The sequence below is a fragment of the Coffea arabica genome, chromosome 8e, assembly GCF_036785885.1.
Source record: "Coffea arabica cultivar ET-39 chromosome 8e, Coffea Arabica ET-39 HiFi, whole genome shotgun sequence".
Taxonomy (NCBI): domain Eukaryota; kingdom Viridiplantae; phylum Streptophyta; class Magnoliopsida; order Gentianales; family Rubiaceae; genus Coffea; species Coffea arabica.
The window spans coordinates 26,703,524-26,775,612 of record NC_092324.1 but is presented as its reverse complement, the minus strand read 5'-3'; the positions used below and the strand labels follow the sequence as shown (position 1 = coordinate 26,775,612).

The window sequence follows — 72,089 nt, the reverse complement described above, 5'->3', positions numbered from 1 at the left end:
GACCCCACTTGTTCCGCTTTTAGACTAGGGAAAAGGGAAATGACCATAACAATTGAGGAGGTCGCTGGATTTCTAAATTTGCCGATTTAGGGAACTGCCGAGGTATTTCCATTGGTGTCTAACAAGGCCGAATTTTGTCGTTTCACCAGGTTAAATGAATCAGCAATACGAGGGTCGGACCAAAATATAGAGGCAAAGTTCTTATTTGATCGATTCGCGCTAAGGGATGGGTTTGAGAGACACCTAGGAGATTTCTCGTTCACTTCCAAGGAAATGTGGGAACGAAAGAGAGTTTGGGTGTACGGGATGGTTATGGCTGGAACCTATTTTTTCCATAGAAAAGACAAAAAATAGCCTTTAAACTCACTAAAATCTTGTACGACCTATTCCTAGGAGTGAAAGATAAGCAGTATTCTATTATCCCGACTATTTTGGCCGATATTTTCGTAGCTTGCACTACCTGTCAGAGAGGAAAAAAGTTCTTTTGTGGTTCAAATTGGATTTTACATGTATGGGGTATGGAGCACTTCATGAGACGATCGTCTATTCCTGAGAGTCTGCCAATATCTGCATACAACTGGATAGTCACACATCACAAGAGGGTTAACAGAGATAGTCTGCCATGTAATGCATCTGAGTTTGTGGATTTCTTGAAGAATGTGACTGATCAAAATATTAGAAGAAGCTGATTGGATAAAGCAGCGTTATGAACAACTGTCCTTGATTGTTGAAAAATGGCTTAATGCTATTTGTCACGGCCAATGTTATCAAAAACGCGTGGCCCGAGCCTACAACAAGAAAGTCCATCGGTGTACATTTGAGGAAGGTGACCAAGTACTAAAACGAATTTTGCCAGTACAGGATGAGGCCAAAGGCAAATTCGCTCCAAATTGGCAAGGGCCATTCATTGTTCAAAAGGTACTACCTGGTGGAGCGCTTGTTTTAGCAGAGATGGACGGACAAACATTTTCTCAACTTATCAACTCGGATATGTGTAAGAAATTCTTTATTTGATTATGCAAATTTCTTTTGGAAGTTACGCAAGCGATGAGACAAAAGTCAGGCCATCTTCTTTTCCACTTGGAACATTCAATCCCTAGTCGTCCCTTTTGAGCTATCAGACTAATAATTTTCGTTTGGCAACCCCTGAGGATTGCAAACCCCATACTGGGGTAAATTTATTTTTTGAAAGAGAGATGATAAAAAAGAAAAAGAAAAACCCGACACTGGGGCAAATTTAGTTTTCTAAAGAAAAATGCAAAAGTGAGGAAAATGCAATGAAAAATGCAAAGAGAGAAAATCCAATCAAACTGGGGCAAATTTTCCTCAGTTTTGTTCAAAATTGGAAATCATTTCAAAATGATTGCAATCCCAGGTTATTTCACACCTCATCAAATCTACTTTCAAGCCTCAACTTTTCTTGAAAACACCCCACCAGGCCTCATTATAAAAGCCCAAAGTCCTGGCTTTCGTCACTTGCTGTATTTTTATTAAGAAGTTGCTAATCAACTGGCAAGTGATGTCCACAATACCTTCACCTAAACTTATAAGGGAAGCGCATTTTACTGATGCCAGCGATCTTCAAATTATATTCCTGAGTCGATTATGGTCGAGATTTTCCTTTGTTCTATAGGTGAAAACCTAAAAGGGCAACTCAAAAAAAAAAAGAAAAAAAAAGAAGAAGAAGAAGGAAAAAGAGAAAAAGAAGAAAAGGAAAGAAAAATAAAACAAAACAAAACAAAAGGGGGTGGGGGCAACCTTGGTGAAAACCCGAAAGGGCGCCAAGGTAGGGTTCTGCAATGAGCGAGCACGAGGAGGAACAACTGGTGACTTGGTTCATTTGGATTTCTTTTCGTTTTGTAATGCTTCTGCCAATGTTGAAATTCCGGAACAAAGATATCCAGAGATTCGAATATGATATCTGTTGGCCAAAAGCTGTGTCATTTTGTAAAATATTCTTTTGCAAATACATTCTTAGGAAGCTCATTTTTTCCAAATTGCTTGTATTCATGGCATTTTGTAGGTTTAAGCACCGTTGGTTGTGTCTGCACTCTTTTGCATATTCATTTCTGCATGACATGTGAATCTATCTTACATACATCATTTTTTTAATCAATGAATTTTAATAAATGACAATCCCCGTGATTCGTGCAAAACATACCTTGGATTCAGTCATCTTTTGAAAATGGTTGTGATTCAGCAGGGCCCGTTACACAGATCTCATAATATGGCTAAAGGCATACCTGGTCAGTCTGGGAGGAATCAGAAAGTCTTTGAAGTAATAAATCCAACTAAATCAGATACCATAGCAAAAGTTGACAAATGCATCAAAAGACTCATGTTTACGCGATTCTCAAAGGGAATCGGATCAAATGATGGTGGCAATTCCCTTATTCTTTCTCTTTTGCAGAAAAATTTCATGCATGGATGAAAACAATCACATCTCGCACTGGAGTCGGTATCGGAAAGTTTTCCAGCAAACAAAGGCGGATCGGAAAAGTTGCAAGCAGGTTTGACCAAAGGCACAACAAAACGGTAATGTAGAATCAACCTTTGGCTCAGAAGCAAAAACTTAACCTTGAAAATGAAAAAAAAAAGAAAGAAGAAAAAAAAAATATTTGAATTGGGTTATTTTCAGGTAAGTATATTGGAATTTCCCCGATTTTAAATTCCTGTCTTGGATCAGTCTCGATATTAAATTTCCTTGTCTCGGGTCAGTCCCGATTTTAAATTTCCTGTCTCGGGTCAGTTCCGATTTTAAATTTCTTGTCTCGAGTCAGTCCCGATTTTTAAATTTCTTGTCTCGAGTCAGTCCCGATTTTAAATTTCCTGTTCGGGTCAATCCCGTTTAAATTTCTTGTCTCGGGTCAGTCCCGATTTTAAATTTCCTGTTCGGGTCAATCCCGTTTAAATTTCTTGTCTCGGGTCAGTCCCGATTTTAAATTTCCTGTTCGGGTCAATCCCGTTTAAATTTCTTGTCTCGGGTCAGTCCCGATTTTAAATTTCCTTGTCTCGGGTCAGTCCCGATTTTAAATTTCCTGTTCGGGTCAGCCCCGTTTAAATTTCTTGTCTCGGGTCAGTCCAGATTTTAAATTTCCTTGTCTTGTCTCGTTTAAATTTCCTATCTCGAGTCAGTCCCGATTTTAAATTTCCTATTTCGGGTCAGTCCCGATTTTTAAATTTCCTGTCTCGGGTCAGTCCCGATTTTAAATTTCTTTGTCTCGGGTCAGTCCCGATTTTAAATTTTCTGTCTCGGGTCAGTCCCGATTTTAAATTTCCTGTTTCGGATTAGTCTCGTTTAAATTTCCTATCTCGAGTCAGTCCCGATTTTAAATTTCCTATTTCGGGTCAGTCCCGTTTAAATTTCCTGTCTCGGGTCAGTCCCGATTTTAAATTTCTTTGTCTCGGGTCAGTCCCGATTTTAAATTTCCTATTTCGGGTCAGTCCCGTTTAAATTTCCTGTCTCGGGTCAGTCCCGATTTTAAATTTCTTTGTCTCGGGTCAGTCCCGATTTTTAAATTTCCTGTCTCGGGTCAGTCCCGATTTTAAATTTCCTGTTTCGGGTTAGTCCCGATTTTAAATTTCCTGTTCGGGTCAGTTCTGATTTTAAATTTCCTATCTCGGGTCAGTCCCGATTTTAAATTTCTCGTTCGAGCCAGTCCCGTTTTAAATTTCTTGTCTGGGTCAGTCCCATTTCAAAATTTTGTCAAAGGGGTCAGTCCCCATTTCTAAAGCGTCCATCGTTCGAGACGTTCGCAGCCGAATAACGCAGGTGAGTATTTGGTATCTACTTTTTTGTCTCAAGTTTTTCCAAAACTCAGACAAAGAGGGGCAAACTGTAGACACCAAATTTTTAGGGTATTTTTGTTTACTATTTTTTTTATTTTTTTTAGTTTTATTTACTTTTAGTCTTTTATTTTTATTTTTTAAGTCATTTTAGCATAGAATTTATCGAAAAAAAAAGAAAAATCATTCACAAAAATACATGCTTTATTTCTTTTAGATTTGAGTTTACTGTTATTTACCCAAAAAAAAAAAGAAAGGGAAAAATCTTAGCTTTGTTGTCTTTTATTCCTAGTTTTGTTCACTTTATCCGATTCTATTTAAATTGTTGTTTTCTTTACTTAATATTATTTTCATTTTTATTAAATTATTATTTCAAAAAAAAAAAGGAAGCTGCACATGCAGCAGCATGAAAAATATCATTTTCACTACCTATTTTTTTTTTCCACGGGAGATTTTTCTGGTTCTTTTTTTTCTCCCAATGGATCGGATGGCTGAAGTTTTGGTAGAAACCAACCCTTAATCCTCACCTTTGAGGTGAGGGTTTTTTGGTTATGGGTTCTTATAAAAGGAATAGCCGCAGCCAAGAAGAGGGAGAGCGGGAACGAAAAAGGAGGAAGAAATAGAAAACCACAGCAGGGGATAGAGAAACAAGAGAGAGGTTTTCGAGTGATAGGGTTGGCAACTGAGGAAGACTGACGAGGAGAGGAAAGGCTAGGTTTTTGGGAAGGGATGACGGCTGAAAGAAAAGGCTAGGGTTAGAGAGGGAGAGCAAGAGAGGAGATGACGGAGGAAAAAGAAAGGCAGTGGAAAGGATAGGAAAAAGGGTGTGGGGGAGAGAAACCGAGAGAGAGTTAGGAGAAAGGATCGGGTAGAGAAACAGGAGCAAGTGAGGAAGCTCGGCTGGAAAAAAGAAACTAGAGAAAGAGGGACTGAGTGAGAACTTCAAAGGCTACCGAGAGGGGAGGAACGGCCGAAAAGAAAAAGGGTAAGGTACAGCGGCTGGGGTTTTGGGAGTGAGGCTGAGAGTTTTGACGGCTAGGGAAGAGAGAAACCGAGAGAGAGCGAGGGAGAGAGCAACGGCTGATGAAAAATAAGAGGCGGCTAGGGTTAGAGAGATAGAAACTAGAGGGAAAAAACAGCAAAAGGAAACAGAGGAATCCAAGAGCGGAATTAGAGCTGTCTTCCTTGCTGTCAACATTGCTGCCGTCTAACTTTGCCGAACAAACCGCTCCCAAAGCTGTCCCTTTTGTTGTTCATCTGCGTTTAGGTACGTTGGGGTTACTTACTCTCCCCAGAATTCGTTTAGTTGCCTTTCCTAGAGTTTGTTCTTATGATGTACTGTGCTTGTTGGTTGTTCGATTGACATTTATGGCATGAATTCATTGCAAGTTTCTTTCTTTATGTCTCCGTAGCATTTCTTATCTTCTATTGTATGTTGCAGCCGTTGGTAATAAGTGGTTGCGCTGAGTTAATCTTAATAACATTAGATAGCTATAACATCTGGGTTTTCTGGGTTTTGGGTAATGAATCAGTAGGTTTTGTGGGAGTTATTGCATAAATATGTTTAGCCGAGTGAGAGAATGTAGAAAGTTTCCAACTTTACAAGTTTTTATTATGTCTTTTCTTAGGCATGATTAGATATAGGGATGGGTCCTGTTTCAATTTGATTCTCAGGCCAAAACATGGAATTTTTTTTTCTTTCTATCTTGACACATTAGTAGAAAGTTTGGATTGGGTTCATGATTCACGGTTAATTGCTCTGTTTTGCTTAACCTGTGTGACGTTTGCTGAGTTTGAACTCAGAAAAACAGCGGAGCTTCACGAGTTAGCCGTCTTTTGTTGTTGTCCATGCTACTTTAGTTTTTGGTTGTACAGATTGCATGCTCTTTGTTAGTTTGGAGACTGTTTTGTGTAGCCTGTGAACCTGTTAAAGTAAACCCAGGAGTTACAGAAGAACAGAATTGTTGCCTAAGAATTGCTTGCTTGAATGTCGAGTTTCGGTGGTTTTGATGCTTGAGATCATAGCTTTGTTGTTTGGTAGAGAAGCTAGTTAATCTGACTTTTTTGAAAAGAGGTAATTGAATGATTGGTAGTGAACTTGTTTGTTTTGGTCTAAACTATAGATGTTTTGGTTTGAGTGCCATGCGAATTGAAGCTGCAAAATTTGCAGCAGAAAAAAAAGCCGCTGCGTCCTCTTTGCTATTTTTCCTTTCCGCGACTGTTCACCAAATTTTGACACCTAACTTGCTTGTAGATCTTACATTGGAAAGAAAAAATTGGATGAGTAAAGTTGAGTTTGCATGATAGAGTCTAAAACATTTGAATCATGTTAGAATACATGTTGGAAAATAAACAATCAGTTTTGCCGAACCATTTTTGCATGTTTTCCAGATTTTTTTGCGCCAGATCTTGCTAAGTTTCCTGCTTGTTTGAATGGTGGTGACTATGAAGTTGGTTCCTTAGTTTGAATTTGTGATGTTGGTTTGGAAATATCTAATCAAAGTTATGCTCAAGAAATCTGGGTTTGAGGGAAATGTGCAGCAGATTTTCTTTTTCGGTTTATGAAGTAGTTGCAGAAGCTTGATTTCATTCGTAGTTTGCATGGACTTGCATGAAAATTTTCTGAAAAATTACACTTTTGCCCTCCAAGTCTCCCTTTGTTCTACTATGGCCCGAGTAATTGGAAACACCAATCAAATTGACCCTCCCTTAAACTTTTTTTTTGCATTCAATTGGATCCTAGTGTTGTGAATATGGACTGTTTAGTTATTTAAAGGCTTTAACATTTATGTGGTTATTTGTGATTACTTGACTTTTTCATTACTTATGGGCCTTTGAAATTCCCAAAAATGTTCAATTGGACTTGAATGATTGGTTAAGGGTTGCTATTGGGTCTTTAGTAGTTGCTATTTTAGAAATTTGATCAATAATTTACTTTTCTTGGAAAATATGCATTATTTGATTTCATTTAAGTTGCAATTGGGAGGGATTTGGCGATTTTGTTTATACTTTACTATTTAATTGGTGCCTTGACCCTTTTATTGTTTTGAAGCTATTTTTCCTTCATTTGATTGCCATTGCAAGGGAGGTACACTCTATCCCTTATTTTGACTTTATTTGACCCTACGTGCCCTATGTGATTTTACGTGTTTAATTGCATGCCTCTTAAATGTTTTTATTATTATTTATTTATTTATTTCATTTATTTTCTTTGGTGGCTTTAGTTTGTATATTTTTTTTTAGTTCAATTTTGATCATTTGAAAGGCACTTGAATGCCAAAGTTGTAATAGCTAGGTTATTATTTTATTTATTTTACTCTGTTTCCCCCTCTTAGATTGTGGTAGGCTCCCCCCTTTTGTAATAGTTAGGGCTTGTTTGCTTTATTTGCTTGGTGTGATTTACATGCTTACGTGCTATGTGTTACCGCTTTCTTAGGGCCTTGCATCTAGATATCATGATTATGTGTTATGTGTTTATGTGATATTATGTGTTTACATGCTTTTATTAGGTCTTACATGATTTATTTGATATTTATTTGATTGTAACAAATGCATGTCGTCACCACACTAGTCCAACGCTAGTTGTGGCCCCTTTTCTCGAATCCACACTAGTCCAATGCTAGTTGTGACTCTTTGTTCCGATTTTTCATTAGTCCAACGCTAGTGAGAACTTGTAGATATGGTTTAGTCTAACGCTAGACCCTTAGGAGCCCTTCGAACGTTAGATCATGGTTGTGTGATAAAATCACTTCATCTCATGCATGTTTTCACTTTTTAGGGTCTTTTCCATGTTGCATGACACTTTTCTTCTATATGTACATCCTTTATCCCATATTCCTTTCTATTTATATCTCCTATTCCGTATTTCCCCTTATATATGTATATTCCTTACCCCTATGTGTGATACATAACATTAGATTTGCATTTCATTTAAGAATTAGAATTAGGATAGTACATTTGTTTGATTAGATTAGGGATAACCCCTTGAATATGGTATATGGACGAGTTTGGCTTTCTAACCTTAGCACGCTCGTATTCCCTCTATTAAAGGGAAAATTGAATCACGAACATTAGTCCCCCGTACCCAACATGATGCACTCCTTTAAGACATGTATATTTGTATAATTATTTTATTCCTTTTCTTTTCTTAGAGGCTCATATTTTTGCATTATTCGTGACTTCTTCGAAATGTCTTCATTGGGCGTCACAATTAATGTGATTGGTACCAAATAAGCTTTGAAGATACATTTCGACCCCCCGACACCCTCCTAGGTCTAGGGTTTGCATTCATTTAGTACGTCCAAATGTGATAAATTTTTAGGTTAAGAATAAGAAAATCTTTAACTAAATCACGCAACTAGCCTTGGTTAGGTCGAATGGATGCCTCGGATTTTTATCCTTGCCTTCCCTTTCTTCGAATGTGACTCCCGAACCTTTTTCTTTGATTTACGTAGACTTGGAGTCGTTTAAAATGGGTTTTTTCTATTTTTTTCTTCTTTAAAAAATTCATTTTTAGGTGACTTGGTACACCTTTTTTTTTTTTTTTTAGAAAGAGGAACCATCTAAATGCATACAAAAGAAGTAACAAAAGGTGGAGCAGAATACAAACAAAATCTAGCCAATATATGCAAGACTGTAAGACAAAACTATATTAACATAGAACTGTTTGAACCTCTGGAGTTGCCTTTCAGCTTTTTCCAGCTTTTTTTTTTTTTTTTTAACTTAAATATGATCTTTATTGGCAATGAAAAGAGAAATTACACAGACCGTGTGACTAACCTACCCTGAGACCGTACAGACTCTCACATACGGAGTTGACAGCCTATCTAACTGCAAAAGAGTCCGAACTTTAGAAGGGAGAGCTATTTCACTCAAGAAGCGGGCATCCGCTCGTAGATCCGAGGAGGCCAACGCGTCCGCAACCGCATTTGCTTCCCTGAACGTGTGAACCAACGACACCCCCAATTTTGCCACCAAAATTAGTACACCTTAACTCAATACCAAGTGGCGACTCCGATTTTTATTTCAAAAACCCTTTTTAAACTATAATTTGGGCCCAAATCATCGCATTACAAACCCCGTTTAGGCCCATTTTCTTTTTAAATCTAAAATCCTTTTTCAAATCAAAAATCAAACCAAAATTCACTTTTTAAACCATTTGTTTTTCTTATAAAAATGGGGCGCGACACAGAGATCTTGATAATTTAATTCAGCTTAATGTACAATCAAAAGTAAAAAAAGAAAAAAAAAATCTTACATAACTAAAAGCGGTTAAATTCAAATGAACATTACAACATTCACGTAGCATGAAATATAAAATTTGATAGAATTCTTTACTAGCAGATATGTGACTATAATTAGAATTATGTTTTTCTTATTTTTTTCCTTGTCCAATTGAAGTTACGAACAATTATGTTGGATAAAATAGAAGTATGCACACATTTCTTAGTTGTAAGGTGAGACAAGAAGTGAAAAGAACACTTTTTGAAAAGTCACTAATTTTACCTTTATTAGCCCTATGACCTAAATTGTTTAAAGCATAATGTATTACATCTATCGCTTTAATGTGAACTGAAAAAATGATTTTTAGCCTTATTTAATTAATGCTTTTACAAGCTTGTAGAAAAAAAATTGAGTTCATTTCTAAAGATATGACTAACTGGAACTGTTCAGATAAATAAAATGATGTATCTTGTATTCTTTATGTAACCTTAATCTATTTTTTAAAAAAAAATTTTAATGAAAAAATATAAGTAAGGAAAATAAAAAAAATTTCTAACCACACTTCATTAGATTATTGAGATGAAATAATTGATATTGTCTTTGGACATTATGATTGAAAAAGGTTAAAAAAATACATATGTTTCGATTCAAATAGCCAACTGATATAAAGAATGAAGAAAACTTGTTTAAAATTGATCGAATTGGTAAATATTTATCTAATAAAACTTATATATGACTTAGGTTCTTCTCTATCCAATCTTTCTTCCTCTTGAATCAATATTTATTGAATAAAACTCATACATAGCTTAATTACTCTCATCGCACTAAGGGTATAATGGTTTCTCATTTGGGACAATTGTGTTTTGATATATTTAGATTACATTTCTTCCTTTAAAATGTGGGGACGTCATTCCAAAATTTCAAAATGAAAGATAACAAAAATAATTTTGAAATTTGGACCAACATGAATAATTTTCTCCTATAAAGAATACAAAATCTACACTAGAGTAAGTGCATTAAGTTTGCTTGAGAAAATATCTATTAATAGAAATTTTGTCATTAATTACAGAGAAATAATTTTGATGTAGATTTCAACGTGCAACATATGTGAAGTAACTCTTTATGAGATACATATGCAGAATAAAATGAGTTAATATTACATACACTAATGTTATATATATTATCACGGTTAGATGCATGGCACAATTGTAAAATTTAGATTTCAAATTCAAATTTAGATTAGTTGAAATAAATTTAAACCTGTATATACTATTAGTATATAGAAGTTTAATTAGAATAAAATTGCTCCATTTTGACCAGATTGTATTATTATTCAAAGATGAAAAGACTTATAGACCTTATACTGTAATATCTATATCTCCATAATAGTAATCCTTTGATTGTCTCTTGTTGAGTACAACTCCAGTGCCAACACCTCTATGATGTCATAAGCATCATCCGGAGCTTTGAATTATAAATAGATACATTCAAATAATGACGGCCCCACCTTCCCCTAAGGCGAACCAAAGGGTTCGGCGGACCGCCTGCCCAGCTCTCGCCAGGACTACGGAGTCAAATCTCGTAAACCCTAGAGCACGCACGATAGAAACCCAAGAAACAATCCATCGGAGACTATTACATTGGAGACATGATTCCTAACCTTCAGGTACAATGATGCTTTAATTAAGTACTGCAACGAAAGAAAAACGGAAACGAAAATGAACAGTGACAGCCAAAATTTTCTTTCTTCACTCGCTCAAAAGCCGCGCCCGTCCGATCTTCCCAACAGTGACATAAACATTCACCAGAGCTATAAAACATAGCATCTCAAACAAATACAATTAAGAAACAAGGTTAAATGCTTGCTTACATATATTTACATTAGAGTCTTGAACAAATTAACTAAAGTACAAGCCAAAGTATTCCTACTATTCAAAATACAATTAGGGTTTCGGTTGCGAAAGAGCTTAACAAAATTTCATATACAATAGCTCGACCCTTTTCTTCCAAACCCATGAGTTCATAGTTTGTTCCCTGTAAGGAAAAAAAAGATAACGGGAAGGGGGTGAGTTTACGCTCAATGAGGTACCCAAAATAATAACAGGCAAGAACCGAGGAACTTCATGCTCAATTAATCACATAGGTGTACCAAATAAGGAGAGGAGCCAAACATCTTAGATATAAAGGATACAGGTGGCTCTCAGGAGCCAAATCCCCGTTGCACTACTTGATCTGACTACGTTGACCCTCCGTCAACTTTCAAATAAGGAAACCAGTCTAGTAGACACCACTTTAACGCCAAATCCCGTTCACCAATCATACCCCCTTACCGGGCCCGAACGCCAAACAAGAATGAAAGTGGTAATACTCGAGTATACCGGAATCAAGAGTCTCAATACTCAAAGATTCCCTAGAAACAGGCACTCATGGATTGTCAAATACCTCGACCAAGCCCTTGTTGGCTCGATTTAATTAACTCTCCATGAGGTTGAGCTCAGGTTTAACAAGAAAGTCGTTGGACACACTTCCAAACGCCCTTATAACAAGTGCAAGTAACAGGTTCAAGTTCATAACAAGTACAAGTAATAGATTTCAGTTTATCTAACACAGGCAAGAGAACGAGTGTGATAAAGTACACTCTCGTCTCATTCAAAATAACAGAGTTCATAGTATCCATGTCACACATTTCAAGTATAGATGGACCAATTAAGCAACAAGACAGGGGAGTGGGACACTCACCTGATCAAACAAGGATAATTTCAAAATTTTCCTTCCCAAGTATGGCTTTACTCGCCGGCACCTCCTAGAACAATCAAGGCAAACACTTAAGACTGGACTCCAAGACCTAATAAGTGGAATTCACAAGTAAAACTCGATTACAAGTCAGGTGCCTATCCAAATAAACCATTAATGTAAAGCGAAGAGGTGACTTTGGAGTGAAAAGATAACGATTAGTCCTAAAGGCATGAACAACCTCAAAACCCTACCTACAATGACTGACCAACTCCAAATTTGAAGTAGAAAATGAAAGTAAAATCGATACTAGGAAAACAGGATTTTCCAGTTTTGCACAACCCTATATGAAAAATCATATCTCAAGTTTTGTAAATCCAAAATTAGTAAAAGTTATACCGTTGGAAAATGCATTCAAAGGGCTATAACTTTCCAGAGAACACCCTCATAAGATTCAGAACGTAAGTCAGTCAAATTCAAGCCTCAAGTTGCTGCTTTATCCAGTGAAAGATAGAACAGGTACAATATTTCAGTCAACTTTGAAAAATCACCATAAATGGTACAGACATAAACAGGGTCTGAAATTCACATGGTTTATAGCCCTATGAATCTAGTTTAAAACAAAACAAATGGAACTCAATTCCGACATTCCTACATCAAGATATAGCAAATTTCCCGAGACTGTACAGAAGCTCCGCGAAAATTTTGACTGCATTTCCCTTGTCTTTCTTTACTTTCCAATCAAACCTCAACACCCACAAATCACAAGCTATCAAACACCTTTAATTAGAGCCACAATAAGGCTCGAATACGAGTCATAAACCGAATCCATATATCACTAGAGTAAAATCTTATGGAACGTATAAGTACAAAATCAAACTAGGACATATGCGGAAACAAAGTTTGGGTTGGGAAACAAAAGGCAGATTTGCTATTGCTTAGCGGAATTAACACTACTGAAGCTATCCTTGTCGGATTGAGGTGTAATTTACACTGTTTCGAAGCTAAGAGAAAGGGCTACAATGTTGAAGAAGGCCACTCAGTCCAGTTTGCAATGTATCTAGGTCAAATTTACCAAAACAACCCCCAGATTTTTCAGTTTGAAGTTTACTATAAAATGCAACCAGCAGTCCTGATTCATTCACTCATATCTCAGCACCTACGACTCCAATTCAAGTGATTCCAAAGACATCTAAACGCTAAGATACCAAGCTATAAATGTTAAGAAGACATCAACAACTAAATCAGTAGTATTCCCAGTCAACCTAACCAATTACCGAAGCTGATTATCAGTTTCGGACAGAAACAGGGCAGCAGGTGTATTTCAGTCTTTTCACAGGCTACGTTGCTCCGATTCGGCTAAAATTTTGTAAGAAACTATAAAACATCATTCTCTACAACTTTCATGTTTTAACCTTAAGCTAATTCTGTGAGAACCCATAATTTTTCCCATTTTCTAGGTTTTATTATTTTTCATGGCTTGTTTTCTGCATTTTCGTGATTAGAAAAAAAATTCTAGATATTGTTAAGGAGAAGATATAATTTTGGATGATTTTTTCTAGTATCAGATAGTTTTTGAGAAATTAAGAGCGTATACCGGACGTGGGACCCACTAGTGCGAAAAGTTCGGAAAGATTCGACCAACTAGGTTAAGTTTTGGATACTGGAATTAATTTATCGGGTGTTAAGAGATAAGTAGAGGATGCTAAGTGGATTGGTATAAGAGAGACAAAAGTTAGGCAAGCATTAATGAAGGTGACAAGTGTCACCATAGGATTGGGTCTTAAGTAAGACCACTATTCACCTTTTCTAATTGACCAAATAAATCACAAAATATTGCCAAAATTTCCCATTTTCTTCTCTTCAAGTGGCCGGCCCTCTCTCTCAAGAAGAAAGAAAGAACCTCTCCAATTTCTTGAAGTCCTCTTGCTCAAATCCAATCACACAATCATCTACTCTTGTTTTTGTTCCATAGAAATCCTTAAGGAAGTGTTGGTGAGTTGTTTGGTGAAGTTGTTTGGCAAGCTAAGGTGGTTAATTGCTCTCTCTCTTATTTTACCAAGATGAGTGATGGATTACTCCTTTCCTCCCTCTAATGATGCTTAATTTGTGATTAGTGGTAGTATAAGGTGCAGTATTATGGATTACATCTTGATTTGTGGTTGAATTAGTGAAGTTTTCTATTTATTGGTGATTTTTCTGTTTTAATATGAACATGATTGTGTGGCTATCTATGATGATTGGAAATGGTATATAATGACTCTAGGAGGTGGAAAAAGTGGGTAATTACAACCAATTTCTGTTTGGAAGAAAATTTGACAAGTTAGGGTTTTTGTGAATAACATTCTGCCCGGTTTTGTAGCTCCTATTTAGAGGCCGAATTGGCCTTGGATTAAAACATGAAAGTTGTAGGGAATGACATTTGAGAGGTTCCTGCAAAATTTCAGGTCAATCGGAGTAGCGTAGAATGGGAAAAGTCGAAATTACCCTTGCTGTCCTGGTTTTATCCGAATGTAAGAATTGCGCCTGTAATTGGTTGTTTTGGCTGGAATTGCTACGGAATTGGTGGTTGAGGTCTTCTGATGAAATGTAGCCCTGTTTCTAAGCTTTAGAGTGGATTTGGAATTTCTGGATTTGGACTTAGGTAGCCTGTTTTATGATGTTTTCACCAGAATACGATTTGTGAATCTGTTTTTCCGGTTCTGGTATAGTATTTTGCATTTTTGACCTGGTTTCACTCGAAACTGGACAGAGTTACCTTCTGGAACATTGTAGCCCTATTTCTTAGCTTCGAAACGCTGGATTTTATACCTTCATCCGACAATCGTAGTGCCTTTGGTGCCATTACCGCAAAAGGAGGTCAAAAACTGTTTTTTTCAGGGGTAAAGCTAAATCTTTTCCGGATTTTTCTGGTTTCCTCTAATGCTTATGTATGCTTATGGAACCCTCTTTCGGTAGTATTTGGCATTGGTTTATGACTTGTATTCGAGTCTTATTGTGCTTATGGGAATATTTTAGGGCTTGACTTTTATTTCCGGTCATTTTCCTAGCTAAATCCCGTACTTGAATGACTTTAAGCCTAGTGAACGGCTTTTGGAAATGAGATTATTTTGTGTAAGATGTTGGGACTGATTTGAGGAAATAATAAAGCCATTAATGGCTGGAAAATAGGTAAAAACAAGGGATTTGCTGCCGAAATTTTTACTTGAAGGCTAGTTTTGGTCCAAGTGCTTTTTGCCGCAAAATTTTATAACCCTTTTAGTTTAGCTTTGCGTTTGGTTTATGAAACCCTAGATATTTCCGTCCATCAGTCCAAATGCCCCGTTTCGCTTTAAAGTCATTTTTATGCGTTTTACTCATCATTTATTGGGTTTCTTCGATTTCACCTAATTGGCGGTGCTATATTCTTTCTCGTTGAATCTTAGGTTTTCTCGGTGATTAAGGATTCTATCCAGAAGGATATTTTGCACGTTATTTTGCATAGTTAGGTGAGTGTTCCTTGTTTGTTAAGTGCTCCTTGATTTCATAACTTGTATTCTTGAGTGATAACGTGTTAAGTGCTTTTAATGATTTCCAATTTCCAAAACGAGCTTTATAGGCGAGTGTGTACTTTATCGCACTCGACCTAAATAACTGTGCAATTTTCAAGGATTTAATGATTGAAATATTAGTTGCGCATGAATGTAAGCCTTTTTGGCTGAACTGGCCATTGCCCCTTGTTGCCGATCGACTCGAGCCAGAAGTGGACTCGGTCGGGCGATTAGGTGACTTGGGTGAACGTTTTGGTATACTCGAGTATTACCTTGAAGTCTGGTGGAGCCCGGCCAATGGCTGGGAAGGGGGTGAATGAAATGAATGATTAAATGAAGCGCGGGTTTTATTTACAAAAAGAAAAAAAATGCATGTTTAAAAGATTGAAGGAAGGAGGAAATGTCAGGGGAACGAGCGAGCGCGGGAATATTTGGCTCCTTGTGAGCCCGTATCCTTTTAATGTATGTGTTCTTATTGTTTTCCATGCTAAATGTTTCTTGAATTATTGATTATTGATGGTTTATGTATTGGCGTTGTTGTTTAATTACCTGTTCGGAACCTCACTGAGCTTTTAGCTCATTCCTTTAGTTTTGTTTTCCTTAACAGGGGAAGGCGAGCAAGGATGAGAGCTCTGTATAGACTAGCTGGTCTAGCTTTTGATTTTTCTTGTAATGGTTCTCGCCTTAGTGATTGGCACGGGCTGGTTGTATGGTGGATTTGGAACCTTTGTATATTCGACGGTTGTACTTCTTTTGAGATCGTAATGTATATAAGTTTCGTTTAAGTTTTTGGATCATTGCTATATTTTTCGTATGGGCTGGATCTGGTTTTTGCTCGAGGATGGAAGTGATCGACTGAGTCCCGGCGAGAGCTGGGTAGGCGGTCCGCCGAACCCTTTGGTTCGCCTTAGGGGGAGGTGGGGCTGTCACAAATTCGGCCTCTAACATGCTCAAATAAATTCGGACAGAACATGCCTGTTTGAAACCCTAATCTAGAAATTTTGCCCCAAACCAGAATTTTTGCACAATCAACCATATCCAACATATATCAACTCCATTTTACACAATAACTAACCAACAATCCATGACTAACCAACACTGAACATAAGAAATCAGAAAAATCAAGCATAAAATAAAAATCCATCAATCTTCACCACAAGTCATGAAATCATCCAAAAAATCACTTATTCAACTACCACAAGGCATCAATTTAGCATTATCATGAACAAGAAAGAATTTCTTGGCTACTCACCTTACCAACCCAAGAAAGGAAGCAACTTAGCACCTTAATCTTCCAAACCACTTGATAACCAACCTTGCAACCGCTAGACTAGGGGTTTTTATGGAGAGAATCCAAGTTTAATCGGTTAGATTTGAGGATTAAGCAAGATTGGAAGCCAAAGAGTTGAGAGTTTTCTTTTCTTTTCTTGTGGAGAGAGTCAGCCAAGAGAGGGAGAGAAATGATAAATTTTTGGTGAATTTTGGGATTATTTGGTAAAGTTGGCCAATTAGTCAAAGTCCAAGATGAAATAGGGAGGTGACATTTGTCACCTTAATTAATGCATGGCTATCCTTTTGTCCCTCTCACACCAATTCATCTAGTAACCCCTAGTTATCTCTTAACACCTGCTAAATTAATCCCGGTATACGAAACTTAACCTAACTGGCCGAATTTTACCGAACTTTCCGCACTAGCAGGTCCCACGCCCGATATACACTTCTAACATCTCATGAACTAACTTATACTAAAAAAATGAATTAAAACCCTATTTACTCATAAAACGAGTTAGAAAATTTCCTAATAAAGAAATTACAGAAAAACGTGCGATTAAATAAAATAAAACCCTAGAAAATACGAAAATTTACGGGTTCTCACACAAATGCTAACATGGCATTTTATAATTCCCATGCTATTTTGCATCTCTTAATTCATATAATTTATTTTTACAAACAAAAACCAAAATTTTAATTTTTTTAGTACACTTAAGAGCCAAAAGAATCCTAAAAGGTGATCAGTCAGATAACTTTTTGTCACCTTAATTAATGCATGGCTATCCTTTTGTCCCTCTCACACCAATTCATCTAGTAACCCCTAGTTATCTCTTAACACCTGCTAAATTAATCCCGGTATACGAAACTTAACCTAACTGGCCGAATTTTACCGAACTTTCCGCACTAGCAGGTCCCACGCCCGATATACACTTCTAACATCTCATGAACTAACTTATACTAAAAAAATGAATTAAAACCCTATTTACTCATAAAACGAGTTAGAAAATTTCCTAATAAAGAAATTACAGAAAAACGTGCGATTAAATAAAATAAAACCCTAGAAAATACAAAAATTTACGGGTTCTCACACAAATGCTAACATGGCATTTTATATTTCCCATGCTATTTTGCATCTCTTAATTCATATAATTTATTTTTACAAACAAAAACCAAAATTTTAATTTTTTTAGTACACTTAAGAGCCAAAAGAATCCTAAAAGGTGATCAGTCAGATAACTTTTTTCTCCTCACTATTCAGTATAATTCTAGCACCAATACCTCCATAAAGGTATTTTTGGTCACTTATTCATTTTGAGGATTCTAGGTTTATGTATTTATTTAATTTCAAAAATGGAATTATAATTTTAAGAAAAAGGAAAAATGAATTGAGGAAAATGGAATTGTAGATTTTTTGATGATAGTCATTTTTTGCCCCAAGACAATATTTGCATACATGTCTATTTTTTTGTAAATCTAAGGTGATTGTGTGGATAGATTGCAACAAGTAAAAGTCGCACATAGTGCATCCGTTGTGGTAAGGTTTGAAAATATATAAAGTTTTTATTTTTTGAAATAATAAAAGCATAACAAGCGACATGGAGTGCTTTTTTAGATTGTTAATCCACTATGTAGAATTCATGTCTAGAATAAATTATTAAGTAGTTGGTTATACTTTTTCATTTGTTTTAATAAATTTTATTGTACATCCCCCTCAAAAACTTGATTACTTGTAAGCTAGTGATCTCATTCAATAAAGGATGAGTATTTATAAGCTGGTGATCCCATTCAACAAGGGACCAGAATAAGTGTTTAACTTTTAGTTTTTGTGACTAACTGAAACCATTTTTGATATATTTGTTTGATTTGTGGGAAAATAATTTAAGATCTTGATCTGGTTCTAAGAAAAAATTCAACTAACAAATACCTCTTGTACTTGCTCTTCTTTCATGATGAACAGCTTTTGCACTTAGATCCTGAGATGATTAAGGCATCAACATATCAATGTGTAGTAGTTTCTCTGAAGTTTATAGTCATTTGGAAGTAGTATATATAATACATGAAGAAATGACCATAAATATACATATTTTATATGCTTATATCTGAGAATAACTTTATCATTTGTTGGTAAGATAGATACTCTGGATATGATGAAAAAGGAAAAACTTTCTCTTTTATCATGTACTTGCTTGAAAGAACGTTCATTATACATTGCACGTCACATTTCTTGTAACTCTTAATTATTTTTTCTTCAAAAATTGATAAAGTGAATGAAAACAATTGATATTTTTCATCTGTTTCTTTGATATTAAATGTTATGTAAAAGTTTTTTTCCATTTTTTGGACTTTTTTCTTTAAAAACTGCTATTCTATGACATACGGCTGTAGATAATAGATATAAATGAAATATGACCCAACTCTTAGTTTTTAGCTATTCCTACGTCTGTCTATTATGTGAGGAACCGAAAATTTTCTCATTTTATCTCGTATTACTGGCTTATCTAAATGTTTATTCACCTGTTTTCTCCTAACAATTTATTTCAACCCTTTTAAATTCATTTTTATGGAACCATGTCTTATTTATACTTTTAAAACGTCTCGCTAACAAATTTAAACTTTTCGAAATCTCGTTTATTAAGGAATAACAAATACACACCTCGAGATGATAGTCGATCTGAGAGTACAATGATTTTGGAGATTAAGGATGATCAGTAGGGGACTAAGAAGAGTTAAGTGAGAGATTAGATGTGATTAAGTTAAATAAAGTTTTGATTACGCGTACGTCGATAATTTCTCGAAAGTCATACCGCACGACAAATTAGAGACTTGAGAAATTAATACTAGACTCGTGTGAGGACTCGCAAATTCCTATTACTAGCTTATTTAAATATTTAATTGCCCATTTGCTCCGAATATTTTATTCCAACCTTTTAGACCCGATTACATGGAACTATGACTTAGATATATTTTTAAAATGACTTGTTACAAAATTTAATTTTTGGAAGGTCGTCTAGTGAGAATAGTGAACACGTGTTTGGAGGCAATAATCGATTTGAGGGTACAGTGAGCTTGGAGATTGAAGACTCATACATTAGTCTTGAAATAGGTATTTTTATGTTTAAGTACTCAAGTATTAGTTAGTAATACTATCGTTACAAGAATTTCTTAAAAATTTCGCTCTATCGCGCACAAATCTGAAGTAAGCGTTTTCGCCCGCGCGATTAATCGAGGGACTTTAGACCATTATTTTTAGACTATTAAGAGTGAATAATAATAGTATCAATGGAAGTGCATTAGAGGTTTAGTGCACAAGTGAAACAAACTCGAGAGGAAACGAGCACGGAACGCGCGCGTATGCGCACTATTCCTAGTTGACTTTTGGAGCATTGTTGGCCACACATTCTTAAGCTTCCTCAAGAAGCTTTTGGCAGATGCAACAACTCTCTCTTTCTCACTCAAACAGCCGTTTATCACCTTGGAGAAGCAGACCAAAAATTTTCTTCATTTCACCTCACTTTCTTGCACCAAATCACCTCAAATTCACACTACACCTTGCAAATAACTTGGAGATCAACTTAAGCTAGGAAAGGAGCTTCAACCTCACGATTTTCTTGAGTTTCAAAGGACCGAAAATTTCTGGTCTAGCAACATCTAGGAGGTAATGACGATCAAACCTTTGAATCTTAGTTTTTGTAAGTTATATTGCACTTAGAAACTTGTAGCTTCATGTAGGTAGTCTTGGATTGTTGTAGATCTTGTGAGTGGGCTCTATGAAATCCCACAATGGACTTGATGAACTGATGTGATGATATTGGGTGTTTTTTATGTTGAATTAGTGGTTAAACTGGTGATTTTAAGTTGAAAAGTGGAAAGAAAACTCAAAGGAAGCAAAAGGAAGAAAAGTGCCGGTTCTGCCCCTGCTTTGCCGTACCTGTTGGTGCAAATTTTTGTGATCCAATTGACTTCATTTTGATGTAGATATGTTGTATAGGTTGTGTGGAAATTTTCCACCAAAAATCACTTGATTTGGTTGGCCAAAAGTTGAGATTTCAAAATTTCTTTACAACTGGAAAACGTGTCCAGAGTTGTTCTGGCAGCGATTTTGAAATGACCATAACTCTTTGCTCCAACGTCAAAATTGAGTGCGTTTATGGCATTAGAAACTAGACACTTCCAATTTTCTAACGGTATAAAATGTATCCTTGATTTCACTTGAGTGAACCGTACCAGCCTTTCAAAGTCACCTGCCCTGTTTCTCGGCTATGTTAGAGAGCCTGTTAAGTGCTGCAAATTGTTGCTTGAATTTGAGTTAGTTATGGGCAGAATTTCAGAATGATTCCTTCTGAAAAATTGTAGCCTTATGAATTTAGTTTCCAACGCCACCAACTACGCTCAATTACAAGTTGAATTGAGTGAGTTATGGCCAAATTACAGACCTGCCTCATTGCTTGAAAACCCTCATTTTTGGACTGATCAATGGCCAATCTTGATTGGGACTTGGTATTTTGAAACTCTTGGTGTTAATCACCTACCAAACACATTTTGGATGTTTCTTAGATCTTGTCTTCGTAAATGAACCATGTTTGCGAGGATTTCATTGGCCAAATTCTTGAAAAAGGAAAACGGAAGTACAAAGCAGATTTGCCTTGGAAATTCTTGGAAATTTAGTGGCTTTGTTAACTGACTTCCCGTACGAGTTTTTGCTTGAAATTTGACAAGGAATAACCCTTATATGGTAGGGTAATACTACCAAATTTGGTGCCATTCCGAGTCTATTTCGATGCCTAACTGAAGTCCCAAAGTTCATGTTTCAAATCTGGAAAATTGCCCAAAGGTCTTCATTTTGAACCAACTTTGAGCTGCTATATCTTGGCGCTCAAAACTCTGATTCTTCTTCGGTTTGTTGTGTTTCAAACTAATTGAGTTCCAAATTTCAGAAACTAGTTCACATTGTGTGAAATTTGCCAAATTTCCAAAGTTGGCCAAAAACCAACCTCGAAACTGTCTTGGTATTTCAAAACAGCAACTTGAAGTTGAAATTTGAATGTCTTCCATTTGGAATCATGTAAAAGTGTCTTCTAGGAACTTTTAGTACTTTGGAAGTAGTTTCCAACAATACCAAGTTTTCCAATTTTGGACTTACAGAGAGTGAGTGATACGAAATGCGCGGATCTAGACGAACAATCAAGTTGAAAAGGCGGCACGTATGACCCCTCTAAACCCCGAGTTGATGAACTAAGATGAATCTCAACCCAACAACTAACGATTTAGTGAACCAACGATCTGGATAGAAGAACGCCACAATCAAGGTGTACACTTGATTAATAAGTTCAATTTGAATAACTCAAGAAAACTCTCAAGTATTCAAGCAAAGCTCTCTTGGAAGAGAAAAGTGAATAAACTCACAAATATTATGTAATTTCTCAATCCCTTAACAAGGAGGAAGTATGGCTATTTATAACCTTTACAAGCATTAACCCTAATCCCAAAATTGACTAAACTAACCCTACCAATTAATGAAAAGGAATCGGCCAGCCCTAAGTTCATAATGGACTGACTTTAATTAATATTTAACTATAAAAAGATAAATAATAGAACTAGCTTAACTCTCCCTTAAGCGTGACCGCTAGGTGAGGGCACGCCTAACTAGCAACAGGCGCTGGAGGGTCTTCTACTTGGAGCAATGTGTAAAGTTTTGAATCTTCATTCTCCAAGCCTTCAATAATCTTTAAATCATCTCCAATGCGGCCTTGGATTGTACTCACAAGGGCTTGTAAAGATTCACGCATCTTCTTGGCACGAGCTCTTGTGACTGGACCACTTGGTACTTGAATGACTTGTGCAACTTGAGTTTGACCAGCCTTGAGCCCCTCATCAATCCCCTCCTCTTGAAGGCGATTTGTCCCCAAATCAAGCTCGTCATCTGCATGAAAAGGACTCAAGTCAGCCACATTGAATGTAGCATGTACTCCATACTCACATGGAAAGTCAAGTTTGTAGGCATTGTCATTGATGCGCTCCACAACTTGAAATGGGCCATCACCCCGTGGAAGTAGTTTGTTGCGCCTTTGGTTTGGAAAACACTTCTTTCTCATGTATATCCAAACCCAATCACCTGGTTCAAACACCATCTTGTGACGTCCCTTGTTGGCACTTTGAATGTATTGAAGGGTACGTTTCTCAATATTAGCTCTAGCTTTGGTATGCAAATCCCGCACGAACTCAGCCTTTTTCTTACCATCTAGGTTAACTCTCTCAGAAATAGGTAAAGGAGACAAGTCTAAAGGTGTGAGAGGGTTAAATCCATAAACAATTTCAAAAGGTGAAAATTGAGTAGAAGTATGCACAGTGCGATTATATGCAAATTCAACATGAGGCAAGCAATCTTCCCAAGATGTAATGTTCTTTTTAATAATTGCTCGCAACAATGTAGATAAAGTCCGATTAACCACTTCAGTTTGTCCATCAGTTTGTGGGTGACTAGAAGTAGAAAAAAGCAATTTAGTCCCTAGTTTACACCACAAAGTTTTCCAAAAGTAGCTAAGGAACCTTACATCCCTATCAGAAACAATGGTACGAGGTACCCCATGTAAACGCACTATGTCTCTAAAGAATAAATCAGCCACATGTTTAGCATCATCAGTTTTATGGCAAGGAATGAAGTGAGCCATCTTTGAGAAACGATCAACTACCTCATAAATGGAATCATGCCCTTGTCTAGTTCTGGGCAATCCAAGTACAAAGTCCATAGACAAATCTACATAAGGTTCATGTGGAATGGGTAAAGGAGTGTAGAGTCCATAAGGATGTACCTTTGATTTTGCTTGGTGACAAGTTACACACCTTTGTGTATGCCTCTCGACATCCCTCTTCATGCGAGGCCAGTAGAAATGCTCTTGGAGAATTGACAAGGTCTTGGCCACTCCAAAATGTCCCATGAGGCCTCCACCATGAGCCTCTCTAACCAACAAAAGTCGCATGGAGCACATTGGAATACATAGTTTACCTTTGTAGTACAAGAACCCCTGCGACATAGAATAATGCTCACAAGTAACTCGTGGCAAGGTTGTGAAAATCTCACCAAAGTCTAGGTCAGCTGCATATAAATCCTTAATGAATTCAAAGCCAAGCAACTTAGTGTCTAATGTAGTGATTAGTGTATACCTTCTAGAAAGTGCATCAGCCACTACATTAGTCTTTCCAACCTTATATTTGATGACAAAAGCAAAACTATCAATGAAAGCTACCCACCTCGCATGCCTTTTGCTCAATTTGGTTTGTGATTTGATGTGTTTGAGCGATTCATGATCAGTGTGGAGTATGAATTCCCGAGGTCTGAGGTAGTGTTGCCAAGTTTGGAGAGCTCGCACCAAGGCCATCAACTCCTTGTCATAAGTTGAGTAGTTCAACGAAGCACCATTCAACTTCTCACTAAAGTAGGCCACTGGTTTCCCCTCTTGAATTAGCACAGCTCCAATACCTACACCAGAAACATCACACTCTACTTCAAAAGCCTTGTCAAAATTAGGTAAACTTAATACAGGTGCATGTGTGAGCTTGTGTTTAAGTAATTGGAAAGACTTAGCTTGTTCTTCTTCCCATTGGAACGGCACATTTTTCTTGATAATGGCTGTAAGTGGGGCAGCAATGGTGCTGAAATCCTTGACAAAGCGTCTATAGAAGCTTGCCAAGCCATGAAAACTCCTTACCTCACTTACACTGGTTGGAATTGGCCACTCATTTATGGCCTTCACCTTTTTTTGGTCAACTCGTATTCCTTGTTCACTCACAACATAACCTAGGAAGACAAGTTGGTTAGTGCAAAAAGTACACTTCTTAAGGTTAGCATAGAGGCTTGCCTTTCAAAGTGCATCTAAGACCATTCGTACATGCACAACATGCTCTTCTGCACTCTTACTATAGATCAAAATGTCATCAAAGTAGACTACCACAAATTGACCAATAAAAGAACGCAAAACATGGTTCATTAACCTCATGAAGGTACTAGGTGCATTAGTTAAGCCAAAAGGCATGACCAACCACTCATACAGACCATGTTTTGTTTTAAATGTTGTTTTCCACTCATCCCCTTCTTTCATGCGTATTTGGTGATAACTACTTTTCAAGTCAATCTTAGTAAATATAATAGCACCATGTAACTCATCAAGCATGTCATCTAATCGAGGTATGGGATGGCGATACTTTACCGTTATGGCATTTATGGCTCTACAATCGGTGCACATCCTCCATCCTCCATCTTTCTTTGGCACAAGTAGGACAGGTACAGCACAAGGACTTAGACTCTCTTGAATCCAGCCCTTACTAAGCAAGTCCTCTACTTGCCTTTGTTGCTCCTTAGTTTCCTCCGGATTAGTCCTATATGGTGCCTTAGTTGGAAGGGAAGAGCCAGGAATGAAATCAATTTGATGTTCAATTCCCCTCAAAGGTGGTAACCCATTAGGTATATCCTCAGGGAATACATCTTGGTACTCCTGTAAAAGGTTAGCAATAGCACTAGGCAAGGAAGCACCAAGTTCATTAGTGAGCAAAGACTCTTTAAAAAACAAGATAAGCAAAATCTGGTTAGAGTGCAAAGCCTTTCTCACATCTCTAGTTCTAGCAAGCATGATGGATTTTCTCTCCTTCTTTCCTTCAATGGCCGAATGTGAAGTGTCAATTTTATGAGAAGATGGTTCGGCCATTTTGCTCTTTGTATCATGCAAATTTTTCTTTTTATTGTCACAATGCATGTCATATTCCTTTTGCAACCCAATTTGGTCCTCATGCACTTGTTGAGGTGTAAGAGGTGCAAGTGTGATCTTTTTAGTATTATGCACGAAGGAATACTTATTCAAGAATCCATCAAAAATGACCCTTTTATCAAATTGCTATGGTCGACCCAAAATAATAGGAGTAGCTTGCATAGGCACAACATCACATAAAACATCATCTTTATATCTACCAATGGCAAAATTTATTAAAACTTGCTTATGAACACGTACCTCACCACTATTATTCAACCATTGTAGTTTGTAAGGTCGGGGATGATCACTTGTTGGCAAGTTCAATCGTTCTAACATGAATGCACTAGCAACATTGGTACAGCTCCCTGGGTCAATTACCAAGCTACAAAGCTTGTCCATCACATGGCACCTTGAGTAAAATATGTTCTCTCGTTGAAGGTCATCTCTACCAACTTGAGTAGTTAGAGCTCGCCTTGCAACCATACCAACTTTACCATGAGCTGGTATCTCCTCAAATTCCTCATCTTCCTTAACCAAGGGAGGCATATCCTCACACGCATCCTCCTCATCCGTTTGTACTTCCCCATTTGGTAGCATAAGCATAACCCTTTGATTTGGGCATTGGGAGGCAATATGTCCAAATCCTTGACACTTAAAGCACTTAGTGTCACGGTTTCGAACTTTGCTTACCTCATGAGTAGGCCTACAATCGCCCCTTGAGGGTGGTTTTGAGGAAGTTGCATTCGGCCTTAGTGATTCCTTGGTTGTCCCACCTTGTTTGGTCAAAGGGGATGCACTAGAGGGGCTGACCTCCCTCTTGAAGGGTTGGTTTCTCCAATTTCCAGCTTGAAAGTTGGAATTTTGTCGAATTGGACCCCTCCTCTTGAGCCTCCTTTCAATCTTAATAGCTTTGTCTAGCATATCATGGAGGTCCACATAATGGTGCATCTCCACTTGATCCGCTATTTCAGGCCTCAATCCACTTAAAAATCGTGCCATAGTAGCTTCCCGGTCCTCGACAATGTCAGCCCTTAACATGGCTATCTCCATCTCCTTATGGTAGTCCTCCACGCTATTGGTTCCTTGTGTCAAATTTTGAAGTTTGAGGTACAAGTCACGGTGGTAGTGACTAGGAACAAAGCGTTTTTTCATGACACCCTTCAATTCGGTCCATGTAGTGATAGGGTATTCACCACTTCGCCTTCTACTAGTAGTGATTTGATCCCACCACACTATGGCGTAGTTGGTGAATTGCATGACTGCAAGTCTCATTTGCTGCTCCTCGGTGTAATCATTGCAATCAAAGATCAACTCCACTCGTTTCTCCCATTCCAAATAGACATCGGGGTCGGATTTGCCTTGGAAAGTAGGTAATTGCATTTTAACGCCTTTGATCGGATCCACACCAGCTTTGCGGTGTTTATTCCTCCATGTCCTCGACCCATATTCCTCCTCGGAGTTGGAACTTTCATAGTCACGGGTTGGTGCTTTGTGTCTCCGGGACTTAGAATTGGTTTGGGAGTGTTCGAGACTATCCAACCTCTCATGCAATGGTTCTAATTCCTGTTTCATTATCTTGAGCAATTTATCAGTCATAGCATCCATCACAAGTTTAATATCAAAAGGAGTAGTTTCCTTCCCTTCGGACATGTTGAGGTATTCCTGCAAAAATAGGGTTAGTGGAAATAACACCTCACTCACTCCCTTAGTATATCACTCACACTCGTGTTTCACTCAAGTGTATTAAAACACTCTAATGATCTCACCAATCACTTCTCAAGTCACTAGATTGCTTTTCTTGAAGAAATCAGAATTTTCTTGAAGAAATTCAATCAAACTTGAACCAAATTACACCCAAGTGTGGCGGATGAAGGCTGTGATTTTTGGAAGTTTATTGGACTGATTTTAAGACACAAAAGGAAATGTATAATATGCTGGAAAAATACCCTAAGCTGTCCGCCCAAGAAAAAAAAATCAAGAAAAGGGAAAGTTTGGTTTGTGACTAGTAGCTAATTTTAGGAGTTAACTACCAAGTGGAATCCAAAACTGAGTAGGACTCTTGGGACTTGTAAACCACGTTTTTATTGGCTGGAAATACTATAAAATATGCACCAAGGATCGGCTGGGCAGTTGGCACAAACCACAATCAAGAAACAAAAGCAAGAGGTGGCTACAAAGTAGGAAACCCTATCTTATCTTCCCACCTTTTGTGGCTATTTAATAGCAAGGTTTCTTGGTTGTTTTGGGGTGTTAATGGCTGCTGGTTTTCTGGTATTTCGTGGACAAAGAGAGGCGGCCAATAGTTCAAGATTGAAGGCAACAAGGTTTGTTCTTTCAACCCAAGCTCGGCTAGGCTACCCAAGCAAATTATTTTCTTGTTCTTGAAATCCGATTTGTGTTTTCTTTTTCTTTCTTGCATTGTTTTTTTTTTTTTTTTTTGCAAGATGGATCTTTCTTTCTTTTTCAATTCGGATCCTACACACAAGAAACAAGATTTTTTTTTTGTGTCAAATTTGAGCAAGGGCAGCCGCAAGTTTGAGACAAGAACTTTGGTTTTGTTTTGAAGGTTCAAGATTTGGAAAGGTTGAGAACAAGATTTTCAAGAACCCTTGTTTTCCCACCCAAGAACTTCAAGATTCAATCAAATTTTCCAGATTTCAAGAGTTTGAACAACAATATCCAACAAAAACTTGATGGCAGCCCACGAAAATTCAAGAAACTACAAAACCCTAGCGTAATTTCCAAGAAAACCCTAACACCAATTTTCAAGAAGTTCAAGATATCAATTTTGCAGCCCAAGAACTTCAAGATTCAATCCCCACAATATCAAGGAAGCTAGGAAATTTCAAGGTCAGCCAAGGTTTCATCAAGACAACCAGAAAATAGGTTTTTCCCTCTCTTTTTCGGATGAACAGTGTTTTTCGGGTGAATAGTATCCGATGAACAGTAACCTTTTTTTTTTTTTTTTGGATGACTCTATATGAATTCAAGACTTCAAGATACAAGACACAAGACCCACGAAATCAAGACACACGATGGATGAATTGCGGACAACAACCAACGCGAAAATTCAAGACAATCAACGAAAACAAGGATAAAACAACAAGAACACAAGACAAAACCCTAGCCGCTTATGGAATTCCTATACGACCGGAATTTAACACTATAAGAAACGGGAATTTTTTTTTTTTTTTTAAGGAAAACTTACAAGACGCAATGGGATATACTTGTCGACTAGCTCTGATACCAACTGATACGAAATGCGCGGATCTAGACGAACAATCAAGTTGAAAAGGTGGCACGTATGACCCCTCTAAACCCCGAGTTGATGAACTAAGATGAATCTCAACCCAACAACTAACGATTTAGTGAACCAACTGTAGACACCAAATTTTTGGTTTCGAACTTTATTTAATTAGTTTAATTTTAGATTTATTTGTTTCAATTTTAGGTTTATTTTGTTTTATTTTATTTTATTCCTATTTCGTGTCTCTTATTGATTTAAAAGCATTTTTTTTTCTTTTCTATCTACTAAGTTTCAAAAAAGGAAGAAGAAAAAAAAGAAAAGGCAAGCTCACACGGACAAATATTTCTTTAGTTTCATATCAGAAAATTAGGCACGGCAGTACATAAGTAAAATGCAGCTCGGTTCTATCCCATTTTTTTCCATTTTTTTTTCGTAATTTTTGCTTCGCTGTTAGATCATATTAAATCCCTAACCACTTGGCTTTAATCCCTACACCAAGATCATCATGGACAAAAACTCATCTAAGGATTCATAAACCATCAAGGAAAGATGATTTCAGCAGCACCATTAGATGTAGGTTTAGAAGTTGTGGTAGCTATAAAGAGGGGATATAAAAGGAAGGCTAAGAGGGGGCGGCTGAAAAAAGGAGGGCTGAAACGAAAAAGGAACGGCGAGGGAGTTTGGTTGGCGGCTGGGAGTAAGAAAAAACTAGGAGCTAAGGGGAAAAGAAAAGAGAAGAGGCCGAGAGACAACAGGTGGAGGAGTAACGGCTGAAAATCTGAAAAGAGAGGATTCGGGTGGCGGCGGAAAGAGAGAAACTGGAGGCTGGACAAAAAGAATGAGTGACGGCTGAAACAGAGGGCAAAGGGAGGCAGAAAATACGAGTGAGGCGGCTGGGCAAGAGAGCTTCGGTCAGGGAAAAAAGAGAGACAGAGGGGCGGCTAAGAAAAATCTGGAACAAAAAAGGGAGGCTTCGAGAGGAGAAAAGGAATAGCCGACAGAGGGAGGTCAGCTGTAAAAATTAGGCTAGGAGTTTGAGAGAATAAAAAGGAGGAGAGAATGGCTAAGGTTTAGGGAGGAAAGAAAGACGCAGCTTTGGAGAAGAAAAAGAAAAAACTCACGGCGGAGAACTGAGAACTGGACAAAGAGGAGGAGGAGAGCATCGAAGGGACTGGCTACGCGAAACTGGAGATTGAGTGAAGAAAAGAAAGGGAGAAAGCTGCAGAAAGGCCAAGCAAAAAACAGGATAGCAGCGGGATAGGAAAGGTGAACGTCGCCGTTGGCAAGGCAGGAACTTGTTCTTCCGATCGTCTCACGCTTCGATCTGCCCTTTAGAAGGTTAAAGGTAATGCCTTTCATTTTTTTTCTGTCCATAGATTACAAGAATCACGTTAGAAATGTTGAAACTTTGCTGCGATGCCTGCTTCTGTTTGCCTTCCGCCAGGGATGTCTTGTTTTGTGAACCTGGTTGGGCTTAAAGGAAAGGGGGGGAAGGGTTCGAATCCATAGAGTTTTCGTTTGATGTTTATTGTGTGTTTGAATAAGCAAACCCAGAAAATGGCATAAAACTTTTTGGGCAATTCAGATCGATATCTCCTCTTGGCTGTTTACGTGTAGTAAAGTTTTATTGCTGATTTCTTGCTGTTTTCCCTTCCATGTTATTCTTAGTATCTTGCTTGTTGTCTCGGTTAGGCTTTAGAATATTTTCTCGAAGTCCTGGGTCAGGCGTAAGTCGATGTTTATATCATTTTGCCTTATTGCCGCATTTCGGTTGGGTTTGGTTGAACCCGTTCCATGACTTTGCTGCATTTCATGTTTAGGAGCCTTGTTGAATCTTCCCTCTCCCCTTCATACCAGGTTTTTGTGCTGGAATATATTATGATTTGTATTGAGTCATTTCTAGGTTAGTACATCAGAGTTAAAGGAGCCGAGAGTCACTCTTGATCATGATGCAGCCGTGCGAACAGATTCTTTTTCTTCTTGAGTTGCTGAAGTTTTTTAGCTTGCTTACCTTTTAGGATTCATTTGCTTTTCCTGGGTTGCATTTGTCAGTTCCCTTACTCTGGGTTTAGCATGGTAGTGGGTGCGTAATGGAAATGTTTTCCTTTGCAAAAGAAAACTCTCCTCAAACCAGAAACTAGCAAGCAAAGTTTAGTTTTGATGTTTCTCATTCTCGGTCTCTTGTATTCTGTTATAGTCAAGTAAAGCTACCTGTTTTGGATTGTGGTTTGGATTCATTTGCCTGTCTCACTAGAATGGTTTGAGTGTGTAAATTATCTCATGAAAAATGAATAACGCTAGTCCTGGTGGCTCGAATAAGAAATGGAGAAAGTTGTAGCAGTTTTCGTTCTTCAAATGTTTGCATGTTTTTCCAGAATTTCGCATGAGATCCTTCTAAGTTTTCTGCCTGTTTGGATGATGGTGATTATGTAGTTTGCTGCCTAGTTTAAAGCTTTGTGTTTGGGTTTGAAATCTGAACTTGAAAAACAAATTGTGCGTTCGGGTTTTGTGTTGGCTGCGGAAAGCTTAAGGGCAAGGTGTTGCAGAAATTTGTTTTTCCTTCGTGGATTGCATGAAGCTGCATTAGCTTTCATGTCTTTGATTCCCGTAACAGCCCACAAGTTGGATTTTTCTTATCTTGTTTGTATGCCGGATCTTGTGTCGACAATGATTGTAGAGAATTTGATGAGGTTTGGTTTTGTTTGTAAATTTTTGCCATTTCTTTGGTTTGCTCACGAGCTGCAATTTTTGCAGCAGAAAATGATTAGAAGCTTCAGTTTGCGTTAGTTTGCTGGAGGCTTTCATTTGCATGCATGAATAATTTCTGAAAATTACACTTTGGCCCCCCAAGTCTCCCCTTGTTCCACTATGACCCAACCAATTGAATGATTTCTTCAATTTGGTCCTTGGCAGCTCTAATTTTCCAACTTTTCATTTCTTGTTTGCTTCAATTAGCTACCATGCTTTGTTTAAATTGCATTTAATTCATGATTTTAAGAGATTTATGATCAAGAGAGTTTGTATTTGTATATTTTCTTTAATTGTTTCAAATTAAATTGGTGCCTTGACCTTTTCTTTATTTTGGAGGGTAAATAAGTCATTTCACCCCATTAGAGCTCCAACTCAAGGGAGGTACACCTTATCATTTATTTTTGTCTTTATTTGACCCTACGTGCGTATATGTGTCTTGTGTGTGCAATTGCATGACTTTAAGTGTTTATTTCATTTTCACTTTATTTATTTCTTTAGTCACTTAGTTTTGCTTTAATTTTAGTTCAATTTTATCATTTGGGAGGCACTCGAATGCCAAAATTGTAATAGTTAGGGATTTAATTGTTTTATTCCTTCTTATTTCCCTTTTTAGATTGTAGTAGGCTTCCCCTTAAAAATGTAATAGTTAAGGCCTTAATTGCCTTATGTGTTTTGCATGCTTAGGTGCTATGTGTTTAATCGCTTTCCCTAGGTTTTGGCATCTAGATAAGCATGCTTATGTGCTATGTGTTATGTGAAAATACGTGCCTTGCATGTCTACTCGCTTTTATTTATATTTGCTTATATAGATGAATGTACGTCACCGTGGCTAGTCCAATGCTAGTTATGGTCTTCCCCCTCGAACTCTCGCAAGTCCAATGCTTGTGAAAAAGCGTTAGTGAAGGGCTAGTCCAATGCTAAACCCATTAGGGCTGTCCCCGCGCTAGCACATACTTGCATGCCTTCATTACATCTTCATTCATTCTTTCCTTTTAGTTTTACATTTTTGCATGACCCTTCACTCCTTTTTCCTTACATATTTAGGATTACATTTTCATTTAGATTAGCTCATTTGCTTGTATAGGTTAGGGAGTCACTCTTTTGGTAAGGGGGATGGACGAGTTTGGCTATCCATAGCCTTAGCACGCTCATTCTTTTTCGAACCAAAAGGAAAATTAAGTCACGAACATTAGTTCTCCGTACCCGTCTTGCTGGCATTCCTCTAGGATTCATGCATTTCATTTATCCACTATCACATGCACTTTTACTTCATATTCTATCCCTTTTTCCACATTTTCACTTCACACAACTTTTATTTTGCACATTCATTTGCACACTTCCATTTACATACTATTGTTCTTTTTTATTACTTTTTCACTTCACGCAAACTCATATTTTCACATTGCATACATTCATTCCACTCATTTTTCGTCATTAACATTATTCGTGACCTCTCCAAAGAGTCATTATTGGGCATCACTATTAATGTGATTGGCACCATTCAAACTTTGAAGAGAAATTTTGCCCCCCGATGTCCCCCTAGGTTTGGGTTTTGCATTCATATAGTGCATCCAAATGTGATAAATGCTTTGGTTAAAGCAAGAAAATCTTTGACTAAATCGCGCAACTAGCCTTGGCTAGGTCGAAGGGGTGCCTTGGATTTTTATCCTTGCCTTCCCCTTCGTCAAATGTGACTCCCGAACCTTTTTCATTGGTTTACGTAGACTAGGAGTCGTTTAAAAGGGGTTTCTTTCTACCTTTTCCTTTTAAAAAATTCATTTTAGGTGACTTGGTACACCTTAACTCTATACCAAGTGGCGACTCCGATTTTTATTGTAAAAACCCTTTTTAAACTATATTTTGGGTCAAATCGTCGCATTTTCAAGTCCCATTTAGACCCACTTTCTTTGTAAATCAAACATCACTTTTCAAATCAAAAATTCACTTTTTTAAAACCATTTTTATTTATTTTTTCTTATAAAAAATGGGGCACGACAGCTGGTGACTCCACTGGGGAACTTAGAGAGTCCGAGTATTTGATTTAGTCGATTATTTTCTTCTTTTAACCTTCTTATATATTACATTTGGATGTTTAGGATTGCATTTTTCCTTTTTAGGGTTTTTTGCATTTCGCGCGTATCAACTCATTCCCTCACACATTTGCGTATGATTGATTTAATGGATGGATGGTTTATTTATGTGATGTGATCTCGCACCTTGCATTGCATTTGGGTGGGGAGATATTTCCCTAGAGCCTTGCGTTGAGTTCTTGATCCCTCCCCTCCAACAAGGAGCACTAGCATACGTGTATACGCTTTAATTTTTTACTCCTCATTTATTTTTCTTTTAGTGGCTTGTCACGCCACTCCACCCTATTAGGATTTTAGGTGACTCACTTGGACTTGTGATCGCGACACGATGTGTGCGTAGCAATGTTTGGGGAATCGCTCGAGCCACCGACAAAGAACCTTGGGATTGATGACCCTTGGTTTCCAAGTCTGAAGGCTCGGGGACCTCAAACCTATCGAATCTAGATATATTAGTGAGCCAATACCTCATGTATCCATGATAGCTTGCCTAGGGTAGAGTCTGTCTTGCCTTATTAGGGACACTATTCACGAGGGGAGGGATCCAACCCCTTTTTCCTTTTATTGCTTTATCTCTTTGTATTGCCTTGCTACAATGTGTTATTTGTATTTATCTGATTGAACTAACTTTTCTTGGTTTTGTGTCTTCATTGCATTCCTAAACCCTAGCAAATAAGAGGTCTGGCATGACCTTCTTTTAGAACCTACCCTTGTAGATAGGCTATTGCACGTTTAAGAAATTTCGGTATATTTCATTCATAAATTAATAATGCCATATCATTTTAGGCTTACCCTGGCAAATAAAGGGTCCCTTAGGTCATGTTTCATTTCGAATTGCAGATTTTACTGCTTTAATAAATTGGCATCACGCATAAACCATAGAAAGGGAATGCCATTTAGGGGATCCCGTGTTAGGAATAAAACCGCCTCGTGTCTCGGATACTTAATCCAAGGAGACTTGCACGTTTATATTTCCTGTACCATCCAAAGGGGTAGTGCACGAGGTAAGGTAGGATCCAATCTTTTCAAAGATGGCAAAGCGATTTTTGCACATTAGAATATGGGCATCTAACAATCATCTTTTGGCCATTTTAAGCAAAATTGGTAAAAATTTCCCTTGCATAAAGGACATTAATTTGAAGAAATTCATAAATGATTTCTCATTGTTGAGACGATAAATATTGAGGCCAAAATTTGATATTAGAAGACTCATGGACTAATGTATCGCAATAAATTTTTGAAACTACCAATAAGCTGTCAATTCCATTCAATCCATTGGACCATTTCCTCCAGTCCATTTTTTCAATTTGTTCCTTTTTAGGGCAACCTAGTCGATTTTAAATTCATTTGACTAGTTTACCCATTTTAGGGCAATCTAGTCGATTTTGAACAGATCACTAATTTCATTCAATACATTTGATTAGTTTACCCATTCTTAGGGCAATCTTATCGATTTTGAATAAATCATCATTTAACTCGATCTGTTTGATCAATTGATTTCATTCAATTCATTTAATTTTAGGGTTATCCATTCAATTTTGAATAAATAATCAAATTTCATTCAATGCATTTGACCATTTTACCCCTTTTGGCACATCATGCGTCGATCAAAGCAAGCAATCCATTCGGACTTTGTCCGCATTTTAGGACAAATGTCTCTTCTCACTCCAATAGGCCAAATTTTTTCAAATCATTTTTCACTCAATCAATTGATCGGATTCATCAGGTATTGTATGATGCCTACCCTAGAGGATTGCATTTTCATGTTAGGCCTACCCTTGGCACAAAAAGGGCTCCCCCATAGGACATGCATACCGATTTTACAATTTTGTTTACTAACTCTGGATATTTTTCTTTTATTTTCCCCATCTCCTCTGCATTCATAAAAATGTTTTAATAAGGAGAAAATATTTTTCTATATCTGATAACAATTTTGATCTAATAAAGTTTGAAAATTACAAATATTACTTGATTCTTGGGCAGACCTTGCAATGAAAACATAAAAGATCTATCTGAAAACTCTAGGCTAAAGTCTCTGAGAGACTTTATAATTATTTTTCAAAAGAAAATTCTGTTCATTTGATTTGTTAATACATTTTGTTCCAAAAGAAATGGAGACAAAAAGCGTATATATGAGGAGCTTTTTAAAAGTTTTTCTCTTCTCATTTGTATTATAATTGAACGCGAATTTTTGTTTTAAACTTTTTCAGCAATAAAGCTTTGGACAATTATTGTTTGTATATATATTCATGTACATTTCATTGTTTATTTTTGCTCATTGGAGATTTCATGATGAATTTGAAGAAATAAGACCAATTTGAGATTTTTTCAACCTCCAACCTGAAAATTCGCAAGCGTATGCTTTCTAAAATCCTTGTGTACACTAGATTGGTGATCCAAACTACACAATAAGAGTGCTCAAAATTAAAAAGAGGTCACTCAAAAGGCCCCATGAGATACATTTTCTTCTTCACTTAACCCCAAAATAAAATCAGTCACATTGATTGATAAATTACAAATTGGGGCGATCTTTGCTTGAGAAATGTCCACTGTGTCTAATTATATTCAATCACATCTAAGTGAAAGCAAAATGTGCATTATTCTTGTTTGTTTTGAAATTTGGAATGATACTTCGAGCATTCGTTTCTCTACTTATACAGATTTTATCATTTGCTCTCCCATTTGAGCCTTTGAAAGAATAATTTTCATTTCAAATAAGTGCCTTGATGATCACTACCCTACATTGGAAATTCTTAGATATCGAAAAGAGAATGGATTTTCAATGACCATTTTGTTACTTTGGTCGTCATGAGGTGTAAGAATGATACTTTGGCCATCGTTTCTACAACCTAAACACCATTTATCCCTTGCATCCTCATTTGAGCTAAAATTGGTGGTTCTTTTCAAAAGCACTTACGATCGTACCCCACATTGGGGAGAGAGATTGGAGAATTTTTCAAAAAGGAGAAAAGCAAAAATGTCAAAATTAAAAGAAAAGAGGGAATCCCAAAATTGGAGAAATTTGATTCTACCTGAGTTTCAATTTTTGAAAAAAGGAGAAAAGAAAGAAAAGGAAGAGTTTTGTCCGGCGGATCACCTATGTTTCACAGATATGGATGAACAAGGATCTTCCTCAGTCAGTTAATTCAGATACAAGCAAGAATTTTCCATTAATGAAAGTTTCCTTTCAGAGTTATTGTAAGGAGCGGAATAAAAGTCAGGCCCTCTTCTTTTCCAATCAGACATTCTATCCCTAGTTATCCCTTTTGAGCCTTCAGAATAAAATACTTCATTTGGCAACCCCTGAGAATCGCAAACCTCACACTGGGGCAAGTTTGAGTTGAAAAGGAAAAAGTTTCAAGAAGTGAAAAGTGATAATGCAACAAAATCAAAAGACAAGAGAAGAAAATAGAACCTCAATTCAAAAGTAAACTGGGGCAAATTTTGTGAAAGTTCAAAAGAATGGCAGAAGGCCGAAAAATCAAAAGAAGAAAGAAAATGAAAGAGAAAAAGCCTCAATTGAGCATAAACTGGGGCAAATTCTGATTTAGCCCTAAAATAGGGTTGGCGCAACAATGCGATCTCGGATTCTTCAAACCGTTTTTGAAATCCGCTTTCAAGTCTTAACTTTTCTAAACACCCCACCTGACCCCATTACAAAAGCCGAAAGTCCTGACTTCTGTTCTTTGCAATATCTCTGCCAAGAAATTTTCTAAGTGACAAGTGATGCTCCTATACTGATGCCAAGAAATTTTTGAATGTATTTCTGAATTGATTAGGTGTGAGGTTGACACTGCTCTTCATGTGAAACCCCGCGAGGGCACTTTTGAAAAAAGGGAAAAGAAAAAAGAAAAACGAGCGAAATGAATGCAAAAGAAAATGCAAAAAGATTTGATGCCGAAAGACCCTGTTGAGTGATGATAAAAGGTCAAACAAAGTCCAAGATCTTGGAGTCCAAAATGAGGGTAATTTTGAGAAAAATGCGATCTTCGATGCAATGTCCTTGGAAATTATTTCTTTAACTATCGTCTTCAAGTCACATTACAAGCCCATAAAAGTCCATCGTTGACTTATTCCTTCATGACAACTCAAAACAAAGGTCATGCTTCTAAGGAGTCCATCAATCATTCGTGATCATAAGGTTATGACCAGTTTTCACATGTTTAGCTATCGTTTCCATCCATATTGTTGCAAGCCTATAAAGCTTATATGTGGACTATGTTTTCTTAAGAAATAAGGGTGATAAACTCTTTGCTTTCACTAAAATGTGATATTGAAGGGATTACATACAATTTGAACACAAAAATGAGACAAATCTTGACCTCTCATTTCCTTTAGTCACTTCCAAATCAAAAATAACGTCCACTTGATTGGTCCTGTAAGATGAGCCAGCAAGAAGTGGTGACCCGTTACTCTAAGCACCGATAATAAAAGTGAGGAGGAAATCTTCTTGAATTTGGTGTTACTCTAAAGGATTCATCATGAAATTTCTGCATGAGTTCAAACTCGACGTTTAAATTTCTTCACGTTGTATATATGATTACTTTCTAAGTTTAGAAAGTGTGATTTCTCTTTGTTCAAATAAATGGGGAATCATCTGCACAAATTTTTGCAATCAAAGGAGCCCAGACTGGGGCAAATTTTTATTTGTACGATTTCGCAAAATAAGCCCACACTGGGGCAAATTTTTTATAGTCCATTTGAGGATTTCGTCAAAGAGTCAAGCAAGACTTTCAAATCAATCACACTGCTCTTTCATGAGTAATAGTTGCAATATTTTGAAATGAAGTGCATGTTGTACTTTGGCAAGCCCCGTGTGCAGGTATCCATGGCTGAAATCGACGAAGAAGTGTAAGTCAGAATCTCACGAATCAAGGCCTCAAGGAGGAACAACCATGCCGTAATGCAAAATCAATTGATCAGTTGCACAATAATTGGTGGAAACTGGGGCAAATTATTTTTTGAAAAGATTCTCAAAAAATTAAACTTGAATTTAATTTCTTGTTCCTTGACAAATTTCAATTTGATCTCAGCGCCCGCCGCGCACCCTTCCATTCCCCATTCTTGACAACCACATTGAATTCACCGACTTCAACCACCGTTAGTATCGAGTCTATCTCACTAACGCGTGCGTTTTTATTCTACCACCGTTAGCATTGAATCTATCTCACTAGCGTGTGTGTTTCTTTTCTTCTACCACCGTTAGCATCGAATTTATCTCACTAACGTGTGTGTTTTATTCTATCTCCGGCAGGCTCGGGTGCTATCCCACTGACCGATTCTCAAGGCAGGCTCGGGTTTAATCCCACTGATCGATTCTCAAGGCAGCCTCGGGTATAATCCCACTGACCGATTCTCAAGGCAGGCTCGGGTCTAATCCCACTGACCGATTCTCAAGGCAGGCTTGGGTTTAATCCCACTGACCCATTTGTCAAAGGCAGGCTCGGGTGTAATCCCACTGACCGATTCTCAAGGCAGACTCGGGTTTAATCCCACTGATCAATTCATCACTGGGGTAAATTTTTGGGCGATTCTTCAAGTAAATCTTATATAGTTTCTTCATACATACCAGCATTTTATTTTACATCGCCACTAGCCGTGGGTCAGTCCCACTAGTGAACATTTTGTTTTCATCGCCACTGAACATGGGTTAGTCCCACCAGTGAGCAGCCTCGGGTATAATCCCACTGACCGATTCTCAAGGCAGGCTCGGGTCTAATCCCACTGACCGATTCTCAAGGCAGGTTGGGTTTAATCCCACTGACCCATTTGTCAAAGGCAGGCTCGGGTGTAATCCCACTGACCGATTCTCAAGGCAGACTCGGGTTTAATCCAACTGATCAATTCATCACTGGGGTAAATTTTTGGGCGATTCTTCAAGTAAATCTTATATAGTTTCTTCATACATACCAGCATTTTATTTTGCATCGCCACTAGCCGTGGGTCAGTCCCACTAGTGAACATTTTGTTTTCATCGCCACTGAACATGGGTTAGTCCCACCAGTGAGCATTTCATTTTCATTGCCGCTAAACATAGGTCAGTCCCACTAGCGTGCATTTTGTTTTCATCGCCACTGAACATGGGTTAGTCCCACCAGTGAGCATTTCATTTTCATTGCCGCTAAATATGGGTCAGTCCCACTAGAGTGTATTTTGTTTTCATCGCCACTGAACATGGGTTAGTCCCACCAGTGTGCATTTCATTTTTCATTGCCGCTAAACATGGGTCAGTCCCACTAGCGTACATTTTATTTTACACCGCCACTGAACATGGGTTAGTCCCACTAGTGTGCATTTCATTTTCATTGCCGCTAAACATGGGTCAGTCCCACTAGTGTGCATTTCATTTTCATTGCCGCTAAACATGGGTCAGTCCCACTAGCGTGCATTTCTTTTTCTTTGCCACAAAATATGGGTCAGTCCCACTAGTGTGCACTTTATTTTCATCGCCACTGAACATGGGTCAATCCCACCAGTGAGCATTTCATTTCCGCTGCCACTGAACATGGGCCAGTCCCACCAGTGAGCATTTCATTTTCGCTGCCACTGAACATGGGTTAGTCCCACCAGTTAGCATTTTATTTTCTTAGCCACTAAACATGGGTCAGTCCCACCAGTGAGCATTTCATTTCCGCTGCCACTGAACATGGGTTAGTCCCACCAGTGAGCATTTTATTTTCTTAGCCACTAAACATGGGTCAGTCCCACTAGTGTGCACTTTATTTTCATCGCCGCTAAACATGGGTCAGTCCCATTAGCGTGCATTTCATCTTTATTGCCACTAAACATGGGTCAGTCCCACTAGTGTGCATACCATGATTTAAGTTTTGTTCGGGTCAGTCCCATGATTTTAAATTTTGTTCGAGTCAATCCCATGATTTAAGTTTTATTGGGGCCAGTCCCATGATTTTAAATTTTATTCGGGTCAGTCCCATGATGTTTTTATTCGGGTCAGTCCCATGATTTTAAATTTTGTTCGGGTCAGTCCCATGATTTTAATTTTGTTCGGGCCAGTCCCACTATTTTAAACCTTGTTCGGGTCAGTCCCACTTTTAAATTTTGTTCGGGTCAGTCCCATGATTTTAATTTTGTTCGGGCCAGTCCCACGATTTTAAATCTTGTTCGGGTCAGTCCCGCTTTTAAATTTCTTGTTCGGGTCAGTCCGTTTTAGATTTCTTGTTTGGGTCAGTCCCATTTAAAAATTTTTGGTTAAAGAGGTCAGTCCTCATTTCAATAATGACAGTCATTCGAGTAGCTGCAGCCGAATAACACAGGTAAGTATTTGGTGTCTAATTCTTTGTCTCAAGTTTTTCCAAAACTCAGACAAAGAGGGGCAAACTGTAGACACCAAATTTTTCGTTTCGAACTTTATTTAATTAGTTTAATTTTAGATTTATTTGTTTCAATTTTAGGTTTATTTTGTTTTATTTTATTTTATTCCTATTTCGTGTCTCTTATTGATTTAAAAGCATTTTTTTTCTTTTCTATCTACTAAGTTTCAAAAAAGGAAGAAGAAAAAAAAGAAAAGGCAAGCTCACACGGACAAATATTTCTTTAGTTTCATATCAGAAAATTAGGCACGACAGTACATAAGTAAAATGCAGCTCGGTTCTATCCCATTTTTCTCCCATTTTTTTTCCGTAATTTTTGCTTTGCCGTTGGATCATATTAAATCCCTAACCACTTGGCTTTAATCCCTACCCCAAGATCATCATGGACAAAAACTCATCTAAGGGTTCATAAACCATCAAGGAAAGATGATTTCAGCAGCACCATTAGATGTAGGTTTAGAAGTTGTGGTAGCTATAAAGAGGGGATATAAAAGGAAGGCTAAAAGGGGGCAGCTGAAAAAAGGAGGGCTGAAACGAAAAAGGAATGGGGAGGGAGTTTGGTTGGCGGCTGGGAGTAAGAAAAAACTAGGAGCTAAGGGGAAAAGAAAAGAGAAGAGGCCGAGAGACAACAGGTGGAGGAGTGACGACTGAAAATCTGAAAAGAGAGGATCCGGGTGGCGGCGGAAAGAGAGAAACTGGAGGCTGGACAAAAAGAATGAGTGACGGCTGAAACAGAGGGCAAAGGGAGGCAGAAAATACGAGTGAGGCGGCTGGGCAAGAGAGCTTCGGTCAGGGAAAAAAGAGAGACAGAGGAGCGGCTAAGAAAAATCTGGAACAAAAAGGGGAGGCTTCGAGAGGAGAAAAGGAATAGCCGACAGAGGGAGGTCAGCTGTAAAAATTAGGCTAGGAGTTTGAGAGAATAAAAAGGAGGAGAGAATGGCTAAGGTTTAGGGAGGAAAGAAAGACGCAGCTTTGGAGAAGAAAAAGAAAAAGCTCACGGCGGAGAACTGAGAACTGGACAAAGAGGAGGAGGAGAGCATCGGAGGGACTGGCTACGCGAAACTGGAGATTGAGTGAAGAAAAGAGAGGGAGAAAGCTGCAGAAAGGCCAAGCAAAAAACTGGATAGCAGCGGGATAGGAAAGGTGAACGTCGGCGTTGGCTGGGCAGGAACTTGTTCTTCCGATCGTCTCACGCTTCGATCTGCCCTTTAGAAGGTTAAAGGTAATGCCTTTCATTTTTTTTTCTGTCCATAGATTACAAGAATCACGTTAGAAATGTTGAAACTTTGCTGCGATGCCTGCTTCTGTTTGCCTTCCGCCAGGGATGTCTTGTTTTGTGAACCTAGTTGGGCTTAAAGGAAAGGGGGGGAAGGGTTCGAATCCATAGAGTTTTCGTTTGATGTTTATTGTGTGTTTGAATAAGCAAACCCAGAAAATGGCATAAAACTTTTTGGGCAATTCAGATCGATATCTCCTCTTGGCTGTTTACGTGTAGTAAAGTTTTATTGCTGATTTCTTGCTGTTTTCCCTTCCATGTTATTCTTAGTATCTTGCTTGTTGTCTCGGTTAGGCTTTAGAATATTTTCTCGAAGTCCTGGGTCAGGGGTAAGTAGATGTTTATATCATTTTGCCTTATTGCCGCATTTCGGTTGGGTTTGGTTGAACCCGTTCCATGACTTTGCTGCATTTCATGTTTAGGAGCCTTGTTGAATCTTCCCTCTCCCCTTCATTCCAGGTTTTTGTGCTGGAATATATTATGATTTGTATTGAGTCATTTCTAGGTTAGTACATCAGAGTTAAAGGAGCCGAGAGTCACTCTTGATCATGATGCAGCCGTGCGAACAGATTCCTTTTCTTCTTGAGTTGCTGAAGTTTTTTAGCTTGCTTACCTTTTAGGATTCATTTGCTTTTCCTGGGTTGCATTTGTCAGTTCCCTTACTCTGGGTTTAGCATGGTAGTGGGTGCGTAATGGAAATGTTTTCCTTTGCAAAAGAAAACTCTCCTCAAACCAGAAACTAGCAAGCAAAGTTTAGTTTTGATGTTTCTCATTCTCGGTCTCTTGTATTCTGTTATAGTCAAGTAAAGCTACCTGTTTTGGATTGTGGTTTGGATTCATTTGCCTGTCTCACTAGAATGGTTTGAGTGTGTAAATTATCTCATGAAAAATGAATAACGCTAGTCCTGGTGGCTCGAATAAGAAATGGAGAAAGTTGCAGCAGTTTTCGTTCTTCAAATGTTTGCATGTTTTTCCAGAATTTCGCATGAGATCCTTCTAAGTTTTCTGCCTGTTTGGATGATGGTGATTATGTAGTTTGCTGCCTAGTTTAAAGCTTTGTGTTTGGGTATGAAATCTGAACTTGAAAAACAAGTTGTGCGTTCGGGTTTTGTGTTGGCTGCGGAAAGCTTAAGGGCAAGGTGTTGCAGAAATTTGTTTTTCCTTCGTGGATTGCATGAAGCTGCATTAGCTTTCATGTCTTTGATTCCCGTAACAGCCCACAAGTTGGATTTTTCTTATCTTGTTTGTATGCCGGATCTTGTGTCGACAATGATTGTAGAGAATTTGATGAGGTTTGGTTTTGTTTGTAAATTTTTGCCATTTCTTTGGTTTGCTCACGAGCTGCAATTTTTGCAGCAGAAAATGATTAGAAGCTTCAGTTTGCGTCAGTTTGCTGGAGGCTTTCATTTGCATGCATGAATAATTTCTGAAAATTACACTTTGGCCCCCCAAGTCTCCCCTTGTTCCACTATGACCCAACCAATTGAATGATTTCCTCAATTTGGTCCTTGGCAGCTCTAATTTTCCAACTTTTCATTTCTTGTTTGCTTCAATTAGCTACCATGCTTTGTTTAAATTGCATTTAATTCATGATTTTAAGAGATTTATGATCAAGAGAGTTTGTATTTGCATATTTTCTTTAATTGTTTCAAATTAAATTGGTGCCTTGACCTTTTCTTTATTTTGGAGGGTAAATAAGTCATTTCACCCCATTAGAGCTCCAACTCAAGGGAGGTACACCTTATCATTTATTTTTGTCTTTATTTGACCCTACGTGCGTATATGTGTCTTGTGTGTGCAATTGCATGACTTTAAGTGTTTATTTCATTTTCACTTTATTTATTTCTTTAGTCGCTTAGTTTTGCTTTAATTTTAGTTCAATTTTATCATTTGGGAGGCACTCGAATGCCAAAATTGTAATAGTTAGGGATTTAATTATTTTATTCCTTCTTATTTCCCTTTTTAGATTGTAGTAGGCTTCCCCCTAAAAATGTAATAGTTAGGGCCTTAATTGCCTTATGTGTTTTGCATGCTTAGGTGCTATGTGTTTAATCGCTTTCCCTAGGTTTTGGCATCTAGATAAGCATGCTTATGTGCTATGTGTTATGTGAAAATACGTGCCTTGCATGTCTACTCTCTTTTATTTATATTTGCTTATATAGATGAATGTACGTCACCGTGGCTAGTCCAATGCTAGTCATGGTCTTTCCCCTCGAACTCTCGCAAGTCCAATGCTTGTGAAGGGCTAGTCCAATGCTAGACCCATTAGGGCTGTCCCCGCGCTAGCACATACTTGCATGCCTTCATTACATCTTCATTCATTCTTTCCTTTTAGTTTTATATTTTTGCATGACCCTTCACTCCTTTTCCCTTACATATTTAGGATTACATTTGCATTTAGATTAGCTCATTTGCTTGTATAGGTTAGGGAGTCACTCTTTTGGTAAGGGGGATGGACTGTAACAGCCCCACTTTCCCCTAAGGCGAACCAAAGGGGTTAGCGGACTGTCTGCCCAGCTCTCGCCAGGACTACGGAGTAGTTACACGCGTTCTAATACGTTTCGGGAATGCAAAAGTGCGCTCGGACAGGTCACAAGTATCAAAATAACAAAATAAAAAAAAAACGAAAAACTGAATAGTAACCTGGACAGCAGAATCCGGCCGGAATCTGGCCGGATTAGCGGCCGGATTCTTGGCCGGATTAGCGGCCGGATTCTTGGCCGGATACTGTCCAGTGAGCAACTTCACGGATTCAAAATTTTCCAAGCAATCCGGCCAACAATCCGGCCAGTTTCTGGCCGGATTCCTGGCCGGATTCAGTCCAGTGCCTTTCCGTCAAAAATTTTCTTTTGCCGTTTGAAAGCCGAAACGTTCAGAAGTTCATCCAAACATCAACTTAACATATATACATGGAAATCCAACATTGTCAAGCCAAATTGGCATACCAAGAGATCCATTTAGTTCATTCACATACAATAGCCATTTACACACCAAACATTGGTGAAACAAAACACATAAGGTTTCACCCTCAAGGAGCTATTCAAAATACATGTACATGAGCTCAACTTGTCATTCAACTATTACAACCTTTTCCAAAAGTATTCATTTTCCTGTAAGGAAAACAAATGGAACGGAGTGAGCTAAAGCTCAGTGAGCAACTATCACAATAGCAGTTAAGATCACATAAGCATAACCATTCAATTCAAGTATGCAATTTCGAAGTAAGCAATTCAGTGAAAGGATACGGTCGGCTCTCAAGAGCCCATTTCCACGCTTACATTCTTGATCCACACTCATTGACCCTCCGTCAATGTTAAAAGTACCAAACCGTAGACCTCACTTCACTTCCATTCCTTCCACCCAACATACCCCAACCGGGCCCGCACTCCATTCAGTCATTTTGGTAATACTCGAGTATACCGGAACCAAAGGTCTCATTACCACAAGGTTCCTCAGTACAGTCCCCGTGGCATGACAATTTTCACGACCAAGCCCTCGCCGGCTCGATCCAATTGACTACCAAACGGGGTTGAGCTCAGTAATACAGTGAAGCCATTGGACATTCGCCCAAATGACACCAAATCAGTTTCCAAGAATGGAATTCAGTATCCAGTATATCAAGTTCAGTAATGCAGTAAAACGGTAGCCAATCAGTGATACTTTCAAAAGGGGTGAGGGCGGTCAAGTACACCCTCACCTTAATCAATTCCAATATCCAAGTAAGCCTTCAAGGCATCACATATACATTTAGCAAAGCCACATAGTAACAATTAAGTGAGTAGTATACTCACCAAGTGAGAAAATGATGTTTCATGCACCGTCGTTAAACGAACGTCGTGCACCACCGTTTCCTCCTAGAACAAGTGAACAATTACCATAAGACTCGATAACGAGTCACAAAGCCAAGCCAATTATAACCCAATAGGGTTTCATATGCATAAACAAGCATAATAGCAAACCAGAAAATCAAGCATTGGAACTCATTCGTCCCAACGACAAAAACAGTTTTTGGCCTCCAAAAGCGGTAATGGCACAAAATGCGCTACGCTTATCGGATGAGGGCAAAAGACCCACCATCTCGAAGCTATGAAACAGGGCTACAACAATGTAGAAGGCCTCTCAGTCCAAATCCTAGCACAACTAGGTCAAAAATGCAGAAAACCCAGCCAGAACCGCAATTGCAGGTTCCAAAATCACAGAAAACTGTAATACGTCTATCTCAGCCTACACAGATCCAAATGCAGTGATTCCAAAGGCACATGAAAGCTAAGACATCAAGCTACCATTCATCAGAAGACACCAACTTCAAATTCCAAACCAAATCCAGTCAAAACAGGCAATTACTATCGCAGTTCGGAAATTCTGTTCACCAAAAATAGCAACAGTAAAAACGGCATAACTCTCTCTATACTACTCCAAATGCCCTGAAATTTTGCAGACACATCAAACTCATCAATACCTACAACTTTCATGTTTTGAGCAAAGTCCAATTCGGCCTCTAACTATGACCTAAAATTTCGGACAGAATAGGGGTTCATGAACCCTAACTTTTCACATTTCATTCCAAATCCAAAATTGATTGCATTTCACAACAATTCACACCTACTAGAGCCAAAGCCCCTTATTACCAACCATCATACTAGTCCACAACATCAAAATCATATGAAACCAGAAAATTCCTCATAAAATTAAAAACTTCAACAAATCAAGCCAAACCAAGAAATAAATCATATAATCCATCACTTTAGCCACTTCTAAGCCAAACATAAACATCATTAGGTGTAGTAGAGGTTCAAGCATCACTTACCAAGTAATCAAGAGAGATAGGGAGTGTGGACACCTTAGCTCTCCAAAAAAAACTTCACTAAGCACTCAAGAGCACCAAAGGAAGGAATTTTATGGAGTAGATTCTAGTTTAAGCACTTGAGTTGGGTGATTTGAGCTTGTTGGAAGCTTAAACTTGGAAGAGTTTTTCTTTCTTCTTGGATGAGAGGTTCGGCCATCAAGGAGCAAGAAATGGTAAGTTTTGTTCAATTTTTAAGATATTTAAACAAGTGGTCAAAAGGTCAAAAAATAGAATAGTAAACCATAAAGTCCACCCAAAGGGAACATGACACATGGCACCTCCTTAAATGCATTCTTATCATTCTTTTCTCTCTCACATCAATCACTTCACACACACTACTTATCTCTTAACACCCGATAAATTTTCCACAGTATCCGAAACTTAACCGTATTGGCCGAATTTTCCCGAACTTTTCGCACTAGTGGGTCCCACGTCCAATATATATTCTTAATTTTCTAAAAACTCTCCAATACTAGAAAATTCATCTAAAAACTATAACTGCTCATAAAATCCACCAAGAAAATATTCCTAGGCCAGAAAATGCAGAAAACATGAAATTTAAGGGGGGAAAAACCCTAGGAAACTATTAGGGCAATACGGGTTCTCACACTCTCTCCCCCTTAAAAGAATTTCGTCCTCGAAATTCCTTATCATTGACTACTCCGGGATTAAATTGAACAGTATACTGATCTGTACCCCTTCACTGGCCAGGTTCATTAAATTCTTACCTTCCACGTCCTCTGATGAGTCAACATCTAAGGAGTACACCCGAGAGGACACTTTCGATCCATCCTTGTCCCCCTTCGACTGGGCAGAGTTGGTCGTAGTTGGTGGCAGAGTCCCTTGCCGCTCGCGCAGGCGAGCTGGACAGTTAGCAATTTGATGTTCGGCACTCCCACAGAGCAAGCATTTTCCTCCTTTCTTCCAGCAATTGTCCTCCGAATGGTTTAATTTTCCGCAATACCCGCAGGGTCCGCGTGCTGTAGAAGCCGAGCTTCCTCTTAACAGGCTCTCGTGTGACACTCCCGGCATTCTTACTCCTCCCGTTCCTCGTCCAAACTTGGGATGGGTACTTTCATCCTCCTGCCCCGAACTACTTCCAGAAAATCCTCTCTTTTTCGCCTGAAAAGTTTTCACCTGGAGCCTAGCATTCTCTACTCGTTGTGCCTTCTCCACTGCTTCGCTGAAGGCATTAATTTGGGCTGCCGCGAGGTCCTTCTGGATTTCTACGTTCAGCCCCTGGACAAATCGCCGTATTCTTCGTTGCTCGGTCATGATGAGTTCGGGCGCAAATTTGGATAGGCGGGTGAACTGGCTCTCATACTCCGCCACAGTTTGGGCTCCTTGGCGAAGTCGAATGAACTCGTCTTCCTTCCTCTCCTGAACTAGAGGAGGGAAAAACTTCGCATTGAACTCTCTGATGAAGTTCACCCAAGTCCTAGGTGTCTGTTCTCGTTCCCACTTCTGCCTAATGACGTTCCACCAGGAACGGGCTGCCCCTTCAAGCTGGAACACGGCAAAAGTCACCTGCCGTTCGTCAGGGTAGTGTAAGGCTGCAAAAATGTCTACCATCTTCTCAAGCCATTTCTCAGCCACATCAGGGTCGGGTCCCCCAACAAATTTCGGCGGAGCGAACTTTTGGAAACGTTCGAGAGCTCTATCCTCGCTCTCAATATGATGGCCAGGGTTTCCGGGGTTTCCAGGGTTCGGGTTTGGGTTCTGAGCTTGTTGCTGCACTACTTGTGCAAGCAGATTTGTCATTTGCTGCATAGCAGCAGCTATCTGGGCATTAGGGTCGGCTTGGGGTTCAGGATCAGGTCCAGTCGAGGTTTCCCCCGCACCCCTAACCGGTATAGGTTGTCTAGTTCTGCGTCCACGGCCTCGACCACTCCGAGTGCCTTCCATCAATCTAAGTCAATCTAGGTCACCAAATAAATATACTGTTAAAGGGCACCTAACCCTCCTTTCCGTAGCACCAGACAGGAACAATGAAACAAGAGTAAGTAACTCAAACAATTACCGCGAAGAGCATTTAAACATATACCACGTATACATAGATCACATAACCAGGTTAAGCAATTATACGGAACAGTCAGTCAAGTACATACAAAGTCATTCCATGAAACAAAAAGATCCTCCAAAAGTACTGCATACGCCTAGGTCACAAGTGCCAAAGAACTCGCGAGAAGCTTTTCCCCTTCTAGGGCTTCGTCCAAATATTTATATCTTAATCAAGTTCGATCATGCTTAACCACACACGAAGTTCCGTAGAATCGCCTTTCTAGTTCACCAAATCCTTTCAAACCTAGGCCCTCATATCTTTCGTATCCGGGCGCAAGAATCTCGTCTAAGATAATTCACATCTCGAGCCGGCCGGTCCCAAGAGTAAACCATCCTTATTAAAGATTCCTACCCGACATACATACCTAGCTTCCTCGAGTCCCATGATAATGATTCGTACACTTATCACATGCCCGGTTCATAACTTATGCTCAAACGAGCACTTAGACATATTCATGAAATTAGGACCACAACACCACTTGGCCCAGTCTCACTCCACGCAGAGACCACGCGAAGTGGCTCTGATACCAATTGTAACAGCCCCACTTTCCCCTAAGGCGAACCAAAGGGGTTAGCGGACTGTCTGCCCAGCTCTCGCCAGGACTACGGAGCAATTACACGCGTTCTAATACGTTTCGGGAATGCAAAAGTGCGCTCGGACAGGTCACAAGTATCAAAATAACAAAATAAAAAAAAAACGAAAAACTGAATAGTAACCTGGACAGCAGAATCCGGCCGGATTAGCGGCCGGATTCTTGGCCGGATACTGTCCAGTGAGCAACTTCACGGATTCAAAATTTTCCAAGCAATCCGGCCGACAATCCGGCCAGTTTCTGGCCGGATTCCTGGCCGGATTCAGTCCAGTGCCTTTCCGTCAAAAATTTTCTTTTGCCGTTTGAAAGCCGAAACGTTCAGAAGTTCATCCAAACATCAACTTAACATATATACATGGAAATCCAACATTGTCAAGCCAAATTGGCATACCAAGAGATCCATTTAGTTCATTCACATACAATAGCCATTTACACACCAAACATTGGTGAAACAAAACACATAGGGTTTCACCCTCAAGGAGCTATTCAAAATACATGTACATGAGCTCAACTTGTCATTCAACTATTACAACCTTTTCCAAAAGTATTCATTTTCCTGTAAGGAAAACAAATGGAACGGAGTGAGCTAAAGCTCAGTGAGCAACTATCACAATAGCAGTTAAGATCACATAAGCATAACCATTCAATTCAAGTATGCAATTTCGAAGTAAGCAATTCAGTGAAAGGATACGGTCGGCTCTCAAGAGCCCATTTCCACGCTTACATTCTTGATCCACACTCATTGACCCTCCGTCAATGTTGAAAGTACCAAACCGTAGACCTCACTTCACTTCCATTCCTTCCACCCAACATACCCCAACCGGGCCCGCACTCCATTCAGTCATTTTGGTAATACTCGAGTATACCGGAACCAAAGGTCTCATTACCACAAGGTTCCTCAGTACAGTCCCCGTGGCATGACAATTTTCACGACCAAGCCCTCGCCGGCTCGATCCAATTGACTACCAAACGGGGTTGAGCTCAGTAATACAGTAAAGCCATTGGACATTCGCCCAAATGACACCAAATCAGTTTCCAAGAATGGAATTCAGTATCCAGTATATCAAGTTCAGTAATGCAGTAAAACGGTAGCCAATCAGTGATACTATCAAAAGGGGTGAGGGCGGTCAAGTACACCCTCACCTTAATCAATTCCAATATCCAAGTAAGCCTTCAAGGCATCACATATACATTTAGCAAAGCCACATAGTAACAATTAAGTGAGTAGTATACTCACCAAGTGAGAAAATGATGTTTCATGCACCGTCGTTAAACGAACGTCGTGCACCACCGTTTCCTCCTAGAACAAGTGAACAATTACCATAAGACTCGATAACGAGTCACAAAGCCAAGCCAATTATAACCCAATAGGGTTTCATATGCATAAACAAGCATAATAGCAAACCAGAAAATCAAGCATTGGAACTCATTCGTCCCAACGACAAAAACAGTTTTTGGCCTCCAAAAGCGGTAATGGCACAAAATGCGTTACGCTTATCGGATGAGGACGAAAGACCCACCATCTCGAAGCTATGAAACAGGGCTACAACAATGTAGAAGGCCTCTCAGTCCAAATCCTAGCACAACTAGGTCAAAAATGCAGAAAACCCAGCCAGAACCGCAATTGCAGGTTCCAAAATCACAGAAAACTGTAATACGTCTATCTCAGCCTACACAGATCCAAATGCAGTGATTCCAAAGGCACATGAAAGCTAAGACATCAAGCTACCATTCATCAGAAGACACCAACTTCAAATTCCAAACCAAATCCAGTCAAAACAGGCAATTACTATCGCAGTTCGGACATTCTGTTCACCAAAAACAGCAACAGTAAAAACGGCATAACTCTCTCTATACTACTCCAAATGCCCTGAAATTTTGCAGACACATCAAACTCATCAATACCTACAACTTTCATGTTTTGAGCAAAGTCCAATTCGGCCTCTAGCTATGACCTAAAATTTCGGACAGAATAGGGGTTCATGAACCCTAACTTTTCACATTTCATTCCAAATCCAAAATTGATTGCATTTCACAACAATTCACACCTACTAGAGCCAAAGCCCCTTATTACCAACCATCATACTAGTCCACAACATCAAAATCATATGAAACCAGAAAATTCCTCATAAAATTAAAAACTTCAACAAATCAAGCCAAACCAAGAAATAAATCATATAATCCATCACTTTAGCCACTTCTAAGCCAAACATAAACGTCATTAGGTGTAGTAGAGGTTCAAGCATCACTTACCAAGTAATCAAGAGAGATAGGGAGTGTGGACACCTTAGCTCTCCAAAAAAAACTTCACTAAGCACTCAAGAGCACCAAAGGAAGGAATTTTATGGAGTAGATTCTAGTTTAAGCACTTGAGTTGGGTGATTTGAGCTTGTTGGAAGCTTAAACTTGGAAGAGTTTTTCTTTCTTCTTGGATGAGAGGTTCGGCCATCAAGGAGCAAGAAATGGTAAGTTTTGTTCAATTTTTAAGATATTTAAACAAGTGGTCAAAAGGTCAAAAAATAGAATAGTAAACCATAAAGTCCACCCAAAGGGAACATGACACATGGCACCTCCTTAAATGCATTCTTATCATTCTTTTCTCTCTCACATCAATCACTTCACACACACTACTTATCTCTTAACACCCGATAAATTTTCCACAGTATCCGAAACTTAACCGTATTGGCCGAATTTTCCCGAACTTTTCGCACTAGTGGGTCCCACGTCCAATATATATTCTTAATTTTCTAAAAACTCTCCAATACTAGAAAATTCATCTAAAAACTATAACTGCTCATAAAATCCACCAAGAAAATATTCCTAGGCCAGAAAATGCAGAAAACATGAAATTTAAGGGGGGAAAAACCCTAGGAAACTATTAGGGCAATACGGGTTCTCACACTCTCTCCCCCTTAAAAGAATTTCGTCCTCGAAATTCCTTATCATTGACTACTCCGGGATTAAATTGAACAGTATACTGATCTGTACCCCTTCACTGGCCAGGTTCATTAAATTCTTACCTTCCACGTCCTCTGATGAGTCAACATCTAAGGAGTACACCCGAGAGGACACTTTCGATCCATCCTTGTCCCCCTTCGACTGGGCAGAGTTGGTCGTAGTTGGTGGCAGAGTCCCTTGCCGCTCGCGCAGGCGAGCTGGACAGTTAGCAATTTGATGTTCGGCACTCCCACAGAGCAAGCATTTTCCTCCTTTCTTCCAGCAATTGTCCTCCGAATGGTTTAATTTTCCGCAATACCCGCAGGGTCCGCGTGCTGTAGAAGCCGAGCTTCCTCTTAACAGGCTCTCGTGTGACACTCCCGGCATTCTTACTCCTCCCGTTCCTCGTCCAAACTTGGGATGGGTACTTTCATCCTCCTGCCCCGAACTACTTCCAGAAAATCCTCTCTTTTTCGCCTGAAAAGTTTTCACCTGGAGCCTAGCATTCTCTACTCGTTGTGCCTTCTCCACTGCTTCGCTGAAGGCATTAATTTGGGCTGCCGCGAGGTCCTTCTGGATTTCTACGTTCAGCCCCTGGACAAATCGCCGTATTCTTCGTTGCTCGGTCATGATGAGTTCGGGCGCAAATTTGGATAGGCGGGTGAACTGGCTCTCATACTCCGCCACAGTTTGGGCTCCTTGGCGAAGTCGAATGAACTCGTCTTCCTTCCTCTCCTGAACTAGAGGAGGGAAAAACTTCGCATTGAACTCTCTGATGAAGTTCACCCAAGTCCTAGGTGTCTGTTCTCGTTCCCACTTCTGCCTAATGACGTTCCACCAGGAACGGGCTGCCCCTTCAAGCTGGAACACGGCAAAAGTCACCTGCCGTTCGTCAGGGTAGTGTAAGGCTGCAAAAATGTCTACCATCTTCTCAAGCCATTTCTCAGCCACATCAGGGTCGGGTCCCCCAACAAATTTCGGCGGAGCGAACTTTTGGAAACGTTCGAGAGCTCTATCCTCGCTCTCAATATGATGGCCAGGGTTTCCGGGGTTTCCAGGGTTCGGGTTTGGGTTCTGAGCTTGTTGCTGCACTACTTGTGCAAGCAGATTTGTCATTTGCTGCATAGCAGCAGCTATCTGGGCATTAGGGTCGGCTTGGGGTTCAGGATCAGGTCCAGTCGAGGTTTCCCCCGCACCCCTAACCGGTATAGGTTGTCTAGTTCTGCGTCCACGGCCTCGACCACTCCGAGTGCCTTCCATCAATCTAAGTCAATCTAGGTCACCAAATAAATATACTGTTAAAGGGCACCTAACCCTCCTTTCCGTAGCACCAGACAGGAACAATGAAACAAGAGTAAGTAACTCAAACAATTACCGCGAAGAGCATTTAAACATATACCACGTATACATAGATCACATAACCAGGTTAAGCAATTATACGGAACAGTCAGTCAAGTACATACAAAGTCATTCCATGAAACAAAAAGATCCTCCAAAAGTACTGCATACGCCTAGGTCACAAGTGCCAAAGAACTCGCGAGAAGCTTTTCCCCTTCTAGGGCTTCGTCCAAATATTTATATCTTAATCAAGTTCGATCATGCTTAACCACACACGAAGTTCCGTAGAATCGCCTTTCTAGTTCACCAAATCCTTTCAAACCTAGGCCCTCATATCTTTCGTATCCGGGCGCAAGAATCTCGTCTAAGATAATTCACATCTCGAGCCGGCCGGTCCCAAGAGTAAACCATCCTTATTAAAGATTCCTACCCGACATACATACCTAGCTTCCTCGAGTCCCATGATAATGATTCGTACACTTATCACATGCCCGGTTCATAACTTATGCTCAAACGAGCACTTAGACATATTCATGAAATTAGGACCACAACACCACTTGGCCCAGTCTCACTCCACGCAGAGACCACGCGAAGTGGCTCTGATACCAATTGTAACAGCCCCACTTTCCCCTAAGGCGAACCAAAGGGGTTAGCGGACTGTCTGCCCAGCTCTCGCCAGGACTACGGAGCAATTACACGCGTTCTAATACGTTTCGGGAATGCAAAAGTGCGCTCGGACAGGTCACAAGTATCAAAATAACAAAATAAAAAAAAAACGAAAAACTGAATAGTAACCTGGACAGCAGAATCCGGCCGGAATCTGGCCGGATTAGCGGCCGGATTCTTGGCCGGATACTGTCCAGTGAGCAACTTCACGGATTCAAAATTTTCCAAGCAATCCGGCCGACAATCCGGCCAGTTTCTGGCCGGATTCCTGGCCGGATTCAGTCCAGTGCCTTTCCGTCAAAAATTTTCTTTTGCCGTTTGAAAGCCGAAACGTTCAGAAGTTCATCCAAACATCAACTTAACATATATACATGGAAATCCAACATTGTCAAGCCAAATTGGCATACCAAGAGATCCATTTAGTTCATTCACATACAATAGCCATTTACACACCAAACATTGGTGAAACAAAACACATAGGGTTTCACCCTCAAGGAGCTATTCAAAATACATGTACATGAGCTCAACTTGTCATTCAACTATTACAACCTTTTCCAAAAGTATTCATTTTCCTGTAAGGAAAACAAATGGAACGGAGTGAGCTAAAGCTCAGTGAGCAACTATCACAATAGCAGTTAAGATCACATAAGCATAACCATTCAATTCAAGTATGCAATTTCGAAGTAAGCAATTCAGTGAAAGGATACGGTCGGCTCTCAAGAGCCCATTTCCACGCTTACATTCTTGATCCACACTCATTGACCCTCCGTCAATGTTGAAAGTACCAAACCGTAGACCTCACTTCACTTCCATTCCTTCCACCCAACATACCCCAACCGGGCCCGCACTCCATTCAGTCATTTTGGTAATACTCGAGTATACCGGAACCAAAGGTCTCATTACCACAAGGTTCCTCAGTACAGTCCCCGTGGCATGACAATTTTCACGACCAAGCCCTCGCCGGCTCGATCCAATTGACTACCAAACGGGGTTGAGCTCAGTAATACAGTAAAGCCATTGGACATTCGCCCAAATGACACCAAATCAGTTTCCAAGAATGGAATTCAGTATCCAGTATATCAAGTTCAGTAATGCAGTAAAACGGTAGCCAATCAGTGATACTATCAAAAGGGGTGAGGGCGGTCAAGTACACCCTCACCTTAATCAATTCCAATATCCAAGTAAGCCTTCAAGGCATCACATATACATTTAGCAAAGCCACATAGTAACAATTAAGTGAGTAGTATACTCACCAAGTGAGAAAATGATGTTTCATGCACCGTCGTTAAACGAACGTCGTGCACCACCGTTTCCTCCTAGAACAAGTGAACAATTACCATAAGACTCGATAACGAGTCACAAAGCCAAGCCAATTATAACCCAATAGGGTTTCATATGCATAAACAAGCATAATAGCAAACCAGAAAATCAAGCATTGGAACTCATTCGTCCCAACGACAAAAACAGTTTTTGGCCTCCAAAAGCGGTAATGGCACAAAATGCGTTACGCTTATCGGATGAGGACGAAAGACCCACCATCTCGAAGCTATGAAACAGGGCTACAACAATGTAGAAGGCCTCTCAGTCCAAATCCTAGCACAACTAGGTCAAAAATGCAGAAAACCCAGCCAGAACCGCAATTGCAGGTTCCAAAATCACAGAAAACTGTAATACGTCTATCTCAGCCTACACAGATCCAAATGCAGTGATTCCAAAGGCACATGAAAGCTAAGACATCAAGCTACCATTCATCAGAAGACACCAACTTCAAATTCCAAACCAAATCCAGTCAAAACAGGCAATTACTATCGCAGTTCGGACATTCTGTTCACCAAAAACAGCAACAGTAAAAACGGCATAACTCTCTCTATACTACTCCAAATGCCCTGAAATTTTGCAGACACATCAAACTCATCAATACCTACAACTTTCATGTTTTGAGCAAAGTCCAATTCGGCCTCTAGCTATGACCTAAAATTTCGGACAGAATAGGGGTTCATGAACCCTAACTTTTCACATTTCATTCCAAATCCAAAATTGATTGCATTTCACAACAATTCACACCTACTAGAGCCAAAGCCCCTTATTACCAACCATCATACTAGTCCACAACATCAAAATCATATGAAACCAGAAAATTCCTCATAAAATTAAAAACTTCAACAAATCAAGCCAAACCAAGAAATAAATCATATAATCCATCACTTTAGCCACTTCTAAGCCAAACATAAACGTCATTAGGTGTAGTAGAGGTTCAAGCATCACTTACCAAGTAATCAAGAGAGATAGGGAGTGTGGACACCTTAGCTCTCCAAAAAAAACTTCACTAAGCACTCAAGAGCACCAAAGGAAGGAATTTTATGGAGTAGATTCTAGTTTAAGCACTTGAGTTGGGTGATTTGAGCTTGTTGGAAGCTTAAACTTGGAAGAGTTTTTCTTTCTTCTTGGATGAGAGGTTCGGCCATCAAGGAGCAAGAAATGGTAAGTTTTGTTCAATTTTTAAGATATTTAAACAAGTGGTCAAAAGGTCAAAAAATAGAATAGTAAACCATAAAGTCCACCCAAAGGGAACATGACACATGGCACCTCCTTAAATGCATTCTTATCATTCTTTTCTCTCTCACATCAATCACTTCACACACACTACTTATCTCTTAACACCCGATAAATTTTCCACAGTATCCGAAACTTAACCGTATTGGCCGAATTTTCCCGAACTTTTCGCACTAGTGGGTCCCACGTCCAATATATATTCTTAATTTTCTAAAAACTCTCCAATACTAGAAAATTCATCTAAAAACTATAACTGCTCATAAAATCCACCAAGAAAATATTCCTAGGCCAGAAAATGCAGAAAACATGAAATTTAAGGGGGGAAAAACCCTAGGAAACTATTAGGGCAATACGGGTTCTCACACGTTGTACTCGTTGTCAGAACTACTCCTATATCGACCATGTGGTTGTGGCGGTACTTGATGAAAGGAGAAGGCTTAGGCGTGCCCATGATAAGGATCACATTGAGATGGTGAGACTGAGGGGCATCATGAGAATGCAAGCGGACTGGATTCGCGAGCTCCAGGGGGATATCGCGACGGAGCAAAAGAGGACAAATGCTCTTCGAGAGCAGTTGCAGGTAGTTAATGAACCGCCTTACGAAAGTGGTCAGGGAGGTTAGAGACCGGCCCGGAGGCATTATTAATGAGTGTGAGGTGCTAATCCAGGAAGTGTTTGGCGCTAATGTACAAGTGGAGGTTCCGGGCGATGGAGCTCCTAGAGAGGGAGACGCACCTAGCTCTAGCCATGGGGAGAGTCCATTAGCTCGGTTGGAAACTAGGTTAGAGCTCATGTGAGCCATGTTTTGATCCCGTGTAATGGGGTAGTTAGGGAAAGCTCTTAGTTAGCTATTTTTATACTTTTGGCCAGGTTTGTACATAGTACTTTTGACGATGCCGCTACTTTCATGGGATTATTTTGTTTGTATCTGACTGACTGCTACTGTGTGACTTGTTTGATACAGTTGTGTTATATGCATAGTTGCCTTTTATTTGTATATACTTCTTATCACTTGTTCCTGCATATATTTATTTTTAATATCATATTTGTGTTTCGACCCTAGATTGGTTTAAACCAATGGAGGGTACCCGTTGTGGACGAGGCCGTGGACGTGGAATTAGGCAACCCTCGAATGAAGGTGGTAATCAGGAACCAACGCCTAAACCAAATCCTAAACATAGAGTCGATCCTAATGCTCAGGTAGCTGCTGCCATTCAACGTATGACCGAACTGTTGGCCCTTGTACTGGAACACCAAGGCCAAAACCCTGTTAACTAACCTAGAAACCCTGGCAATCATGTAGAGGGCAAGGATAGAACCCTTGAACGATTCCAAAAGTTCTCCCCACCAAAATTCCTTAGAGGACCAGACCCAAACGTAGTCGAGAAGTGGTTGCATTTCCGGTTCTTTTCCTAGTTAAATTTTGTACTTGAATGACTTTGAGCCCATTGAACAGCTGTGGTGATGAATTTATATTGTGTAGGACTTTGGGATTGATTGAGGAAAATAATGAAGCCATAAATGGCTGGAAAAATAGGTAAGTACAGAGGGCATGCTGCCCAAAATTTTAGCGCTACACGATCCTTTCAAGTTGAGTTGATCTTGGTAAAAATGATGGGTTTTAGGAGTTGTTTGTAACCCTAGGACCAACTGTTATCCTTTTTGGTCAAAAAATTATATTTTATTCTTTGTACTAGTACTTACCATGGAAAGGCGTACGACATGTAGTCGAGCCTCACTTGTGCATTCCGTTTACTCGATTTTGGATGTGACACCTTCAATTGGTTTTCTTTAATGATTTTAGGGTTTCTTGGCGATTAAAGCCAATCTGAAGTGAAAACTTTTTAAGTATCTGTACTTGAACCGGTGAGTGTACCACTCCCCTTATTTGTTGATTAACTTGGGGTCTGTATATGCAATCTGTGATATGACCGAATGAACTATCTGTTTATTCTGTTTGAGACGAGGGTGTACTTTATCACACTCGTTCTCTTGTCTGTTCATATGCCAATTTACTATGCAAAATTTGAATATGTTATCTGTATCTGTATCTGTTCGGACGTCGTTTGGAGGCTGGTATCCAACGACCTTTTTGTGACCTCTGAGCTCAACACCTGTGGCTAGTTACTCAAGTCGGGGCCGGCAAGGGCCTGGTCGATTAGATAACGAACCACGGTAGTCTGTTTTGGGATCTTTGGGTATTGAGACCCTTGATTCCGGTATACTCGAGTATTACCATTTCTGAACTGATTGGATTTTGGGCCCGGTAGGGGTATGTGAGGTGTAAGGAATCGGAGAAAGTGGAGTCTACGGTATTGGTTACTCTTTTAGCGTTGACGGAGTGTCAACTATTATTTCGATCAAGCTTTGGTGAAGCAAATGGGAATTTGGCACCTAAGAGCCACCCGTATTCTTTTTATCTATGGTGTTTGTTCATTTCTTTATTTGATTTGCATATGTGACTAAGTGAATATGAAGTTCCACGTTTTCTTACTTGCTTTTATTTTGGTACTTCATTGAGCGTAAGCTCACCCCTTCCCATTGTCTTTGTTTTCCTTACAGGGGACAAACTTTGAAACCACGATTTTGGAAGAAAAGGGGTCGAGCTAATGTATATGTTATTTTGTTAACCTCCTTTGTACCGAAACCCTAATTATATTTTGTGTAGCATGAATACTCTGCCTTGTATTTTGGTTCATTTGTTCAAGACTCCCATGTATGTATAAGTGTTTAATCGACGTTACGTACTTCCGTATGATTTAGTAAGCTCTGTTTAACCCTTGGTGGTCCCAATTGTTCGTTTTCGTTGAGTTCTCGCGCGTACTATATAGGGTTAGTGTGAATCGACTCCGTAGTCCTGGCGAGAGTTGGGCAGGCGTGTCCGCCGAACCCTCTGGTTTCGCCTTAGGTGGAGGTGGGGCTGTCACAAAACCTATGGAAGTTGGACTTTGACCAACTTGTTTTAACTTTCCTAAAACAAAAATTTGACCAAAATTCCACCATTGTTCTTTCTTGGTTGGCCGAACCATAGAGAGGAGAAAAGAGAGAAAAGACTTCATCTTGCACTCCAATTTCTTGCTTCAATCTTGAGTTCCAACCATCAAAATTGCAAACTACTCCATAAAAGTTGCCTACTAAGGAGGATTAGAGGTGTTGGTGGAGTGATTTTTGAGGGGGAAGTACTAAGCTACCATCTTTCTAGTGTTTCTAAGGTAACTTGCCAAAAAATCCCTCTTTGCTTCCAATAATTGCATATTTGTGGCTTAGGGTTGTTAAATGTGTAGTTTTGTGCAATATTCCATGAGTTGAGGTGGTGACATGGGAAATTTCAGTTTTTTGCTGAATTTACTACTCTTATTTGATGTTAGGATATGCTTTGAACAAAGCAACTCAAAGCATTTGTAGATACTATAAACCACAAATCAAGGAAACAACAGACCATCTACCAAAAAAGTTCTTCAATCTAATTAAAGTTTCAATTTTGTGACTTGGAATGAAATGAAATTCGTTCAAGACCCACAATGAAACAGTCATAAGGATAATAACAAATCAAAAACAGAAAATCTGTTCAAAGTAAATGCAGTCCCCTTGGATTCCACATTCCACAGGTCAGCTGTCTCAAATTCAAGAGGAAAGGATGAAGCTGAATAACAATTCCACATTCAACTCCACATTCTAGAGTGCCTATTCAATACCATAAATCACAAGAACTCTACCACTTCATACGAGAATACTTATACAACCATTCCAGTCCAAATTTGAAATACAAAACAATTCCAGTAAATAATACAAATCAACTATTATCAAACAATTCCAGTCTTTCATACGAGAATACTTATACTGTTATACAAATGTAACCAAAGTGCCTTTCAAACAAATAAGACAACATTTCAGTTTGACAACATTTCAAACTTGAATTTCTATGAGCACCAAATCAGAATCACCATTAGAGAATTCAAACATCAACAATTGTGGCTTCTGCACCTCCTTTGATCAAACCTATTATTCAAGAAAGAAAAAAATAATGAAGTAGCTTAATTGCATTTATGAATAGAAAAAATATTTCAAGTTTGTCAATAAAAACGAAGATAATTTACCAGATTCAAATTCCTCAAGATCCTCCAATTTTTCTTCTACATTCAACTCATTTTCGGATGCCCGAAACCAGTCTTGAGCACAAATCAAGGCTTGCACAATCCTTGGAGTTAAAGAGCTTCTGAATGGGTCAAGAACACGTCCTCCGGTACTAAAGGCAGATTCGGAAGCAACCGTAGAGACCGGGACAGCCAACACATCACGAGCCATTTGCGAAAGTATTGGCAACCGAAGACTATTACCTTTCCACCAATTCAAGATACCGAACTCGGGATCCTCATCCTCACAATCCTCACTCAAATATTTGTCAAGTTCAGATTTAGCATTCTTTCCTCCAAGTTCAACTTTTCTTTTCTTGAACTCAATTCTGTATCTATCATTTATTTTTTTGGAGACTTCTCCATCAGAGGAAGAGATGCTATTTTCAGATCCACTAGAAAGTGAAGAAATAGAGGATTGAGAAGATCCAGCAGGAGTATTGAGTCTCTTGTAATCATTAAACAATTCATACATTGCATCCTTGGCTACATGAGCCACAACAGCACCTTCGGTATCACCATACATTTTACAAGCAATGAATTCAAAGTACTCAAACTTTGTCCTAGGATCAAGCATGTAAGCAATGAAAATCAACATGTTCATTTTCTCCAATCTTCCCCAATACTTATCATACTTCTCTTTCATTATTTTTGCCATTCCACACAAGTCGGGATTAGCACTTTCTGCCATTTCCTTTAGGATGCCATTAATGTGACTAAGCTCATTGATAAGATTATTAGATGTCACATATTTGGAACCAGAAACCTTTACTGTGAGATCATAAAAGTTCTCCAAAAATAAAGTTAAGAATCTTGCCTTTTCCCAATCACTTTTTGTTGGCAAGTGCTCTAGCTCATGCAGCATATATGGATCTTGCTCCTCAAACCTCTCAAATGCCCTCTCAAACCTATGAGCACTGTCTAACATTAAGTAGGTTGAGTTCCACCTAGTTGCCACATCTAAACTTAGTAACCTTTTACTGTCAATTTTTTCAATTTCAGCACATTCCTTGAATTTTTTCAAACGAGAAGGTGATTGCCTAATGTATCTCACAGCTGTTCGGATAGAATCAACGGACCCCCCAAATTTTTTTAGGCCATCACTCACAATCAAATTGATTATGTGAGCTACACATCTTATATGAATCCACTTTCCTCCTAATATAGATTTACCCCAATTTTGCAATTTTCCAACCAAATATTGCACAGCCGTGTCATTTGAAGCAGCATTGTCAACTGTTACTGTGAAAATATCATCAATCCCCCACTCTAATAAGCATTTCTCAATACTCTTCCCAATTTCAGTCCCTTTATGACTACTAATTGGACAAAAATTTAAAATTATTTTGTTCAATTGCCAATCACAGTCAATAAAGTGAGCTGTCAAACACATATAATTTATTCGCTGGATAGATGTCCAACAATCAGTGGTAAGACAAACTCTAACAGCTCTACGCCTCAACATATTCTTCAACTTAATTTTTTCATCTAAATAAAGTTGATAGCAATCTCTAGTAATTGTCCACCTTGAAGGAATTTGAAAAGAAGGACAAGCAGTTCTCATGACATGCTGAAATCCTTTACCTTCTACATGTTTGAATGGCAATTCATAAACAATCAACATATAAGCAATGCTTTTTCTAATTGCATCAGCGTCATACTTCCAACTAATAAGTGCACTCTTAACATCCCCCCCAAGACCACCAACCTCACCCAAGCATAATGTACCTTGCCCCTTAGACTTATTTGTAGGATTCATTTCACATGATTTAACATGGGATAAGAGAGGACTAGTACCATTAGACTTCGGATCAGCAGCTATCATTTTCGTACAGTAATTACATATGCCATGACGAACACCTTGGACATAGTGAGGCTGAAAATGATCCCAAGCTGGTGACCTTTTCTTGTACTCGCCTCTCTTTTTCTTAACACCAAGGCCAGATTCTTCACAGCTGCCGGAAATAGGAGCTGGACTTGAAGATGGTGTTGAATCACTTGAACCTTCTATCTCAAAAGTGGACATGTTTACTGATATGCAAAAGAAAATGGAAATAAAATGAAGATATGTTTCCCAATATATGCAATAGATTAGACAATAAAATGAAGAAATATTGAGAGTTTGAATCACATAATGCAGTTTCCTGGAGAACTTGTTTCCAATTTAGCATAGAAAGTAAGAAGATGGAGCCAAACATAGCAGCAAATATAAAGTTTTGCGATTTATAAATTCAGTATACAACTAAAATATCTTCAGCTGAACCTCATCAAAATAGTGAAATCAATGCAGATAAATGCTTTTCAAGAAAAAAAGTTATTTTATATAAAGGATTTATAGTCATAGAGGATGTTTTTACATTTTTTAACTAACACACTCTCTCCCGTTTCTTTTTGCCAAGCACCTCTTATAAGTGTATGGTACCATAACTACCAGATACAAGATGTGCCATGGTCAACAGGATAAACAAAACCCCCAAAAAAAAAGAAAAAAAAAAGAGGAATCCTTTGCACCCAGTCATGTTTGTACTTTTGCCTTTGCATTTATATTACAACAAGCATAAAAAACTTGGCAAATTAATCAACACCACACCGTGTGACAAATTGCTTCTTGGTGCAAAAAGTATGTTGATAAGATTTTCACAGCTGACAACTTAAAGAAACAGCAAGGTGTCGAAATGAAGCTTCAATCATATCTGGACCATACTTCTTGTATAATACAACTTTTACCAACACTACACTACAGGACACTTATACCTTCCAAGTCTCAATTCTCCTCGGACCTCCGCTACCTTAGTTAACCTCCCAACACTCCCAAATCATATCTGGGCACACTTTTCAGGTATCGTGTCCAGATTACCTACTTTCAAGAACTTATTTAAGTTTTTTTAAGAGCTAAATTTCTGCATATTCAAAAGAATAATTCGAACTAGTGAAAAAAAATCTTAGGTGTAAACCATTTCACTTAACATTAGTCAAACGGCCACCAAATTAATTTGTGGGCTCATCAATTTTCTACAGCATAAATTTGATTTACCACTTTCGCTTTTTTGGGTTTTACTTTTACCTAAAAATAATGAATAATGTTACAGTGAATTGGACTAGAATCAGAATGATTGAGCAAGTGAACTTACTTTGTTGGAATCAGATACTTTGGAAAGAGTTTGGCCAAGATTTCAACCACTTCACCACGATGAAGAACGCTCTCGGCAGTCGGTGCAGAGGTATCTTCCAGAATCCAGATGCCGAGGGAGTCTCGTAGAGAAGAACGTGTGCCAACACTTTATGTCTCTGTCGGGCTTGAAGAAGGGGAGAAATATGAAGGTGAAACTGAGAGAGTGAGAGAGTAAGCTGAGTCGGAGGAAGAGGCGATGAGGAAGAGGGCGGCGGAAGAGCCAAGGTGACTGGCGTGAGTAAGTGAAAACTGAAAAGAGTAGGGTTTTTGGGTTTCAATTTTAATTTCAGTTATTAACTTATTTTATGTTATATAATATATATGTATATATATAATTCGAATATAATATATTAATTATATTAATTCGAATTCGATATCGAATTTCCAATTTCGAATTCCTATTTCGAATTCCCAATTCGAATTCGGTAATTCCGATTTCAAAATTCTTATTTTCGAATTCGATCCGATTTCGACATATTCGAAATCGGAATTACCGAATTCACTTCCGAATTACCGAACTTCCGAATTCAATTCGAAATCGAAATTTTTCGACTTTGCACACCCCTACTCAAAAGTGTCCAAAAATAAACAACTACACCAGTCTTGCACGGCTCCTCTTTCTTTTTGGCATTTAATAATTTGGCTTTTTCTTCATGAGATGAGCCCTTATGCGCAGAATAGGCCTTGGACAATTAGTTAAGGTTGAAATGATAGGAATTGGATGTTCATCTAGGTTCAAAACTTTAGTTACTTAAATCTCACCTCTTCCTACTACTGATATTCATTTCCCAGTTTTCCGAAGTTTCTTTTAATTTTTCAAAAAAAAAAATGTAGTTTTTGTCCTTAGTGTTTTGCACTTGTACTGTTTTAGTTCTAAAGTTTTAGCAAAAAAAAAAAAAAAAGTATGGTCCTCAATTTTTGGCAAAAATTTTGATCAAAAATAATTTTGGTTCCAAATAGTTTCTGAATTTAAGCAAATTTACGACAATTGACTAACATTTTTTAATTACTAATGGAACCTAATAATGTTCAGTCATGCATGTGTACTTTAAATTAATTTTGTAAGAAAGAAGCAAATCAACGGATAACCTTAAACAGCAAGAGCAACTCATGTGATGACACGTGAGTTATTAATTAACCAAGAAAATAGGAAAAAAGGAAATTTATTTAATTATGCACAAAAACCAAGTGTTGGGGCTTTTCTTTTCTTTTTTTTTCCTGAGGGTCGGTAGGGATAGATAAAGAAAATGAGTTCTAAATTGATGAATTAAATGCTCTGACTAGTTTGAGTTTTGTACTTTGACAATATTTTTAACCAATTAATTAGTTAGCACGTGAGTCATTAGTCCTTAATATTGTAGTTTAAAGTTAGCCACTATTTTTTCTTTATTGTTATATTTAAATTTTGTCAGTAATGTAAAAATATTCATTTATGCTAAATCTAATTTATATTGGATACATTAGAGACCAGAGTTGTTCTTATAAAAACTTTAGGGACTACAATTGTGCATGTGCTGCACATTGAGGACTAAATTTGTTTTTGTCAAAACTTTAAGGACTGGAGCTATATATAATGGTATTTCTTCCTTTTTTTTTTTTGCAATGCTTAAAATACCCTTCCTCATACTGGTCATCTAATCTAATTTTTCTAATGCTTCTGTTTGAGTCCTACATGATTACAATCTTCCTAAACAAATGATTGTGAGAGATATAATTATGTATCGTATTATTTTGTGTAGTTCCACAAAACAATCTTTCTAATCTGATCTTATTAAACTAGGAGATGTTCACCATGCTTGCGCAGGGTGGCAAGTTGCAGGTATGCCCAAGTTGAGAGTACAGTAAATATTTATTTCTGAAGGATTTGTTGTACAGAGCACTTACTTATCTTGGTTGTGTAAGGCCTGGTACAACCCAATGAGTACAAACAATTTCACAATGATGCACAAAGATATATCAAATTTAAGCACAATAAAGAAAACTTAATTAAAGAGAAAAGATAAGAAATGCAAACCAAATATCAATCCAATAGCCTCTTCAATAGATGGCGATGCTAACCAAGATGTACAAGTGAAGGCTCACTCCTTCCTCACCCCAAACACTCTTTGGTTGAGCCAAGGAGTTTTACAACTATTCTAGTTAACCCTCAACAACCTACACTTGAAAGATCACTCACCCAATTAAGAACTATTTTATACAAATGAGGCAACCTTCACCAAGGTTTTACCACTTCAAGTGATAGGTTCACCTTCACCAAGGTTTTACTCCTCCTAGAGAGTAACCTTCACTTGAGCAACCTCACAACCCAACTTCCCCAACCCCTTATACAACCAACAAAGAATCTTTCTACTCAAAAATCTCACTTGTAAGCTTGTATTTTGTGTTGGCAAAAGTCCATTGTCTTCTTGTGCTTTGGGGTGTTTATAGAAGGTGAGAAATGGCTCCAAAAGGCTCTCCAACGGTCAAATATTAAATGCTGTCAAAACTAGCCGTTGGCCTGTCGGACGTCCGAACCACCTGTCGGACGTCCGAACCCTGCGTCCAAACCACCTGTCGGACGTCCGAACCCTGCGTCCGAGCGTCGTCAGAGAGTCATCAAATCTTTGCGAAATTTCTCGGACGTCCGATGCGATCGATGTGCGTCCGAGGCGTGCGTCCGATACTTCCGGACGTCCGATGCTTCCTCACGAGCGTCCGACAGAGTTTCCTTCTTGATGTTCTTCATCCTTTCGGACGTCCGATCCTGACTTCTTGAACGTCCGACAGCTTCAGCAAACTTTGCCTTTCAATTGCACTTGTTCATGGAATCAAACAACTTCAAAACTGAAAGTATATCTTGAAGAAATATTAGTATCATCCATTTGTTTTGTAAACATCAAAAGATAGGGATCAAGATCAACAGGTTGAAATTTATTTTTAACATCTATGCCATGCCACTTGAAATTTCTCACTGATTAGGGTAATTGTACTCCTTAAATTTTTTTTCCAAATAAAAGTTAAAATTTATTAAGTCACTTGAAAATAAGTATAAGATGGAGGAGGACATAAATGTTACCTCCCGATTCTAATGAAGTTCAAAAATTTTTTTCTTTATCTTCAATTCAAATGTTTTGGTTAAATATCATTTATATGCATTACAAGCATGAGTTGGTTTGTTTATGTGATAATCAATCTATAAATCACCATCACACTGTGGTTGAATTTTTTAGATAAATTTTGTAAAGTAGTAAGGCTGAATAATTGTTTAGGCCTCTATTAATTGCCGAACTTCATTTCAGAATATAAGTTTGAAGCAAATCCACATTTCAAGTTATTCTTTGCCAAAGTTCATCCACCACAGCCACAGGTATTAACACAAGCAAGGAATTATGCAAAGTTGAAAAGGCTCAATGCTCAACGATATCAGATTCTGAATTACAAAATAATTAGAAGCCTAATTGATTTTTGTATTGAGACACAAATTATGTCTCTAGCTAAGAAGCAAAATCCAACAGAGTTAGTGTGGAAGCTAACAGGATAAGGTGTAACGAAATTATGTTCTAATTAGTTCATCTTTCAAGGATTAACGAATAAAGATGAAGGCCCCGTCCCAGCAAGAAAGTTAAAGTGAAAATCCCATCCAGGAATTTCCATTTCAAAGCATCCAAGAAATTTAAAGTGAAGATGCCAAGCAAGGAATATATATTTCCTTTGCGAACGAAGGCATCCAAGTTAAGAATAACTCAGCATTTCAAAGCATCCAAGAAACTTAAAGTGAAGATGCCATGCACGGAATATATATTTCCTTTGCGAACGAAGGCATCCAAGTTAAGAATAACTCTGCATTGTTAAGCGGACCAAATATCAATGCTCTTCTCCTTTTAACCACTTGTAACATTACCAATTTCTGGCTGCTAAAACCTCCCATTTTAAAAAACCATCTTGATCTCAAGACTGAATCCAAGTCATTTATTAAAAAAAAAAAAATGGCTGACGCTCTTATCAGCTCCACAATTCAGGTCACCTTGGAAAGGGCACTGTCTCTTGCCTCTACTAGGATTGGTTTGCTAGTTGGGTTCAAGAAGGATGTGGCCGGCATGACACGTTCTCTCCGCTTTATCAAAGATGTCCTGGCTGATGCTGAGGAAAGGCAAAACCAAAGCAGCGGAGTGCAACGATGGTTGAATAGTCTCGAGGAGGTTGCTTATGATGCTGACAATGTGTTGGATGAGCTCCACTATGAATCTCTTCGTCACCAGGTGGAGTCCCGAAACCGACACAAGCTCAAGGTATGCTGCTTCTTCTCCTGCTCTAATATTAATCTTGCTTTTCGTTGGAGAATGGCTTCTAAGGTCAGGGACATCAAACTTAAGTTGAATGGCATCTATCAAGATGCCCATGGATTGGGACTGGTCAGTAGGGCAGTCATGACAACTGCCCTCCCTGCTGCTCCTGCTGTTGGAGACACGAGAAGTCGGCAGACCGACTCTGTTGTTGCTCCAATGGTTGGAAGAGCCGATGATGAATCAGAGATAGTGAAGATTTTGTTGAGCCTGTCTGAGAAGGTTGTTTCTGTTCTTCCCATAACTGGTATGGGAGGTTTAGGCAAAACAACTTTGGCTAAATCCATATACAACAACAAGCAAATTGATGAACACTTTAACAAAAAAATTTGGGTTTGTGTATCAAGACAAGTTCAAATAGAGGAGCTTTTCAAACTCATATTAGTGCAATTGACGGAAGAAAAGGTTGAAGTAGATGATAGGAATCTCATCGTTGGAAAAATTGGGAATCACCTAGGGGGAAAAAGATATTTCCTAGTCCTTGATGATGTGTGGGATGATAATCAGGTATTGTGGAATGACTTTTTCACCATCTTGAAGGGGCTCAATCCAATTAATGGAAGTTGGTGTCTGGTCACTACTCGTTTAGGTCCAGTGGCACATAGTGTGTCTAGAGTTTTGATGATGGAAACTGAATTAGTCTATGCCTTAGGAAGACTACCTGATGATCATTGTTGGTCTATCATAAAAGAAAAAGTAGTTGGAGGGGAAGAAGAACCTGATGAACTAAAAGCAATTAAAGAGAGAGTAATCAAAAGATGTGATGGTCTACCGTTGGCTGCAAGTGTAATTGGAGGTCTGTTATCTTTAAAGAGAAAAGAGGAGTGGCGATCAATTTTGGAGAATAGGCTTTCGAGTTTGAGTGCAGGTGAGGATGGTGTGATGCAAATACTTAAGTTGAGTTTTGATAATTTGCCATCTCGAAACATTAAGAAATGTTTTGCACATTGGTCTATATTTCATAAGGATAGTCAGATAAAAAGGAATATGCTTATCGAACTTTGGATGGCAGAAGGTTTCCTCCAAGCAGACGTCAAAAACCAAACGATGGAGGAAATTGGAATGAATTATTTGAGAATTTTATTGCAGAGTTCATTGTTGGAAGAAATAACTGATCGGTTGATAACATCTTATAGGATGCATGATTTGGTGCACGACCTTGCAGGGTCAATGTCAAAGTCTACCAAAGTCATTATTGATAGGGATACACATACAGTAGACAATGGTAATCAGATTCGTTACCTTACAATAGACTCATTTGGTGTTGAAGAAGATACAGAAAAATTTTTGGAGAGTCTATCAACTTCGCTTCATACATTGTTTGTAAATTATTACTTTTCTGGTGATATGTTAATGAAGTTGAAGAACTTGTATGTTTTGGTTGCAACAGTTGGAAAATTACCAATTTCAATTGGCAACTTGATACATTTGCGGTATGTTAACCTTTTGTATTCTCCAATCAGTATTTTGTCGGACTCCCTTTGCAAGCTTTACAATCTGCAAACATTGACGCTAAGTAACTCAAATGTTAAAGTTCTTCCAGAGGGGATGTGCAATTTGATTAGCTTGAGACATCTCCACTTTTACACCTTTGATACAGAATTTCAAATGCCGCTGAATATGGGACGGCTGACTTGCCTTCAGACACTTGAGTTCTTTAACGTGGGTCGAGAGAAGGGTCGACGCATTGGAGAGCTTGGAAGCTTGAAGAACCTCAAAGGCAAATTGGAGATACGCAATCTGGAACTAGTAATGGATAAGGAAGGAGCTGAGGAAGCAAAACTATTTGAAAAGGCAAATCTATTTAGGCTGCAACTTAAGTGGGCCCAGGATCGAGAAGGCCACGACTACATCGACAAAGATGTGTTGGATGGCCTTCAACCCCACCCGAATTTGGAGGAGTTGGTAATTTGGTATTTTCTGGACGATCAATTTCCTCGATGGTTAATGGATTTGACAACAACAACAACACTCCCTGAGTTTGCAACAACACTCCCCAAGTTAACGAGTTTGGAGTTTAATCGCTGCCACAGATGCAGAGAACTCCTTCCCTTGCAAAACTTTACGTCTCTTAAAGAGCTGGTGATTGATGAGTGCGATGGGTTGATGAATCTGCCCGGTGACTTGCTACACTCTTGTGCCTCTCTCCAGAAGCTTCAGGTGAGTTGGTGCGGCAATCTTGTCTCCTTTCTGCTTGATTTGCAACAAACGCCTTCTCTCTTGAAGCTGGAATTATACAGGTGTCCCAAATTGAAAACAAGCATGACGCCCAAAGGATTTGGTTTTCTAACCAGCTTAAGGGAGCTTGCAATTGGTCCCTTCTCAGATGATGGTGATGATCATGAAAATTCTTCAATTTACAATGAGTTTGATTGGTGTGGATTGATATCCTCCTCCTCCTCCCCTTCGTCATCCGCACTCCGTGAATTAGGATTAGTTGGGTTGCCACACATGGAGTCCCTGCCACATCAGATCCAATACTTGACCAATCTCACGTCACTATCGCTAAGTAACTTCGGAGGTATAAAAGCTCTGCCAGATTGGTTCGGAAACTTCGTTGCTCTTGAATACCTGTATTTATATGATTTCAAAGAGCTTCGACATTTACCCTCTGAGGATGCCATGAGAAGTCTCACCAAACTAAAATCTCTGGAGGTTTATCGTTGTCCTCTGTTAAAAGAAAGATGCACTCTTGAGAGCAGCGGCCCCGACTCCTAGTGGTCCAAAGTTTCTCACATTCAAGACCTATACATAGGTTGATTAACCACTCATCTTCAGATCAAATTCAATCATGTAAGATTTCCTCCTACCAACTTTCTTAATTCGCTTTACAATCAATATCACCTTCTCTTCATCTCCCCCTCTGATTAACCTTCTCGTGAGAAAACCTAAAAAGTCCCCGTGGTTATTTTCACAATTTAACTCTAAGCGCAAAGTTTTGAAGCATTCCGGTAGTTGGTCAAGTCTGCTTGTTCCGACTTGCTACTGTTAATGAATCCACCTTGATAAAGGCTTTTAAGCTCTCTCTGCTTTTATGATTGTTGGTTGCTTCTTTTTTTAAGGTAAGTTTCTCCTTCTGGGGCTTCAATTACAATGACAGAAAAACTACAATTATCTGAAAATTTCCATTAGTTTTATTCTATGCTATTTGCCGCCTTCAGTTTGAGTTTTTGTGCTTTGCAGTGATTTTGGGCACAAACCTCAACAGGGAACCTCATCGATGGCTCTTACCTACTGTCTTTACTTTTTGAAAGTCCTACAATTCGTTGCAGAACAAGATCCTGCTTCGGCTGAATAGCAACATCTAGGATGGCATTCTCTTTTCCTCTGTGCCTCAGATGGTCAAAGTCTGAGATTTCTATTGGGGTATGGTTCTTTTAAACTATCGAAATGATTCAGTGATGTGTAGTCATGATAATGAGGAGCTGATTTACATGTTTTAGAACTCAAATTGTCATCTCTAGCATACTGCTCAGAGTTAGAGGTTAGAA

General features: G+C 38.8%; 2 protein-coding genes across 2 annotated transcripts; one reads left to right on the top strand and one right to left on the bottom strand.

Annotated features, from left to right (window-relative positions):
- Positions 1–22,183: 22,183 nt before the first annotated feature.
- On the bottom strand, positions 22,184–26,935 carry LOC140012702 (uncharacterized). The gene is made up of 5 exons (XM_072060988.1): positions 26,161–26,935; positions 25,544–25,929; positions 24,661–25,360; positions 23,096–24,021; positions 22,184–22,945 (listed from the first exon to the last, which is right to left on the bottom strand). Exons 1-5 carry the CDS (start codon positions 26,933–26,935, stop codon positions 22,184–22,186), a joined length of 3,549 nt encoding a protein of 1,182 aa, XP_071917089.1.
- A 41,306-nt stretch (positions 26,936–68,241) lies between these two features.
- Positions 68,242–71,316, top strand: LOC113704644 (putative disease resistance protein RGA3). The gene has a single exon (XM_027226527.1). It carries the CDS (start codon positions 68,242–68,244, stop codon positions 71,314–71,316), a length of 3,075 nt encoding a protein of 1,024 aa, XP_027082328.1.
- Positions 71,317–72,089: the final 773 nt, after the last annotated feature.

What these genes read in the sequence shown, in the direction of transcription:
- LOC113704644 (XM_027226527.1), top strand. Translation starts at nt 68,242, where the DNA reads ATGGCTGACGCTCTTATCAGCTCCACAATTCAGGTCACCTTGGAAAGG.
- LOC140012702 (XM_072060988.1), bottom strand. Translation starts at nt 26,935, where the DNA reads ATGTCCGAAGGGAAGGAAACTACTCCTTTTGATATTAAACTTGTGATG. An exon ending in GGTTGAATAATAGTGGTGAG is followed by an intron (nt 25,361 to 25,543) that starts GTACGTGTTCAT and finishes AATACTAAAAAG; the next exon opens with ATCACACTTGCACCTCTTAC. An exon ending in TACTAAGATTGACTTGAAAA is followed by an intron (nt 24,022 to 24,660) that starts GTAGTTATCACC and finishes TTTCTGGTGTAG; the next exon opens with GTATTGGAGCTGTGCTAATT.